We start from the raw sequence: 72,089 nt of genomic DNA, 5'->3' as shown, positions 1-72,089 counted from the left end.
GCCACACAGGTTTCCAGGCTTTGGGAAAGAGACAGTAGATGATTGACACCTCCCAGGCAAGGACTACTGATAGAAGAGTCCCCCAGCGATCCAGCTTGGCCTACAGGTGACTTCCAGGCTGCAGTGCAGGAGGAGACCCAAATTGCCCCGACATCTTGCTGAGCTGAGACAGAAATTGGAATTTGGGGAGAAAAGGTGCTTAGAATTTATGAGACAGAAAACCAGAGAAGGTGCTCTGCGGGGTTCCAAGACATGCACATAGGCCCTCCCTCCTCTCTGGCTGGGGACTGACCTGTGCACCCAGGAGAGGTGCTGTGGAGGCCAGGGGAACCTTCAGAGACCCCTGAGCTCTCGCTGGTCTGTGTTGATAGTCCCATCAGCCAGAGACGGGGAGACTTGAAAGACTTGGGCATGGAGAAGCATTCAAAGGAGGTGTTACCTTCCTAGCAGAGCTAAGCTAGCCTCAGATTAATTGTTTCTCCTGATGAAATTTGAAAGCGAGTTTCAAAAGAGTGAAACTGTTTCTAAGTAGCTTAACCACATGCTAGAACAAAGTCCAGTACTCCTTAAAGGAATATGACAAAATCCCATAATATCCAACATCCAATCCAAATGACTAGGTTGATTAGTTTCCTGGACTGTTACAACAACTTGCACAAACTGGCTGGCTTAAAACAATAGAAGTGCATTCTCTGACAGTTCTGGGGGCTAGCGGAAAGAAACCCAGGTGCCCCAGGGCCGAGCAGGACACTTCCTTGCCCCTTCCTGGCCTCTGGTGGAGGCTGTTTGTCGGTAGAGGTCTTGGGCTGGCAGCTGCCTCTCTGCAGGTGTGTCTCTGTCATCACATGGAGTTCTGTGTCTCTGTCCTCTCCTCTTCTTACAAGGACACAAGTCGTATGGCTTGGATTTGAGGTATGTCCCAAAGCTCCTGTTAATGCAGGAAAGTTCAGAGGTAAAATGATTAGGGTGTGAGAGCTGTAACCTAGTAAGTCCATCCTAGTCTGAATGGCTGACTGGGTGGTAGCCATAGGCAGGTGGGTGTGGCTGGAGGAGGGTCACTGGAAGGGTGCATCTTCCCCAAGGCCTCTTCCCTTTGCACTCTCTGCTTTCCAGCTTCTGTGAGTCGAGTGTTTCTGTGCCATGGCCTTCCTCCATGATGCTCCCCCTTACCTCAGGCCAGAGCCATGGAGTGGACTGACCATGGACGGAAACTCTGAACAACTTTCCCTCCTGGAAATTGTTCTAGTTGCTGTTTTGGTCACAGCAATGAAAAGCCAATGCACCACTCCTGGAGTAGGTACCACTTAGCTCCAGCTTGTCTCCATTTTGACGGATTTCACCTGCAACAAGCTCATTTCAAAAGTGAGTCACCTTCGGAAGCACGGAGGGTTGGGGTTTTCACATGTCTTTTGGGGGGACAAGATTCAACCTACAGCAGCAGCCATGCAGAGAAGCCGGAAAGCAAAGCCCATAACCAGTAGAGGAATCAGCAGAAAAGACGGGGATGATGGGAAGGGCAATGAAATGAGTTGTTTATAAGTTACTTGGTAGACTCTTGACTCCATAAATAGTAGCAACTTGTACTATTAATAAAACCTAAAGCCGTGACAAAAGCCATTACCAGCTAAATTAGTATGGACAAGTCTGAACAAAATCAGTGTAATTATAATGGTTTAGATTTATTGCCCTTCACATGAACCTTACTAGTTCAGACAAGTTGGGACAGAATAAGTCAGAGCTGAGTGAGCAATCTCAATTACAGAATGTTTTCAAGGAAATGATTTTTTATTATTTTAATCACATGCAGTAATTAGAACCAGGTTACAAAGTTTTGCCTACTACCACAATGTGCTTTAATGAGTATGCAGAATGATCTTTTATCAGCATAACAAGATTTTTAGTTGCTATTAATATTATGAATTACAATAAAGACATATTTTTGGTCTTTGTTCTGTTTGCTAGCACATAGCTCCTAAATTTCTGGAATCTCTGAATTAATGTGACTTTTTGTACGGTAAAAAGATGACTAAGAGCCAGGAGCCCCGGATAGCATCAGGGTAGGGGCTGGTGCCAGGGGGACCAACCGCAGGACTAGGGGGCAGAAAATTTCAGACCACCTCAGCCTCTGGGGGACGGAGAGGGGTTGGAGGCTGAGTTGTCACCAATGAACAGTGACAACTGCATAGTGCATCCCAGCAGGACAGGGTTCAGAGAGTTCCAGATTGCTGGGAGAGTTCCCAGGTGTATGGGGAGAGGGTCTGGAAGTAACACACCCCTTCCCTGTACTGTGCCCTCTGCATCTGGTTGCTTTTATAATAAATGGGCAGTAGTTGTAAAGTACTTTCCTGACCCCTGTGAGTTACTCCAGCCAATGATCAAACCCTCGAAGAGGTTGCGGGAACTTTGGCTCCTGGGCAAGTCGGACAGAATTCGTGGGTAACCTGGGGACCTACTGCTTGTGTTTTGCTTCTGAAGTGGGAACAGTTTGTGGGACTGAGCTCTTAGCCCGCAGGATCTGAGCTAATTCCAGAGAGGGTCTGAACTGAATCGAATTGTAGAACACCCACTGGATGTTGTTGGGAATTGTGTGTGTTGACAGAAATTCACCCATTTTAGTGGTCAGAAAGGTTCTGTGTTGGACGTTGAGAGTGTAGAAGAAGCGAGTAGTTTGTCATTTTCCCTGTGCATGCTCCTGGTCCTCAGAAGATGATATTGTGACCTGTGGCACTTGGACATGTTGAGCTGGAGAAAGGGTCTCAGACTTAAGGCCTCTTCACCTTCCCCACTCCATCTCTCAAGCTCCTTAGGTTTGCTTTCCCTTCTGAAGCCCTGGTGCTGCCTCTGAAGTTCCCTTATCTTTCTGGTGACAAGATCCACCAGAGAGGATCACACATCACCTTCACTCCAGAGACTGGAATTTCATTAACTGGGAAGGATTAACTGCTGCAGAAGAGACTGGAAATCACCTCCACACTCGGACCCCAGGGGAACTTTGCCCCAGGCTGCTGTTTGTTCTTTTGTTCCATTCAATTCCCCCAGGGATGATTTACAGCCCTTCAAGATCTCCTACAAAGCCCCATTTCCCCTAGGCAGAGTATTTCCCCTCTCCCCCAGGAAGAGCTATTTAAGCTTCAACCGTCTGGCCTGTCTCTGACTTTCCTATTTTGTATGCCTCTGTGCCCATGTGCACACAAACACATTTTTATGCATTTTCTTCTATTAATCTCTGTTGACAGTTTGTTTCAGACTCAGTCACTGAAACTTCAGAGGGAAAATTGAACTTTCTTACAATGCTACGGAACTGGCTTCTTTTCAGACACTATTTTTCTCAGGAGTAATAACTCCTGTTAGAACGATCTGACAGCAGCCACCACGTAGCAGTTCCTTCACAGATCAGGGCTACCTGTGTGGCACAGCTAGACTCCAGCCAGGTTGCTGGGGCATGTGCCTCCAGGGGCGCCCCTGAGCATCTGGTCTCTGGAGATGCCACTTCTTTCCTGTTGTCCCCCACCTCTGTGGCTGCTTCCTGTAGTTGTTGATCTGTTATTTTATTTATTTATTTATTTTTGCATGCTCTGTGTTCCAAGGACTATAACAAAAGTCCTTGAATTAAAAACCTCTCCATTTTAAAAACCTAGCATAGTTGAGTTGAATTCTTTTGTTAAGACCTTGATACTACACACAAGAAGAAGCAGCTTTAACCAACCAGAGGGACACCAAAGACAGAACAGAGGGTCAGTGACCTCAGAAAAGAGCTGAGGCTTTGTGGGAGGTAGTAATCGTGGGAGACAGGGGATTGCATTTCCGGGGCAGGCTAACTAATTTAGCCCATGACCTCTTTTTGGCCAAGTGAATTGCCACAGTGGTACTCCTTCTAGTGTTTCCTGCCCTCTGGCTGAGGAGTCTTGCAGAAGTCTCAGCCACTAGTTAGGAAACAGATTGTCAATTTTCAAAACATAAAGAGTATTCTAGATGAACTTCACGATTCTGTTCACCTGTGAGTTTCTCTTGAACTCCTCATGTGGGGTGCACAGCCTCTTGGATGGATAACAGAAAGGTCGAATGCTGTCCCTCAGGGTCAGATAGGAGGGGTTCACTGGGGAAGCAGCCTGTGTCAGACACCACGTCCTCTGACAGAGCAACAACCTGACACAAAGCTGTGCGCCGCCTGTCCATACGACTGGGTTTGAAAAGTGAGCATTCCAAAAGTGTAAAGTGAAATCAAGTCATAACCGGAAAGCTGATTGGCTGGGATCCCTCACAGTAAGTGCTGTGCTGAGACTGGAGGGTATGATCCTGGGGACCAGCTTCTGCCTCGGTGCGGCATGGAATGCCCTTCTAAGTCAGTTTGCCAAAGGGGCTATCTTAAGGTAGCTCCATCTCCTTCACCTGGTGTCACTGACAGGGGAAGAGGCCTTGCCCTGGTTGCTGAGGATTGCGGGGGGGGGGGGGGGGGCGGGGAGTATGGGGGAGTTGGGGGCATGGGGGGGTGGTGTGCCTCCTGACCTGCCTGTGGTGTCTGCAAGCCTGTTCTGTATTGAGTCAGGGGAGACCAAAAGCCCAGTCCCGCAAGCAAGGACAGTGGGTTAGAAACTGAAGGGATCTGGGCTTCTGAGGGGCATTATTTGCAATTTGCAATTAGGAGAGTGGCTCAGCTGTCTGACTCTCAGGCAGGAAAGGACAGCAGCTGCCAGATAATGCACATCTGTGACAACGACAACGATGCTGTCCTGGGCATTGGTCAATTAAATAAGAGTCACTTCGGCGTGGGTTAGATATTGCTGCTGCTTGACTCCATGGGCCGGGTAGAGTCCTGGTTCTGATGTCGTCCAGGATACTTGGGACCTTTCTTTCAAGGCCAGTTGTGACTGAGGCTGTCACAGAGCCACGGTTCAGCCTTGGCTTGTGCCACCTACTGAGCCAGCCCACTGTACCGCACTGTGGGTTGTCAGCTGCACCTATGCGATCACATGTGGCTGTGGACTGGAGCAGGGGGGGCTGGGGTAGGAGCCATCTGTTCCTGAGACTTGCTGGGGCCTCTGACCTTGCTCATGTTTGATGCCAGATGCGTGGTTCCCTCACGTGATGACTTGCTGCTGGACTCACTTTATGTCAGGATTCCGTGCGTCTGAGGGGACGCAGGCTTGTGCTGGGTGGTTGGGATGGGTGGGTGCTCAGGTGCCCCATGTTCAAGCTTTCCTCCTCTCCTGGATCCCAAGAGCACGCAGGAGCCACATTCTTCCCTGCACATGGCCTGGCCCAGCTCCAGCACCTTGGTCTGTGTGGTCATCGTCCCTCTGAGCTCTGCACACCCACAGCCTCTTCTCCCACCACCATAGGGTCTTCCCATGCGTGAGGCCCGAGTGGCAAGGCTCTTTGCTACCCCTGTCTGCACCTGCACAGAGCCCTCTCCCTCCCTGGGCCCCACTCCAGCTGGGTGGCCTTTCGTGTCATCTAGCACATGGGCTAGAGCAGGACTTCCCCATGTGGAGCACGCTGCCTCCAGAACCCAAAGCATCCACTCCGACTTCAGGATGACTACTGTGTGGAGCCGGAATGTCCCCACGGGACCTGTGGTAGAGGTGTGGTCCTCAGCTTGAGAGGGTGGCAGAGCCTTTAAGGGGTGGGGCCTAGCGGGGGTCCTAGGTCAATGGGGGCATGCCCCTTGCTCTTCCACATGCCGCCTGCCAAGATGGCCTTCCTCACCACAGGTCCCAGAGCAACAGGCCAGCCAATCATGGACTGAAACTTCCCAAACTGTGAGCCCAAATAGCCCCTTTCTCTCTGCAAGCTGATTATCTCAGGTTTGGGTTACAGTGGGGGAAAGCTGACCCCGCAGGGCAGACTGTGTCTTTCACTTTGGAGAGGACCTATGGACATGCCCCTCACCACTGGAGACTTTGATAAATCACCAAGTGTCAGGAGCTGCTACATAGGGGCTGAGTGTCCCTTAGCCTTGAGCGATGAGAATGTGGAGAGGTGGCAAGCCAGCCACGGGCTGGGTGTGTGAACTATGAGCACTGAGCACACAGGGTGCGCTGAACCGATGCTGCCCTCTGTTTGGGCCAGGGACATAAGGGTCTTTTTGCTTGCTCTGCCTATAATCCCCACACAGCATGAGATGGCCGTGGCCTTCCTAGATGTCAATCTGTTACCAGCAAGACATCGTGAAGCCAGACTCCATTCCCTAAAACCTGACCTTGCCTATCTGAATGGCTTCTCCCCAATTAAAGGGTTCAGCACGTGCTCCTCATTTCTTGCCTGCCCTGCCCCCCTTGTGGGAGCAGCAGCTGAGGAGCGGTCACTGAACCCAAAGAAAAGGTACTTTCTGTGTTTGGGTCTTTATTAATTCCCCAAATTCACTTGGAGTGACCCTGACTGGTTTAGTCGTGTGACATGACAACCAAGTATTTACCAAGACAGCCCCTTGGCTCTTTGCCAGGCTTACCTTTTCCTTAGTGCATGAACCTCACTAAGGTCTCCAGCAGGCTGGACCCCTCACTGGCCAGTCCTGTTAGCACAATGTCATGTATATACTGGATCAGGTGGCTCTGTGGGATGTCTGGTGGTTCAGATGTCTTTGGAAGTCATTGTGACTGGCAGCAGTGAAGTCCACATTGCTCTGGAGCAAACCATCAGCATGTATTGCTGCCCGCTGCACGGAAAGCAGATGGTTTCCTCTTCTGATTGGAATAGAGCATTAGACAAATCAATGGCTACATACTGTATGCCTGAGGCTATGTCAGTCTGCCTAGAAAACACCACATCTGGCACAGCAGCTCCAGAGGGGGCTATGATGTGGACAGGCCTTCAGCAGTCTAGTTGAGAATCTGGTGTCTGCAGGGGCAGACTGGAGACTTGAATGAAGATATGATGGAGACCACCACTCCTGTATCCCGTGGAGCCTCAAGGGTGCAACTGGCCTCTGCCGTCCCCTGCCCCGAGTTACTTTTTCAATCGAGGGAGGCACTTCCAGAGGCTTCAGTTTGACCTTCCCACCATGGTAGACCTGATTCCACAGTGGAACACCCAATGTTGGTGGAACACCCAGGGACTATGGAATCCATCAGTGCGCCAAGCTCAGGTCCAAACTAAGGAGCCAGCTGAATGCTTGTTTGGTGGGCTCAAAGCCCAGCAGTGGATTTCTCTGTTGTCCTGTGTCCTTTTCCCCTAAGGAGGGGAGTCGGGTGACACTTCAGACCTCTGATATCAATGTCAGCTCCAGTCCTGTGGTCTAACAGTCCCTCTGTCCAACCTGGGGAGAGGACACAGCCTGTGGACCAGTGTCTACCAGGAATGCTTTACACAGAAAGAAGTTAAGAAGGGTGCTAGCAGAGATGGCCACAGAAACCCGAAGGAGGGTACTGGGGCTGAAGAGCATGGTTCTGCAATTTATATAAGTGCAACATATCCCTGGAGTGGATTCTGTGGGGGTTTACATGCAAATAGATATCTGCTTACAGCCAGTAGGTGAAAATTATTATTTTTATTTCTGAAATAAATTAAGCTACTCCCCCAAAAGAGTTTCAGAAAATTTCATAAGATCGAAGTACGTGATCCATGGGAAAGGAATGATTTGAATTGATGAGCAGAGACCTAGGGCCATACGGACACGAGCAACGACAAGAAGGTGTTGGCTGTACTTTGCTTGTGTCCTGGAGTGAGGCTTGCCCTTGACAGTGTTGTCAACTGTTTCCATCCACCTAACAGAGCACGTGCTGCTGGCTCCTAGTCACCCTGGCTCCTTGGATATGCGACACATGACAATGCTCAGTGTTCTAGTTGCTCCAGCCAAAGCAGATCAGCAACATGAAGCATGATGTGGTTCTCTGTGTGATGATTATGAATGTCAATGTGCTTCTTCAAAAGTCTTCTTACCACATGTTGCTTTCTGAAAGACTGAAATTGTGAATATCTTTTGGAAACAGCATCGTCTAATCCTCACACTTATTACCCTGGATTGTGTATATTACTAATGCTTGTCTACATATGTGTACACAATATGCATTCTAATTACCCATGTCTGTTTCCAAGTAGATCACTTTCAAAACTCTCAGGACTCTCAGTTCTGACAGCTGAGAAGACAAGTGGCCCAGCAGAAACTGATTCTATTGCTCTGGGCTGTCCTTCAAAGCAATGAGGAGCTTGGGACTGAAAGGGACATAAAATGTCATCAGAAGATCCTAGATTTGAAACCTGGATGATCAGGTTCACCTGGGAAGTGCTTATCCTGGTCGGGTAAATCAGGATATCTGGAAGAGGGACTTGAAAAGCATTAGTCAGATCTGGGGATTGCTGATAGGGTCCCCCCACCTGCACATGTTCACTGCCTTCAGATTTAGAGGCAGAAGTAAGTAGGTCTTAATAGAATAGAGGAATGAAATGGGTGGGGGGAGGGAGGATGGTGCTAAACTGGTGACCGAAGCAGAGGAAAGTATGCTGCATGCATTTATTAATAGGTCAGAATGAAGCCTGCTATTATGTATAACTGTAATGCGCTAAGAAAAAAGTAAGCAGGTCTTTTTGGAACGTCACGTCTTAACACCTGGTTGTTGAGCTCTCTGGTGCATGAACCTCATGGATGTCTGGACGCACGGTTTCCGTCTCATGGGGCATCATGTCTTGGTATCTGTATCCCCCTCTTCAGAGCAGAGCAGAACACATTTTTTGGGTCAAATGAATTAAAATTGGCTTTCAGGTTTTTTATGTAAAAAAAAAAAAAGAGGACAAAAATCAATGGCATTCAGAAGAGAAGAACCAGAGCCTTATTAATTTTCTTGTATCTAAACATTGGTATTTTTAATAAATTACCCTGGAACAAAAACTGCTGGAGTTATTTTAGAGCATGATCTGTACCCTTGGTTCCTCACCCATGTACAGGAAGCAGAAAGTTCTTCATCGCCATCTGCTGGAATCAGTATTGCAATATTTACAACCCTGATTGGCAACTATCAGGTTTGCAAAATTTACTGAAGCTCCCCACCTTCAGACAGCCTATAAAGCTACTTATGCAGGGACTCGCGTTTTTCTAGACCCCAACCTAAATGCCAGACATCACCATGATGGAGTGTGGTGCTTGGAGTGGTGGAAATAGGGAGGCCTCTGCCCCCGTCCAGCACGTGATTCGTGCTCAGCTGCATCTGCTCTCTGTTCTCCACTTCTGGGCATAGAATATTGGCACTATGATAGTGGATGACTCTGATCCTCATATTGGATGAGAACCGTCCTTTCCCAGTTGCCTGGTGGGAGAGCAAAGCCAGAGGCAGGCAGGCAGGCAGAACATCTAGGGACTGAGGCTATGCTCAGCCTGCACACTTGTGCCAAGGACATGATGGTACAGATTCAGGGACCTGAGGTGCTCAAACACTAATACAGCCTTTAAAAAAACATTTTATGCTTTTACCTTTATTTTACAGTGCTGAGGATCAAACCCAGAGCCTTGAGCATGCTAGGCAAGTTCTCTGTCACTAAGCCACATCTCTGTCCAAAACATTTTATTTTTAAAAGCAGTTTTAAGTTCACAGCAAAATTGAGCAGGAAGCACAGAGATTTCTCATATACGCCTTGTTCCTGTTCAGTGCAGAGCTCTGCCCATTTTAAGGATTCTCTGCCAGAACATCACATTGATTATAACTGAGGAACCTAAATAACCTTTTCTCAGCCTTTGGGCTAAGATCAAGGATAGCATACTATTTTATGAGGAATTATTCAGACCCATTTCTCTCTCCAACTAACTGCTCTGTTTCCTTTACATAGCAAGTTGCTTTAGTTTCCAAATTCTTCTCCATCCTTGGGGTACTCCGAAGAGATTGTCCACCATTTTCTATATTCTCTTCCCCAACCCATTGGATAAGTGTGTGAATTAGCATCATTATAGCATCAACTTGAGCTGAAGACTTTGTCTCCAAATAAAGTACAAATATCTCTGCAAGGGATAGCACCTTGGAGTAAATAAGTCATTAGTAATATCACATTTGCTTGGATTTTTTTACAGCTTATAAATCACTTTCACACGTGCTTATTCTTAATTTACACAATAATAGAAATCATAGCAACGCCAGCGAGAAGGCAGAGAAGGGGCTGAAGAGCATTTGTGTCCTGGACTTTTCCAAGTGCATACAGGGCACCTCACTTAAAATCATGGACATATAGCCTCTCACTGAATTTATAAACGCCATCTCAGATCACCTTCCCAACATTTCTGTAAGGCAATTCTAGTCCTATACGTATGATGGCATTTCGGTGGCCCCGTGAGGTTACAAGGAAGCTGAAAACTTCCAACCATCCAGCAATGCCACCCAGCCATGGTAAAAACACACCACCACCCTGTACTCATGGGTTTGTGGTGATGCTGAGATAAACGGACCTAGGAACTGTTGGTCGGGTAAGACACAGCATAGAAAACTTGTCCCACACATGGTCCTTGATAATGAATGATACTACACCACAGAGCTACTGGTTATGTATTTACTACACTATATGTTTTTGTTAGAGTGTTTTCCTACTTACAAAGAAAAATGTACTGTAAAAGAGCATCCATGTTACAGCAGCAGCCTCGGACCTCTGTGTTTACTGCGTCTTTTGATCTCATCGTCTCTAGACTGAATCACACTGTCTAGGGTAGTGTAAGAACTCTCTAGGATGTTCACCTGATGGGTGGACGACCTAGCCAGGTGGTGGGAATTTGAGGTTGGGTGTGGTTTTGTGGATCAGGCCCACTGTGCTGACCCCACCTGCTCTCTGTTGAAGGGTGGTTTTCCTGAGACTGATATAACCTCCCAGGCTTAAGTCAACAGGATATGCTTCATTCCTCAGTGGCAGCCTACTATCTGCAGAAGTACAGGTCCAAAGCTCCTCCCTGTCATGAGAAGAACACAAGTTACCCTGTGGGAGGGGCTTCTGTGGCCTTATGCAGTCCAGATTCCAGGACTCAGGAAGACAGGGTAATTATGAACAAAGCTCCCCAAATACAGGATCTGTAAGAACAAATTCCATTTGGAATCTGACAGTGAGGGCCTGGGTGTCCCAGAGTTGCCTTGGATGGTTTGCATTACACATAAATAGTGAAAGCCCTCACTCAGAGGGCAAGGCCGTGCTCACTGAAGACTTGAAAGTCTGATGCAATCCTGATGTCTGTCAAAAGTCAAGAGGTGGACCTGGCTGGGACTCTGGGACTTTCCTGGGACTTCCAATAAAACAGGAGGGCGGGGGTGGGTGAGTGGTGGTGCGCCGTCCCTCTCCTGTCTCTCTTTCTCCCTTGAGAGTGTTCCCTTTTTTCTTTTCCTATCCCTTCTGATAAACGCAGGCCTGCTATTCTGAGTGACTTGTATGAAATCCTTCCGGTGTGATCACAAAAACTGGTGACTGAGGACTCTGGCAGTGGCTTTGGTGTCTGTGGACGGCCTTACTCTGCAACAACACAGTAGTAAAATTGCTAAGCAAAGTACTGCTCAGAACACAAGCCATGCATGGCTGCATCATTATTTCCATTCTACAGGTCAAGAAACCAAGAACTGTGATTCAATGGTACCTGGAGAGTAATCAGAAGGCTTAAGTCTAAGGCTTTCTTCAGGGCAGAATTTGAGAGTATGGAGGGTGGAGGGGTCAAGACCAGGGTGTCTTCCAAGGTAGGGACCAGGGAGAAAAAGTGGTGTCAACAAAGACCGAAGGGTGCTGGCTCATTCCCCACGAGTTTTGACCCTTTTGGGTTTCTGTAGTTTTATAAGGGTGTAAGGTGGTGCTGTGTCCTTGAAGGGCTATTTGTTTAGTTCTATTCCATTGTTTTATCTGATACGAAAGGAAGTTAATAGGGATATTCAAGAAAAATTCCAACCTATTCCTACTTGAAGAGAGTGGCTTTTCTCCTATTCTCCCAGTCTATGTGGAACATCATGATACAAATCAAGTGAGCGTGGGTGCACAGCTTGGAATTTGGTGGCCCCCTCCTTGAGCCAGGCGATCAGGGGGTACTGCGGGGTGAAGGAAGCTCTTCTTTCCTGCCCTAAAGCTCAGCAGAAAGAAGGCCATACTTAACCTGAGTCCTAAGCACATAAATATCTTGGCATAGGTTGTTTGATGTTCCTGACACCCTCGCCCCAGGCCTGCACCAAACTACACCTTAAGAGAAGGACATCACACAGGTTTCCATTGTCCCTGTTGGAGTCCGTCTGCACACGACAAATTTTGTCTTTCTATTCTCCTGGCCATGGTTCTTTTGTCCTTTTTCCATCTTCCCAGGTCCACCTCACCCTTGGTATCTGTCCAGTCCTTGGCTTTGGCCTCACAGTGGTGGGTGACAGGAAAGGAGGCATTTGGAAAGGGAAAGAAAGCTGGCCTCAGAGGAGACTGGGAGAGGGTATGGGCAGAGAAAGGATTTGAGCTGGGTCATTGTTTAAGACCAAGATCAAGTGTCTCCTGTCCCTCAGGTCATCTGGGAATGACGGCACTCCCTCCACAGAGCTCCATAGCTGCATTTGCTCCCCAGAGGGAGCACTTAACACTTCTGCCTTGGTTTAGAGTTACTTGCAAACAGATACATGTTCCTTTTTGAGATTATCCACTTTCCTCAGGGAATTTCCCATTTTAACACATTTTAACTCCTCTATATCAGAAGCAGAACGAAGCACAGTGAATTACATCTAATAAGATCAAAGTAAATGCTATGGAACCATTAGAAGTGGGAAAGGTGAGAGTTTGGGGACTGAGGCTTGTATTTCAGAGAACCCTAGTGTCAGGGAATCTAGGGATGTGAGGACTGCGGTTCAGGATCCTCCTGGGCAAGGGTGACGCTGTGAATGTGTCCACAAAGTTTTGGCCAGATGCAATTAAAACCCAGAGGACAGTGGGTAAGAAGTTTAGGAACCGAGTGAAGTATGAATTATAAATGAATAAATACCATTTGATATTCATTTATTTATTTGTTTCATCAAATTGAAATTTGCACAGTGCATCTGAACTTACGGTGCAAGTTCAGCAGAAGAGTCACATTTAATTAAAGTGCCAAGGACCCATAGTGGGGTATGGAGGGGGAGCATGGGAGGAATTGATAAATTCTAGATAGGGCAGAGGGGTAGGAGGGACAGGGAGGGGGCAGGGGATTAGCAAGGTGGTGGAATGTGATAGACATCATCATCCAAAGTACATGTATGAAGACATGAATTGGTGTCAACATACTTTATATACAACCAGAGATATGAAAAATTGTGCTGTATACATGTAATAAGAATTGTAATGCATTCCACTGTCACTTATTATTTTTTTAAAATCAATAAACAAAAAACAAAGTGCCAAGGACCAACTGGTGGTCTCAGCCACACTGAAATTCTGCAGTGATGGACATTTATCCATTTCTGAATAAACACCAACATTGACAGCTATTTGCACAGGCCCCCCCACTCCATAGTGTAGCGTTGAAGTCACCCCTAACCCTCCCGAACTAGACTGTAAGAGCTGGCTCTTCCTGCCTATCACATGGCATCGTCCCTGTGACAGGGTCAGTAGGTAACTGAGCCTGGTTGCACTGAAGTTACAAAGGTGGCAGAAGACCCAATTAACTCCGAGGTCCTTAAACATCGCGGTTCTATCTTCTGAGTCTTTATGATTAAATTGAATTAAAGGCAAGGGCTTGATCTATTAATAACTGAAACACCAGATTCGTTTGTTCCAGGAGAAAATTAAAACTGAGCTCCTTTAGGAAATTATCCTTGCCATTTTCTGAAATTAAAAACTTAGAAACAATGCCGGTATTAACGGCAGGGTCCTCTGTTTTCAAATCAAAGAATAATCACAGGAATGAGCTGCGGGTTTGCAATCTGCTCACTAGAGGGGGTTAGACACCCACGAGCACCTTTTTTCAGGAGGCTGAGCCGGAGCGAAGGTAGAAAATCGGAGCAAGTCTTTGGGAGGCTGAATGCCAGACTTCTGTGACTGAGCCATGTTTTCACAGGTTTTAAAACAAAATTCCTTATTAGCAATACTCAAGAAATCAGACGAATTTAATTGTTTCTAATTGAAAAATATTCACTAAAGGAAAATAGAAAAGCACCCTGAAATATCAAGGCTATTTTAATCCACCTGTAATGTCTGCATCTAGAACAAGCAGGATTAATATTAGGTGTTAGCCATATGAACTTTCTGGGAGTGGAACATCCTCTAGCAACCCAATTTCATATGGTTGAACTTGATATTTTAGTATCTAGTTTTCCCCTGTGCATATGTGGAGATTATAATTTGTGTTTCCTACTTGATGTTATGTACTGACTATGAATTGAATATTGACGTATGAATATATTTAAACTGAAGGAAAACCTGGATAACACCTGCCTGTAGCTTCTGAGCCGACCCTCTAGAATTCACCTGGTCTCTGCTCCCTGCTCTTAGTTGACTATAGGTTGCGCCTCTGAGGTGGTGCCAGCATTGTTCCTAAGCTTTGAATTGTAGAAAATGGCAACTGAGGGTAGCAGTTGATGAAGTGTGACCCAGTCATCTGTCTCCAGGCCTCAGCCATAAATATCCCCAAACCCAGTCCTCAGGAAGATGGATTTGAGACTTGCTGCCTATCTCCGCCTGAAATGCCAGGCCATTCCGACTCTGCTGTGGCTCTCAACATCCACCTGCTTGACCAACTTGTGAGTAAGATCTTTCTCTTTTGCAAAGCTCATGATTTCGCTGATGGGGATAACGTGCAGCAGGCAAAACAGGCCTGGTTTGGTAACAACATTACTTACTATTTTATGTGCTGGTCAAAATCCTCAGTTAAAGTTTTATTTGAAACTGCTCAGTCTTCCCTACGTGGTGTGTCTCAGCTGCTTCGGAGCCATGATACTCGTGGCATTAGAGTGACAGCCCTGTCAAGTATGTGCGACAGAGAATAAGGAAAATGTCTCGATTTCAAAGCATTTGCAATCCAGTTGGGGAAAAGGAGGCCAGGAGTGTTGCAGGAGTGATGGAAACAGAAGCAAGCTATACCTGGGCCGGTGGACTGACACTCAGCTACACATTCTAAGTGCAGCAGAAGCTCAGAGAAGAAAGAAATCAGGATGAGTGGAAATTTCAACAGGCTTCCCAGAAGAAATGGAATTTAGAATGAGCTCTGAGATGGCAGGCAGGAGAGACTAAATCTTTCATCCCATTACTGCATCCTGGGGTGGGGGCTGAGGGCTGGGGGCTGGAACATAGTTGGTTTTTAAGCAGTGTGCGTGCTTCTGCTTTTTTGTGTAAAGAAGATGCGCCTGACCTCTGGATGAAAGATGACTTTTGCAGAAGCAGGACAGGGCTGTTCACTTTTGTATTTTTTTTTTTTTTATTAGGTGACTAGTTAGATTCTGGAATATCATCCAGGAATACCATACAGATCAGAGTGAAAGGTGAATTGACTCTTGTTGCAAATGAACTTTTAACCTTGGTTTCATAATCACAGAATGAGCTAATCAGCCATAGATAATACATAAAATATGTGAAATATGAGCACGCGCGCACACACACACACACACACACACACACACATATGCATTTCCTGGCAAGATTCAGAATACAAGCAAACAGCAACAAGTAGAGAGAGCTTTGGGGTTTAGGACGATAAATGGTTATGAACAGCCCCCTCCTTCTTTAAAAACCCTAACACAAAATTCTGTTTTGAATAAAGTGGAAAAAGCCACAATGAAAATTGCAGCCAGACATTGAAAACACTTTACAGATTTTTAAACTTCGTTCTGGTTTTAATTTTTCTGAGCTATATGTTCAGTGCTGGCTTTGGGCCATGCAACCTCTTAAGCTGGAAAGCGCTTTGCAGGCAGAACGTTGCTGGAGGCTCTCAGAGCTGCCAGTTCCCTCAGTGTGGGTCTCCTGGAGCCAGCTCTTTCCATGGCCTGGAGCCTAGATAAAGAACTTAGATTTCATGCATTTAAATTTTGTGACCAGGTACCCCCATTTGCCAGCCTTATAGATTATACAGAATATATACCACGTTTGTCCAATATGTGAAACCTGGCTATAGTTTCCTGTATTGTATACAACACATTACAGCAGCTTAAGTGTTGACCATGACTTTAGGATCCACAGTCTCCGACCAGATTAAATATTAATTAATTACAGTGAAGGTAGAAACAAGAACAGACTGAAACTTCCCGAAATGTTGGTGGAGCTTCTGGTTATACAAGGAGCACTGTTGGGGAATGGGGGTCTTGTGGGGCAGAGGCTGCTAGTAAGTTCTATGTCCTTGGCCCGTGGTGTCCCATTTGTGCCTCACTCTCCCTGTAAATGGGTAGGCAAATGAGGTGACCTAATGTTTTTTCTTGTTCTGAAACCATATGGTTCATGATTAATAGCCTTTTCAATATGTTTTAGGTCTATGAATGATTTGGAAACTCTCAGCCTTGAAAAAAGAGTAGTTTTCTAAAGAGAAATGCATGATTTATATTCCACCTACAATTCTACCCCAAATTGTGCCAAACTCAATCAAAAGACAACTGACATAATGGGAGCGAATACCTGCAAAGAACGTATCTTATAAAAGGTTAATATCCAAAATATTTAAGGAACTCAAACTCGATAGCAAAAAAAAAAAAAAAAAAAAAAAAAAACAAAAAAAAAAAAAACCCACCAAATAACCTGATTAAAAAACGGGCTGACACTGAAAAGACATTTCTCAAAAGAAGATACACAGATGGTCAACTGGTATATGAAAAGGTGCTCAACATTACTAACTATCAGGAGAATGCAAATCAAAATCACAGTGGACTATCACCTCACACAACTCAGGAAGGCTGTTACCAACAAGATAAGACAAGGATTATGAAGAAGTGGGGAGAAGGGAGCCTCTTGCCCTGCTGGCAGAAATGTGCATTGGCACAGCCTCTATGGAAAACAATATGGCGGCTCTTCAAACACTTAAAAATGGAAACACCACATGATCCAGCAATCCCACTTCAGAGTATAGTCAGAGGAAATGAAATACTATTGGGGAGTTATCTGCCTTCCAATATTCATTGAAGTATTATTCACGGCAGCCAAGACACAGAATCAATCTAACTGGACAGCAATAGATAAATGGAGGAAAAAAGATTGGATTGCTATCATTTTGTACTTGTGATCTAAAAATCGTTAATGTTTTCTGCTTTCAGGCTTATTTGAAGGGATTTACTGAGAACATCACGTGTCTATCTTATCTGTCTTGATAATTTGGAAAAAACTCTCAGTAAATTTGGTGCGGAGGCAGGCAGGAGCCATTTTTGGTATGAGATGGTGGCAGAACATTCCAGTTGAGAGGCAGTAAAGACAGAAATAAGAAAAAAAAGGTGTGGGCATTTTATATTTCATTTGGATTGGTGCTTGGAGACAGGAACTTCTCAGTAGCAAGCACACTCTAACAAGAAGGGAATGAAAGTATTGTATTCATATTATCTCAAGAGTGTGGTTTAGTTCCAACCTGAGCAAAAGGAAGAATGGAAAGAGCTTCCCTGCTATCTATTCGGCAGAGTGATGTACTTTCTCTCACCAGGAGCTATTGCTAGACTAGATTTTCTTGACAGAGAGGCCATGGCGTGTAAGGTGTGTGTGTGGTGCCATGTGGCTTGCGTGAGTTTCTAGGGGGGATCTAAGTACATACCGAAGCGGAGACTTCCACAGATGTCAGTTGTCTCAGGATTGCATTCCACCTATTTCGGTTTTTCTTGAGCTTATACTCCAGCTTTCCATCATGATGGCATTTCTTTGGACATCCCTGAGTGGGCAGCATGGAATGGGTTTCTCACTGCCTGTTGCTAATGTTAGGAATACTTGGGCTCACCCTCATGGTTGGTAGCAGATCCCACTCTAGGGACTGGCCGTGGGCATGCTATGCACCCTGTGGCCCCTTCTTCCTCAGTCCTGTCTCATGCTGACAGTTCACAGCGGGGTCCCTCCCCAGACGTTGCCTTGGCCAGAGGGATCGTGCTGGCCCAGGCTCCACCCTACCCACCACAGGATGGTACACATTCTGGTGACAGGCCATGTTCAGGTTGGTGGCCTGCCTGGTCCCCCGGCCTCAAGTTAGAAGGACTCTGTAGGGCCCTCTTACCTGGATGGCCCCGTAGGGTCCTCTGAAGCCCAGCTGAGGACTTGGTCAAGGTGAACCTCTTCCTCTTCCTGGTCTGCCTTCCAATTTGGTCTCACATTTGCTGTTCCTCACAGCCTTCCCAGGGAGCCTCCTCACACTGTCTAAGCCTCTGAGCTTTCCGCTGGACAGGTGAAGACAGGATGGTTTCCTGTTGACTGGCGTGAGATCCTCCAGTGTCTGCGTGGGGTCCCCAGTAGAGTGAACTACTCTGGAAAAGTGAATGCTGGCTGCCTGAAAACTTATTAAGTTCAGTGTATATTTTGAACTAGTGTCTAGTTGCTTTTATCTTTTTAAAATAAATAGAACTTCTTCTATGATTCTGGGGTAAAAGTGGCTATGTCTACTTATTGCAAATATCCTTCCAAAGTTCAAACCCTCTTTTAACATATTGGGTATCTCTTAAAAAATATGATACTGCTGTGATAATTATTATGTCTTTGAATAGTATATGATTTAGCATGCTAGCCTTTTTTAACTCCATTAAAATGAAAAATTAAAATGCTTGATTTGGGTTTAAGAAATAGTGTAGCTGAACATGTATCTAAGTGGATTTTTTTATGACTGTTTATTTATCATGTTGTGATTAAAATAACAATACAAACAATGCAACTTTCAAAGAGATACCCTAAACTATGCTAATGAGTCCATACTGTACTTTGGAAAGTCCACTTTTCTAAATATTAGAGGTTTTTTTTTTTGGGGGGGGGGTCATAATTGAATTTAGTAACTTTTGTCAGTTTTTAACCAAGCCAGAGGAGAAATTCAACTGAGATTGTTATGTCCTTTTAAAGATATTGAATTTTTAATATTAAGCCCTCTTACAAGATTTGGAAATTAGCTGGTTAATTTTATAAGTTTTGCTGGCTGTATATCAAATAAGTAAACTATATATATATATATATATATATATATATATATATATATATATATATATATATGACATACAATAATTCTATTTTTCTAATAAGTAAGGACTCATAATTTTTTAATATCTTTTATTAAAATATCATGGCTTGGTATAACTGAAGTTAAGTTGCATTTAAAAAATGTTTTTATATTGTTTCTCCCAGAATTTTTGTGCATAGAAGGTAGTATTTGATAACTTTCAATTTGCTTTATTCCAAGATGTTCATAGCGCAGTACGTTTTGCATAATGGATGCTTTCCTTTGCCAAAGGCCAGCCATCTGGTGGACTGTGCTGCTGTTCACTTTGGGGTCAGGAAGCAATGCTCATCGGCATCTCTGAGAAGGCCTCAGAAAGTACGTGCAGTTCAAGCACTTCCTGCCAGCAGGTAGGCACCAAAGCTATGGCGTGGGGTAAAGAACCAACTGTACAAGAGTCTTGTGAGACCCACTGGCTATTTACAGAGGGTAGAGATGAGCCTGATAACCCTTCTTGGAAACCCAATCTACTCCGTGTAGGTCTGTACCTGGATGTCGAAGATAGGGGGAACTCTGCTTAGACATTTCAGAAAACAATTTTCTTTTTTTTTTTTTACCCTACAATGATGACCTGTTTACTCTGGGGCAAGTTCCAACTCTTTGAATTTTTGTGACTCTTGGAGCCAATGGAAAAAAACAAACAAATCAATTGGAAATATAAATGGCACTAATGAAATAATAGACACTTGGACACAGCTGAACAGTAATTCAAGACATAAGTGTACACGCGGAGAATCATATAAGAATCTGTTGGATTTATCGAGAGGTGTTACAGATTCATCATTCATATTTGGGGCAGAAGATGTGGTCTAAATCTATTGTCTTCATGAAAGCTGATATGTTTCCAAATTAAGATGGTCATTGCTGTTTCACTATTTCTTATTTTCAGTTTACAGACATTATGGAGCAATTGCTTATATTCAGAAAAGCTTGGGAAATTCTTGGTTAAATTGCTCTCCTTACTGCAGGACTTGTCAGAACCTTTTACGTGAAAATGTATTAGGAATCTTCAAGAAAGGAAATCTTCTGTAGCATTGATTTAAAACACTTAATCATAAAATCTTTGTGTAAACCATCCATTAAATATATTAGAAACAGGGGTTTGTGAATGACAGTTTTGGAAATGTTGACTTTTAGTTTTGATTTTTCATGATAATATTTATAAAAACTTTTCTAGTTTTGTGAACTGAACTGAAACCTAGATTTTTTTTCACTTCTTTGAAAGTTGTTACATGCGAATATTTTGTACTTCTTTCCATTTCTTCTGTCGAAGGGACAACAGATAATTTCTTGTGTTTGAGGACTGATAAAAATTACACCATGAACATGGCGGTGGGCGCAGAGAGATCAAATCTCTGACCTCTTCAGCTGCACGGGCATAGGGAGTCGTAAACTGTCTAAATGCTGTTTGCTCAGGATCACTAGGCAATGCTGAGCTGATGTGGATCTGGGGCGAACAGTCTGTGCCTCTCAGAACACACACTGAGCCCAGATCGGCTGAATTCAAGCTCCCGTTCGCCTGTGTCTCGCAGACAAACCGCTGTGACTCAGCGCTAAATGATCCCGCTGAAATAACTGGTCGGCCCTTCTGAACCTGTGGAGGTTAATACCAACTGAGCCTTCATAGGCAGTGGCCACAGGATTGAGACAGGGCTTGGGAGAGCCAGTCAGGACCCACCCGTTGCATTGGTCACCTGGCAAAGGGAACGAACTGTCGCCATTTGCATGGGATACCACCATGGCAGAGAACTGACGTCACCAGAATGCGGCGGAGGAGATAACTTCATTGAAACCGGCGGCGACAGGTGTGTATCCCCCTAGCCTTCCCTCTCCACACAGCGGGGAAACCTTAAGGGCCCCTCCCAGCTGTACCGTGAGCGCGATAGCCAGACTGAGGGAATCAGGAGTGGCGCGGGACCTGCGGTGTGGGACCCCCGGCTACCGCTCCCACCAGTGCTGACAACTGAGGTCTCTTGCACCAGCTACCGGGGGCGTGGCTACTGGAGGGCAAGCAAAATACGGTGAGGGTTCTCAGCCCCAAGCTCCACAAACTTAGGGTCTGAGGGAGGCAAACAGGGAGAGTGTGCCAGTCGTTCAAGAAAACAGGGCTCCCGGGAGCAGCAGACCTGGCGTGTAGCCAGTATTGTGGTGAGCATCACCGGTGAGTGGGGCCTAGCTTGAGGAAAAGTGGGGAAGTGACTAGACACAAGAAAAGGCCCTAGGCACTCAGGATTGGAGACCCGCCCAGTCTGGGAGGAGGAGCTGCTGCACAGTGATTGGTTCCCGCGTATTGAGAGGAGAAGCTTGGCCCGGTGGGCACAGCTCCACCTACTGGAAGAGAAGTTAATCAAACTCTAAGACTGCATTTATTAAATTTTTTTTTTAATTTGGGTTTTTTTTCAATTTCATTTTTAAAATTTTTTTAAAATTTTTTATTTTTTAAAATATTTTTTTATTATTTTTTATTTTTTATTATTTTTTAATTTTTTTTTCTTTTCTATTTTTTTTTGTCTTTTCATTTCTTTTCAATTTCCTTATTCCCCCTTCCTTGAATTCTACCTGTTTACTCTCATTCTCTTTAGTGACTTCTTCCCTTCACTTCTAATACTTTTCCTCCCAAGCATCAAATAAATTTATAGGAGTAAACAGTAACTCAGCAGTCAAACAGAACAAGAAGTAACATGAGCAGCATGAAAAAGCAAGGAAGAAAAGGAGTACAAACAATGCAGGACAGCTTAAATATTCAGGAGGACCTAGAGGCATCAGAAAAATGGTCAAATAAAGAACTCAAGGAATACCTTAGACAGATGGAATGGAATCTTAAAGAGGATATGAGACAGCAAATTCAAACAATGAAAGAACACATTGAAAATGAATTACATAAACAGATAAAAGAAACAAATAAGAATCTTTATCAGGAGATAGAGATTATAAAAAAAAATCAAACAATAATTCTAGAAATGAAGGAAACTATAAACCAAATTAAAAACTCAAATGAGAGTATCACTAACAGAGTGGAGCAAGTAGAAGCCAGAATGTCAGATAATGAAGACAAAATATATCATCTTGAAAAGAGTCTAGCCAACTCAGAAAGGCTGATAAAAAATCACGAGAAAAACATCCAAGAGATATGGGATAACATAAAAAAAAACAAACTTAAGAGTAATCGGGATAGAGGAAGGTATAGAGGTTCAAATCAAGGGAATGAGCAACCTGCTGAATGAAATAATTATAGAAAACTTTCCAGAAATAAAAAAGGAAACAGATGTACAAATTGTAGATGCATACAGGACACCGAGCATACAAAATCACAGTAGACCAACGCCAAGACACATTGTTATGAAGATATACAATATATAGAACAAAGAGAAAATATTAAAAGCTACAAGAGAAAGGAGGCAGATTACATTCAGGGGTAAACCAATAAGGTTAACAACGGATTTTTCATCACAGACGCTGAAAGTGAGAAGATCCTGGAACAACGTATGTCAAACACTGAAAGACAATGGATGCCAACCAAGAATTCTGTATCCAGCAAAATTAAGCTTCAGGTACGACAACGAAATAAAAATCTTTCATGATAAACAAAAGTTAAAAGAATTTGCAGCCAGAAAACCAGCATTGCAAAGCGTCTTGAGCAAAATACTACACTAGGAAGAAATGAAAAACAATAACCAAAACCATCAGTGGGAAGTGCCTCAGTAAAGACAGAGGGCGGGGGGAAAGCTGATCATGGAGAAACAAACAAAATTTTAAAAAAAGATAAATAATCAAACATGGCTGGAAGTACAAACCATATATCAATAGTAACTCTAAACGTTAATGGCTTAAACTCTCCAATAAAGCGACATAGGCTGGTAACATGGATTAAAAAAACAAATCCAACAATATGCCGCCTCCAGGAGACACATCTGATTGGAAAAGACATACACAGGCTGAAGGTGAAAGGTTGGGAAAAAATATACCACGCACACGGTCCTCGTAAGCAAGCAGGGGTGGCCATCTTCATATCGAATAAAATCGACTTCAAGACTAAGTTAATCAGAAGGGATAAGGAAGGACATTATATACTGTTAAAAGGCACCATTAACCAACAAGACATAACAATTATCAATATTTATGCACCAAATAAGGGTGCTGCGACGTTCATAAAACAAACTCTCCTCAAGTTCAAGAATCAAATAGACCACAACACAATAATTATGGGTGACTTCAACACACCTCTCTCACCATTGGACAGATCCTCCAAATAAAAGTTGAATAAAGAAACTATAGAACTCAATATCACAATCAATAACCTAGACTTAACTGACATATATAGAATATATCAACCATCATCAAGTGGATATACTTTTTTTCTCAGTAGCACATGGATCCTTCTCAAAAATAGACCATATATTATGCCATAGGGCAACCCTCAGTAAATATAAAGGGGTGGAGATAATACCATGCATTTTATCTGATCATAATGGAATGAAACTGGAAATCAATGATAAAAGAAGGAAGGAACAATCCTATATCACATGGAAAATGAACAATATGTTACTGAATGATCAATGGGTTACAGAAGACATAAAGGAGGAAATCAAACAATTCTTAGAGATAAATGAAAATACAGACACAACATATCGGAATCTATGGGAAACAATGAAAGCAGTTTTAAGAGGGAAATTCATCGCCTGGAGGTCATTCCTCAAAAAAAGAAAAAAACCAACAAATAAATGAGCTCACACTTCATCTCAAAGCCCTAGAAAAGGAAGAGCAAAACAACAGCAAATGTAGCAGAAGGCAAGAAATAATTAAAACCAGAGCGGAAATCAACGAAATTGAAACAACAACAACAACAAAAAAAAATTGAAAAAATTGACAAAACTAAAAGTTGGTTCTTGGAAAAAATAAATAAGATCGACAGACCCTTAGCCATGCTAACGAAGAGAAGAAGAGAGAGAACTCAAATTACTAACATACAGGATGAAAAAGGCAATATCACAACAGATGCTACAGAAATACAGAAGACAATTAGAAATTATTTTGAAACCCTATATTCCAATAAAATAGAAGATAGTGAAGACATCGATAAATTTCTTAAGTCATATGATTTGCCCAGACTGAGTCAGGAGGATACACACAATTTGAACGGACCAATATCAATGGATGAAATAGAAGAAGCAATCAAAAGACTACCAACCAAGAAAAGCCCAGGACCGGATGGGTATACAGTGGAGTTTTATAAAACCTTTAAAGAAGAATTAATACCAATACTTTTCAAGTTATTTCAGGAAATAGAAAAAGAGGGAGCTCTTCCAAATTCATTCTATGAGGCCAACATCACCCTGATTCTGAAACCAGACAAAGACACCTCAAAGAAAGAAAACTACAGACTAATATCTCTAATGAACCTAGATGCAAAAATCCTCAATAAAATTCTGGCGAATCAGATACAAAAACATATCAAAAAAATTGTGCACCATGATCAAGTAGGATTCATCCCTGGGATGCAAGGATGGTTCAATATACGGAAATCAATAAATGTTATTCACCACATCAATAGACTTAAAGATAAGAACCATATGATCATCTCAATAGACGCAGAAAAAGCATTCGACAAAGTACAGCATCCCTTTATGTTCAAAACATTAGAAAAACTAGGGATAACAGGAACTTACCTCAACATTGTAAAAGCTATCTATGCTAAGCCTCAGGCTCACATCTTTCTGAATGGAGAAAAATTGAAGGCATTCCCTCTAAAATCTGGAACAAGACAGGGATGCCCTCTATCACCACTTCTATTCAATATAGTTCTCGAAACACTGGCCAGAGCAATTAGACAGACGAAAGAAATTAAAGGCATAAAAATAGGAAAAGAATAACTTAAATTATCACTATTTGCGGTGACATGATTCTATACCTAGAACACCCAAAAGGGTCTACAAAGAAACTACTAGAACTAATAAATGAATTCAGCAAAGTGGCAGGATATAAAATCAACACGCATAAATCAAAGGCATTCCTGTATATCAGCGACAAAACGTCTGAAACAGAAATGAGGAAAAACACCCCATTCACAATATCCTCAAAAAAAAAAATAAAATATTTGGGAATCAACCTAACAAAAGAGGTGAAAGATTTATAAAATGAAAACTACAGAACCCTAAAGAGAGAAATGGAAGAAGATCTTAAAAGATGGAAAAATATACCCTGTTCATGGATAGGCAGAACTAACATCATCAAAATGGCGATATTACCAAAAGTTCTCTAAATGTTTAATGCAATGCCAATCAAAATCCCAATGGCATTTCTTGTAGAAATAGATAAAGTAATCATGAAATTCATATGGAAAAATAAAAGACCCAGAATAGCAAAAGCAACTCTAAGCAGGAAGTGTGAATCAGGCGGCATAGCGATACCAGATTTCAAACTGTATTACAGAGCAATAGTAACAAAAACAGCGTGGTACTGGTACCAAAACAGGCAGGTGGACCAATGGTACAGAATGGAGGACACAGAGACTAATCCACAATGTTACAACTATCTTATATTTGATAAAGGGGCTAAAAGCATGCAATGGAGGAAGGATAGCATCTTCAACAAGTGGTGCTGGGAAAACTGGAAATCCATATGCAACAAAATGAAACTGAATCCCCTTCTCTCGCCATGCACAAAAGTTAACTCAAAATGGATCAAGGAGCTTGATATCAAATCAGAGACTCTGCGTCTGATAGAAGAAAAAGTTGGCTCCGATCTACATATTGTGGGGTTGGGCTCCTAATTCCTTAATAGGACACCCATAGCACAAGAGTTAATAACAAGAATCAACAAATGGGACTTACTCAAACTAAAAAGTTTTTTCTCAGCAAGAGAAACAATAAGAGAGGTAAATAGGGAGCCTACATCCTGGGAACAAATTTTTACTCCTCACACTTCAGATAGAGCCCTAATATCCAGAGTATACAAAGAACTCAAAAAATTAAACAATAAGATAACAAATAACCCAATCAACAAATGGGCCAAGGACTTGAACAGACACTTCTCAGAGGAGGACATACAATCAATCAACAAGTACATGAAAAAATGCTCACCATCTCTAGCAGTCAGAGAAATGCAAATCAAAACCACCCTAAGATACCATCTCACTCCATAAGATTGGCAGCAATTATGAAGTCAAACAACCACAAGTGCTGGCCATGATGTGGGGAAAAGGGTACACCTGTACATTTCTGGTGGGACTGCAAATTGGTGCAGCCAATTTGGAAAGCAGTATGGAGATTCCTGGGAAAACTGGGAATGGAACCACCATTTGACCTAGCTATTGCCCTTCTCGGACTATTCCCTGAAGACCTTAAAAGAGCATACTATAGGGATACTGCTACATCAATGTTCATAGGAGCACAATTCACAATAGCTAGACTGTGGAACCAACCTAGATGCCCTTCAATAGATGAATGGATAGAAAAAATGTGGCATTTATACACAATGGAGTATTACTCTGCACTAAAAAAATGACAAAATCATGGAATTTGCAGGGAAATGGATGGCACTAGAGCAGATTATGCTAAGTGAAGCTAGCCAATCCCTAAAAAACAAATGCCAAATGTCTTCTTTGATACAAGGAGAGCAACTAAGAACAGAGCAGGGAGGAAGAGCATGAGAAGAAGATGACCATTAAACAGGGTCGAGAGGGGGGAGGAAAAGAGAGAGAGAAGGGAAATTACATGGTAAAAGAAGGAGACCCTCATTGTTATACAAAATTACATATAAGAGGAAGTGAGGGGAAAGGGGAAAAAAACAAGAGAGAGAAATGAATTACAGTAGATGGGGTAGAGAGAGAAGATGGGAGGAGAGGGGAGGGGAGGGGAGGGGGGATAGTAGAGGATAGGAAGGGCAACAGAATACAACAGACACTAGTATGACAGTATGTAAAAAAGTGGATGTGGAACTGATATGAATCTGCAATATCTATATGGGGTAAAAATGGGAGTTCATAATCTGCTTGAATCAAATGTATGAAATATGATATGTCAAGAGCTTTGTAATGTTTTGAACAACTAATAATAAAAAAAATTACACCACAAGCCACACAACTTTCTTAAGAAGTTGCTAAAGTTCAGTGTTTGGCTTCCTAACCAGCTAGCAAACCATTCAGAGGGTCCAAGGACTTGTGGACTCATGGGGGAACTTAGACACTCATGGTTGATGGTAGTGTGAGAAAACAGGGCTTTCTGGAATCACCGTAGTTTCCTCATGAAGGTCACTGTCAGAAGTCCATTTGGAGGAAGAGGTATGCTAGCTTGCAGAAGCCACCAGTGCTGTGCCACTCTCTAACCCACCCTTGCTGGGGATTATAATGTGCAGAACATTATTTGTAATACTTACTTAATCTTCACAAAGGAGGTATTTTTGTTATCCTTATTCTACAGAGCAGGAGAGGATGCCCAGGATGGCTATGTGACTTGCCCAGGGCCACAGAGCTGTTGAGGGACAGAGCCATTACTGAGATCCAAGCCACTTGGTTCCAAAGCTGAACTGCCATGTCTTGTATCAAGGAGTTTCCAGCCTAATTTGGATGCAAAACAGATGTGCTTGATAGAGTTCCACGTTTCAGAGTGTCCATACAATTTTTAAAGAATATGTTGCAAACTTTCTACCAAAGAGGTTCTGATAGAAAAACATCTCTACGGGTCTCCCCTGGTATTTCCATGAGATGCAATGTGATTCTCCTGCTAATCAAGATAGATTCAGTTCTTTTATCAAACCGAAAATTTTGCTTAGAGAATTTTTAAAATTTCATCCTTTCATTGAAATTCTTTAAATAAAGGAAGCTCCTCCCATTACCATTACTGTCATTATTAATCTCAAAAAGACAAGGACCAAGGTCACATATGGACCTCTGAATAGAACTCAGTATCTTTGGTGAGAGGCTGTTAGCTCATTGAGAAACAGTTCTGCCCCAAACAACCCGGACAGGCTGGATGGCATTTATGGCATTACTAATGTTCTAAACCTACCCATAAAACTACTTTAACAAAAGACTACTTGATAGACCAGAATAAATTGTAATGCTTTTTTTTTTAACTGTCATACATTTCCAAACTATAAATACCTCCATCCCTCTAAGCAAATGAGTCAGAAATATTTATGAGGCACCCTGAATTTTGATCACCTCTGCAATGGAATGCAGCCATTTCATCATGACCACTTTCTATCTACATCTTGTTCTCTACTGTTGATGGACTCCTTAGCATATTATACGTAATCCACTAGTGAGAGGAACTTTGGCAGTCAGAAAAGAGCGAAGGGGAAGTAGACAATTGATGGTGTTGAACAGGCTATGTTTGATCAATATGCCATCCATTGCTAACCTAAAGCCAGGTGTAAATTTCAGAATGATGTCAGCACAGGTGGATGGCAAGATGGTGGCCTGGTCATCTGACTTACCTTCTGTTGGTATTATAGGCTTAGACCTCTCCCTTTTGGAAATAGACATTCATTTGGGCCTGGAAGATTCTGGAGTGCTGACATTTGGAATTTGGTGTAATAAGTTACCCTCCCTGCCTTTTTTCTAAAAGAAGCTTCAAAGATATCAAAAGGTCAAAGTACTGACATCATGCTGTTGATCATGGGTGCTGTTTTACATTGCTTGCAGATAATTGTTTATAGAAAACTACTACTGGATCTCACATCAATTTTGTAAAATGATTTTGTTCTTTGTGTAAAAATGCCACAAGATTTTTACTTAAAAATTCAAGCAACTCAAAAATTCATGAAGACGGAAACACTGAATTAGAAAAGAAAGATAGATTATGTTAACTAAAATATAAAGTATGAAATAAACATCAAGGAATACATACCCCTGTGCTTTATTAATTAATCTCTGAGCCACATCTCCAGCCCTTTTTATTATTTATTTAGGGTCTCACTAAGTTGCTGAGGCTGGCTTTGAAGTTGCATCCTCCTGCCTCAGCCTCCTGAGCTGCTGGGATTACAGGTATGTGTCACCCAGTGGAAGATCGTGAAGCCCTAGGGCAGAGCATGGTCATCGGACGTAGCAGTCATCAAGTAAAGATGCCTCTAGACCTCCTACTGTCTTCCTGGGGGCAAAATTTTCCCTGGTTGAGGACCACTGGCCTAATACAGTGATATTTCAGGTTTTGTAAATTTTACACTGAGCCCCTACTTTTGTTTTATGTACTAAATCTCTGGAAAAGCTTTGAAATTCAAATATCTGAAAGTCGAAGACATTTACATGCTCTAAGGAAATCTGTTATACAAGAGAACTAAGCAGGTTAAAATTTTAATTACTGTTATTTTTACTAACATATTCTGAAGACGTTGTTGCAGCAATTTTTATGTTTTTAAACTTTGTTTTTACTTTTCAAAACTGGACCCTAGCTTGAGTAGCTTAAGTTCAGCAAAATGTAGGCTGAGCTAAAGTCACCACTTCCGGCCTGTGGAGCGGCTCTGTGCAACAATTTAAAAAGACTGGTGTTTTTTTTGTTCCTGTAATAAGTACACTGCAGTTTTCCATTTTCTGCCCATTTTTTTTTTGAAATACGAAAAAAAATCCTAAAACAATTAATGAATACTTGTACATAGACGAGATGGTAACCACTAGAGCGAGACTGGTAGCATTTGAAGGTTCTATTGAGGGAGTTGTAAGATAAGTGTTTGCCTGTGGAGTATAAATGTCTAGTTCTGCTTTGCCCTTCCTGGGCCTTACCCCACTTCCACTACGCTGAGGTTCTCCCTGCTCCATTCCTTCCCACGTTTCCACCTCAACCTCCCAACCAGGCACTACAGATCAGACTATTTATCTGGCTTTAACATTGGCATCCTCTGGTCTCTGCCCCTGGTATCTGGTCTTCCTCACCAGACCTATGTCCTGTCCCGGGTGAGCACTTGCCTGGGTGGACCCTCCATGGCCCTCGGCAGGGAACATTGTTACAGAGAGTGGGCTGGATGTCACACAAAGACAATGGAGGCCAAGTCGTTGCTTTTTCAGGACTTTGCAATACAGTGGTGCAGGCAGATGCCAACCTAGATAATAAAACAAATTCTATGAAAGGAAGGAGACACTGAGTGACTCTAAGTTCAAACTGGAAACACCGTGGTTGGAAGGTATTAAACCCAAGTGCGTTCCAGCAGAAATGGCTTAGAGAACATTCCGATCTGAGCAAGCCATGTATATCTGATAGAAGATCCTTTTTAAAATCTACCCACAGGCATCGTCTCTCCTAGTCATACCTATGACTGGAGCACAAAAGAATGTTGTAAATTAAAACTTTTCTCTCTGTACCTGGAGGAATGGTTAGTTGTGTTGAATTGGTGGATTCAGACCTTGGTTAAATCATCTTTTGATATTAGAAGAACAGTGATTAAAAAATCAAAGACCCTTGGGTTAGACTATCTGGTTTAGGATTCCAATCTACCATTAAATTTTGGAATTTAATTTAACCTCCTTTGCCTCAGTTTTCTTATTGACAGAATTGAGATAAGAACCCCTGTTTGATAGAATACTATGAAATTTAAATGAGTTAATGCACATCATGTACCTAAAAGAATGCCTGGCTCTAGTAAAGCTCTTGATGATTGTTATTTCTCAATAATATTTGTTCATGATACCTTGTAGAATTAATGTATTCTTTTGAGCATTTTACTGTGGGCCTTGATGATTCTATTCTTTTTTTTTTAAGAGAGAGAGAGAGAGGGAATTTTAATATTTATTTTTTTTAGTTTTTTCGGCGGACACAACATCTTTGTTTGTATGTGGTGCTGAGGATCGAACCCGGGCCGCACGCATGCTAGGTGAGTGTGCTACCGCTTTAGCCACATCCCCAGCCCTGATTCTATTCTTTATGACACTCACTTTTATAATTATGACCCTGGGCTTATGAAGAAACTCAGTCCCAATAAATCCCCGCACCTTTTTGTTCTAACATTACCATGTTATTAGATTTCTGCTGTGACCTCTGATTTCTAGAGAAGTCCACACCTTGGAAATCATTTTGTGGCTCTGAAGGAGGAAGAGCTTTTGATGCACTCTTACTTTTCCTTATAAAAATATATCCTCTGTTATTACAGACCCTAAGTGCTCCTTTTGTTTCCTTTCTATGCTATCAAAGGAGTTTTTCCTAAAACTTTTAGTAACAATCAATGCACATCACACAAAACACCAAACATCTCCCAAATTCCTCTGGTGCTTAACACTTTTCTCCTATTTTTTCCCTGAACATAGACAGTTTTGATTTGGTTTGAAGAAAACAAAATGCCCAGAACCTTATCACTTAAGTTACGAGCCTTAAAACAACCACAGACTTGTGGCTACCACAATCACACCACAGCCGTTGTCATCTGGAGGGCAACAGCCTCGAGACCTGGCAGTGGGCATATTTCAGAAGGAAGTGGGCAGCATGTGCCTTGTGGAAAGAGCCACACTTTAGGAAACTGTTTTGGGAAAAGGGGCGGGTAGTATTTAGGAATTTGGATTATTTATCTCAGCAACAAGATTATTATGTAAGGCTCAAGCTTTTGAAGGGTTAACACAGAAAATAGGGACTACCTGTTCTCCATCTCTAGCGACTCCCAAAGAGAGGCCAAAACAGCCTGAGGTAATTCAGTTAGGTATGAAGGGGAACATCCAGATGGTGAAAGTGGAATAGGGAAAGGAACTCTCAGAGGAATATCTTAGCATCTGGAAGAATCTTGAAGCAGGATGATCCTTCTCCTGGCACGGTTTCTACATCTGCCATCTGTAAAACACGCTGTATTTTTGTGAATGTGAAATAACACCTACATTCCTCATTATGAACCTTGAATGTCCTATGTTACTCATGCTCCTGGGAGTGTGTTTTGTGTGTATTTCATATACATTTCCTACACTGCCAACCAACTGTGGGTTGAAAATACTTTACAGAATGGTACTGAGCATGTGCAGATGTTTTCCTTGGGATTATCATTTAAAAAACATAGCAGAACAACTGTTCACACATCACTGATGTGGACTTATGTCGGGGTTTTTAGCCCCCTGTTCCCTCCTGACCTGCAGGAGAGATTGGGGGAGCATGCCCCGACCAGGACAAACCAAGAAAGGTAAAGGTCGACTGGCCACCTGCACCCAGCCCTCCATCAACGGAGGACAATCAGATGCGCCAGGGAGAACAGTCAAAGCAGGATCTTGTTTATTGAGAAAACACACACAGCTAATATAGTGTATTATATTAGCCAATCAGGGTAAAGGTCAGCAGGGTGGGGAGAATTTACATCTACACCCATCCTACAGGCAGTAATGGAAGACTGAGCTGTCTGTGAGGGCAGAAGGGTTCTGAGCCAATCCTAGAGGTGGTCCGATTTCCGTCACAACCCACAGCAATGCCTTCTGGCTAATCTCTAGGTGCTATCTTAGCCACATGTGGCCCCAGGGCTGGGAAGTGGGTAGCAGCCAGAAAGTTAACTTTCCTCTTTTCTGGTGCAACATGACTTAAACAGTATAGGCAAAATGGAGATGACTTAGAGTACCCAGAAGGGTGTGTGAGGCCATTTTGCATGTGAAGAGCCTGGGATTTGTGGGTCTGGAGGTCCTGGATGCTTATTGTAGGACGGCTGTATACTCTCTGTACTTTGTTCTCTCTAGTGGTTCTGGTGATACAGTCTTGGGAGGTGGAAGGAGAGTAGGCTTCAGAATTGGCATAGCTGGCGGGCATCTCTGTTGCACTGTTTTGAATCTGAGACCCACCACTTGCTTATTGTGTCTGAGATTTGGTCTTCTGCTATAAAACAGGATGATTAGGGAATAGGTCAACCAACGTATTTGTGTCACAAATACAATGCTTGCACATAGGAGTTACTATGTACATATTAGTACATTTGTACACAGGCATTTAAATATATACACATACATACATGTGCACACATTAAATAAAAATACTTTATACACTATGCCCTAACGTGGGACACAAAACTCCCTGAACAGATACATGTGCATATAATAGGGATAACCCTTCGATCTATAAGAAGTTTCTCTGTGTGGTTTGTTCAAAGGAAAATATCAAATGGAAATTCAAATAATTATTTGGTCAAAGAGAAAATAAAAATTAAAATGTCAAAATATCCAGAAAATATTACTAATTAAAACATTACATGTCCAAACCTATGGGCTACAAGTAACACTGTGTTCAGAGGAAACATAACCTTAAATATTTGCATGGATAAGCAAGAAAAATGAACATAAATGAATCAAGGAGCAATTTAAAAATGTAGACAAAGAACAAGCTTAAGAAAAATCAAATGAAATAACTGATAAAAATAAAAGCAAAAACGGATAAAATACAAATAACAAAACTATAAAACTAAAGAGTAAATTCAAGAGCTGGTTCCTTGGAAAACTAGTTAAAAGGAGAAAAGCACAATTACATAAAATAATAAAAATGAGAATGAGGAAATGACCAAAGATATTGAAGGAATGGAAATAATTGACTTTAGTTCAAATTAATACTGAGATGAAATGGAATAATTTATTAGGAAAAGATAAATTGCTAAAACCATTCCCAGAAGAGAAAGGCCATTTATGGTATCGAGAGATCATTGACTATGGAAGAGAGTGATTAATGGTTTCTTAATAAAAGTGTTCTTCTGGGAACACTAGCTGAGGTGACTGTAAACAGGAGGGGGGATCAGACAAAAGGAGGTAAAATTACCATCTATAGATAATGATTGCATATACCACAACCCAAGAGAATCAATGGAAAAATTTCCACTGACCATTAGCAAATTTCACAAGTTGTCTGTATGCAAAATTCATAGAAAAAGTATGTGGGTGAAAACATACCTACAAAAACATACAAAATATTTTAACTGGGGGGGGGTGTAATTAAAAAATGTGCAAAGTTCCATGAAGAAGGTTCTAGCATGTGACCCGGAATGCAGACGAAGTCTTGTCTAAATGGAAAGGATGCGCTGTTCCTGGGAGACAGACTGAAGATCACCACCTCCCCTCACCTCTAGACCAGTCCCTATATCCACAGCCAGTCAAGAAAAAAAAAAATGACAGAAATCTTTATTTAGTTATTTTTGGTATTAAGTAAAGTTATTTGAAATTTCAAAAGGAAAATTGAGTATTTCAGAGTAGCTAAAATAAATTCTAAAAATAAAAGCAATGAAAGGCAGCAAGACATGCAGACTTTAAAACATATTATAAAGCTGGGTTATCTAAAATGCACTGTGACTAGGTCAGGAACAGGCAGATCATTCATTGGTTGAAAGCTAGCAAGCCAAAAAGAAGTGAATTTGGTTTTACGTCTTGATAGGAGCGCAGCTCACAGAGGTGTTATGTGTGTTGCTGAAACTCAGGGAAAGCTCAGGCCTGATTTATATATTTCATTGCATGTAAAGTTTATCTTGGAAGAAAAATGCATAAAAAGTTGAAACTTTAGTCTAGTGGTTGGTATACTAAAGTATTTGAAGAGAAATGTGTTGTTACCTGCAATTTATCCTGAAATAAATCAGAAGATCGGAAAAATCAGAACATAAGATGGACCTGATAGTGGCCAGAGAGTTGCACACATGAACACTATGTAATTATGTGAAATTATATCATCGTTGCTATATGCTTAAATATTCCCTTTTAAAGTGTTAGGAAAATGGGTTCAGATGTATAAAGAAATTTAGTATGCAGTGAAGATGACACTATAAATTTTTAAGTTATAATCTTAGTAATGGAATGAAATGTTTTGTTTTTCCGGTTACAAGTTCCAGGGTCCAGAATGCAGATGAGATGGTTTAGGCATGGGGACAGAACTGCCCTGGAGGACTCTCCCAGCTCCCGTGGTGTGTCCTGATGGTATGACTTCAGAGGCCCGAGGGAACCCTGGCGCCCCTCCCAAGAGCGCTCTTTGCTGGGCCAAACAAAGTCTGCCTTCCGGCAGGAGCCCTGTGGTCCAGCAAGGGGAGGGCAGGTCCTGGGAACTGCTGCCCGTCCAAAGGGCTGGGGGAATGCGTTCCTGTACAGGAGCACATGTGTGGGCCAGGTGTACCTCTGCTCCTCAGGCCTGGTGATTGTTTACTCCCTTGAGTTTTTTGTTCAATTTGTCTTTCATAGCGACAATTTAGAAGTGAGAATAATTTATTCAAGAGTTCTGAGTTATTCACAAAGTATCATTATTTAACTATTGGTTGAATATTTTTCTGCTGTTCAACATTATATTCATATATTTCTCAAAGACTGCATGGAATGGGTGTGGGAAGGGGTGTTACTCTCCTGTTCTGAATGTAGCTTCAAAAATTGGGGGGCTCTTGGGGGCTCACAGGAGTCCCAGCAACAGTAACCCACCCCCATGTAGAGAGAATTAGCCAGGCTTCTCAACCTGAGGGGTACTAGCTTTGCCGTGTTGGTGTAGGGCTCTTTTTATTTGGGTGCCGGAGTGGGGAGGAGTGTACTGATTTGGTATCAAAGGGGAACACTAGAAATTTAAACAGGCGGGGATTCTCTCATTTGGAGAGCTCTCCGTGAGAGCACTAAGGAAGCAGTTTGCAGGTGTGGCCAGAGCTGAATGCATTTTTTCATCTCACCTGGCATTGACCCTGTCACTCTTGATGTCAGCCTTTACATCTTGAAAAACTTACCTTTTAAATATGGAGGTGCTAATGCCTCGTTTCTAAGAAAAACCTTCTTTAGCTTTCGGTTTAAATGGACTTAGTGTCAGTATTCCAGGCTTTGGAACTCTGTGCCCGCCTGAGCCCTCCTGCAGCAGGCCCTGGAGCTGCCAGTGCGAAGGTCATCCAGCTCTGCCACTCATGTGTCGTTCCTGCTGCACATTATTTCCATGAGGTGTGAGGTATATAATTAGAAGAAGGTCAACAAATGAGTTTCTAAATGTGATCATAGAAGCAGAAAAGACTTCAGGCGAGTTTGTAAAATTTAGTGTTTAGGCAAGTGGTGTTTGGGAAGGAGCTGAGGCTGATGGTGAGGACTGGACCCTGTCCCTGATCCCAGCAGCCCCCATCCCCCCTTAGGAGCCCACACTCAGGGCTGTGATGTGGCTGAGAGGTGGCACACTGGCTTAGCCTGCACGAGTCCCCGCACAACCAAAATAAAACAAGACTCCCAAACCAACCGCACACAGAGCCCACAAATATTAGAAAGCTCCAGACCTCCAAAGCTCAGGAGCGGCAGGCTCTGCAGAGCGTCGCCCACTCCCCAAGGTGGGCATTGCATCTCCATCCTGCAGACACAGAAATGGAGGCAGAGACAGTTATCATGTTAATTTACACATTTCAAATGGACAACATGACACTCAGCAAATCTGAGGACATGTGTTAACCATTGTACTGAATTCCTTAACAACTGAGGGAAGAAATAAGATGTCATCAGCAGGTCAAAGTGCACTCAAGAGCCAAGCGCAGGGGCGCACACCTGTAGTCCAGGAGGATTGAAAGTTCAAGTCCAGCCTGAGCAACTTGGCAATATCCAGCTCAAAATTAAAAATTAAAAAAGGTCTGGGTATGTAGTCCAGCGATAAAGTGCCTTTGGGTCCAATCCCCAGTAACACACACTCACACACTCACACACTTACACACACACACTCTCATACACACTCACATACACACACTCTCACACACACACTCACACCCACACTTACACTCACACACACCCACACCCACACTCAAACATACACACTCACACATACACACACTCACACACTCATACACACTCTCACACATATACACACACAGCATTTAAGAAGCAAGGATAGTTATTAGGATGAGATTGCTTAGCTGAATATAAAATAGGTTAGCACCCAGCAGGCCATGAATATTAGGGGTTGTTTCATTTAAAAAAATTTTAATTAACACCTATTAATTGTACATATTAATGAGGTTCAGTGTGATATTTCTAACATAGGGAGAATGCATTGGTCAAATCCAGCACCCTCCCTTGCCCACACACACCTTCCCAACCTCTGGTAATCACTATTCTACTTTTAGAAAAGTTGATGTTTTTAGCTTCCACATATAAGAGAACACGCAGTACCTATCTTTCTGTGTATGGCTTACTTCCCTTAACATGATGACCATCCATTTGCTGCAAAGGGTGGGATTTCATTCTTCTTTATGGCTGAATACTACTCCATTGTGAATATGTACCACATTTTTTTTGTCCTTTTGTCTGTTGATGGACAAGGACTCCTAGGCCGATTATGCATCTTAGCAGTTGTGAATGGTGCTGCAATAACATGGCTATGCAGGTGTCCCTTTGCATGCTGACTACATTTCCTCTGAATATACACCAAGAAGTGAGATAGCTGGATCATAGGGTGGGTCTGTTGTTTTTGAGGAATCTCCATGTTCTTCTCCATGAGGCTGTACTAATTGACATCCCCACTACCAATGTTTAAGAGCTTTTCTTCACACCCTTGCTAGCATTTGCTATTTTTTTATAATAGCCATTGAACTGGGGTGTGGTGGTGTCTCAGTGTGGTTTTGATTTGCATTTCTCTGATGACTAACAATATTGAGCATATTTTCATATATTTGTTGACCATTTGTATTTCTCCTTTTGATCTGTCTTTTTTAATATTTATTTTTTAAAAAATTTTAGGTGGACACAATATATTTTATGTTTATGTGGTGCTGAGGATTGAATTCAATGCATCTTGCATGCTAGGCAAGCACTCTACCCCAAAGCCACAATCCCAGCCCCATAAACTATTCTTTTTTTTTGTTTGTTTTTGGTTCCAGGGATTATACTGAGCCACATCCACACCCCTATTTTGTAGTTTATTTGGAGATAGGGTCTCAACTGAGTTGCTTGGTGCCTCACATTTGCTGAGGCTGGCTTGGAACTCACAATTCTCCTGTCTCAGCCTCCCCAAGCCGCTGGGATTACAGGCATGTGCCACTGCACCTGGCTTCTCCTTTTGAAAAGTGGCTATTCAGGTCATCTGCACATTTCAAAATTGGATTGCTTAGTTTTTTAAAGTTTTTAAAGTTCTTTTTATATTCTGGATGTTAAGTATCTGTCAGAGAGTTGGAAATATTTTCTCCCATTCTGTAGGTTGCATCTTTGGCTGTTGATTGTTTCCTTTCCTGTGCAGGAATTTTTTTTTTTTAGTTTGATACCATCTTATTTGTCAATTTTTGCTTTTTTTCCTGTGTTTTTTGGGTCCTATCCAGAATAATCGTTGCCTGTGACAAGGCCTTGAATTAGAAACTTCATTTTCAATCTACTGTTTTTGAAAGTATCAATGGCTCTTGGCAGTTATAAGATTGAAAATGATTTTTGATAACATATTTTTTATCTTTTTTGTTGATGCAATTGTTACTGGAGCTGTTAAGAATATTTTATATGCCATGACAATCTTGGGATACATTTCTGATAAATTTTATAATTTTAGTACTTCCAGAATAGATCATTCTTGTTTGTTTGTTTTTTTTGAAAAAGATTTAACTCTTCATAAAAATCAGTTCTGAATTTAATTTTAAATGTAAATTTATACAATGACATTTCAATATTTTTCTCCAGCATTTGTATCTTATGGAGATTGCACAAGAAATTTCATGATTTGTATGTATTTCAAAACATCTGTTTATTCATTCTGTTGTTTTGTCATAAGGAAAAATCAATTGTAAAATGATCTTAATCATTAATACTTGGCTTATCCAAAGCTTCATGTGATAATAGTATTATTTTCCACCAACATGATAATATTGAAATACAAGCCTTATTTTTAAGACTGTGGATATTTGTCCTGCAAAGCTGGGCAGGTTTTGAACCTGGAGAGTCCACACTTTCCTGCTAAGATTTACTCCCAAGCATCAGCGGCTCCTGGGCTGGGATCCCTGCTGCCACCGCTTCAGGTCCCAGCTGGCTCCACTCCTCTGCTTTTCCTGCGCTCTGGACTGTCCAGGGCACTGGCCTGCCTGTGGGGCTGCTGTCTTGTTCCTGCTGTTTGCAGTGCCCATAGCCCAAGCCTGCCCAGGCAGGCTGCAGCCAGCGTCCCAGTGTCACACGCTGCCCCCTGGGAGGTTGCCTCTGTCAGGAGCCTCTCCAATTTCCCACTGAATTGAACTTACGAAACAGGTTCAAGGGTAACATTAGTAAGAATTTCCACACACTGAGAACAGAGCATTCAAGCAGGCAGGGGGCTGTTCTCAGCCAGGGACCTGCCTGACTACGGGTCACAGGTCCATGAAGCTGGCCCTGTAAGGACCCTTGGGGCTCTGGGAATGCACCAGACTTCATGATTTTCTTCATCAGTTCTCTCTCCTCTTCATTTTCCATGCTGTACAAGCTCCATTCTGGTGCATTTGTGCAGGAGCTAATATTTAACATTTGGGCAGATGAGGGTAAGTGTACTAGACCAAGAAAGAACAGTTTGTACAAGTCAGAAGATGCTGATAACACAGAGGCCAAGAAAAGAGAGAGTTTCAAAAAGAAAGTAACCAAAGGAGTCAAGAAAAGCCAAGAGGTCTAGTGGCAACAGGACCGAGAAACTTCCATTGACTTTAGCAACACAGAGGTCAGGGGATCTTGGATCTTAGGAACCTTAGAAATGAGCTGTTTTGATGGAGAAATGCAGGCTGAATCAAAACCGAGCTGAGGAGTGAGTGGGAGTCCTGGCAGGAGGATTTGTAGACTCAGTCCCTCTCAGGTGAGCCTCAGAATGGCCAGGGAGCCTTTGTGTATGTCATTTCCGCTTCCTCTCTGTTCCTGCCATCGAGGCTCACCATCAGCAAGCTCTAGGCTTGGAACCCCCTGTGTGCCCTGCTGGTGCTGAGCACTGGTAGGGGCTCATCTCTAATTCTCCTACAACAGCGTGCTAGTCCCTGTCTTCCAAATGGAGAGGGACTCCGAGTGCCTATGTGACTTCCTTAAGTGCCACGGCTATCACCACAGCCGACGTGATGACTTCTGCAGTGAGTGGCACTTTCTTTGGCATGCCAGGAGGAGACCCTGGGGAAGAAGGCCACTTAGCCTGTATGGAGTCGCCTCTTATCTTCATCAGTCTCAGTACATCTCACATTTTGAACACAGATTGGATAGACCTTGCACAACGTATTCTAGTGTCATTTGTTAAATCTCTTGAGACTTTGAACACAGATTTCTCCATACAACACCTCAGTCAGCAGAAGTTTGTAGAACAGGGAAGCCCCACCCAACCACCCATACTACATTAGTCAGACCATTCATAAATGTGCTACCACCCCAGCTGGCCTCAGGAGTCCCCTCCTGATGAGCAGGCAGTGAGTGCCCCCTGCTCTGAGTCCCCATCATCTCTCATCTGGATTATTACAGTAGTCTCCTAGCAGATCTGTCTGTCTCTGCTGCCAGTAACAGCAGCCAGAGGGTGCCTTACTTAAAACCTTCCATGGCTCCTCTGTCACTCAGCAAAAGCCAGCATTCCAACAACATCCCATGATTGACCTCACTCCACTTTTTTTTTTTTTTTTTACCTCAGGGGCCCATGGGTTCTTCTCTAAAACTTTGTTATTTTAAGAATTAATTTACTTAAAAAATTTTGAGATATATAATCCACACATCACAAAATTCTCTGTTTTGTAGTACACACACAGTTCAGTGGATTTTGTACATTCACAAGTTTGTGTGACCATCCCCACCATCTAATCCCAGTATATTTTCTTCACTTTCCAAAGTAACCTCATCCCTTTCCCAGTCAGTCCCTGTTCTCATCTCCCCCAGCCCGGAGTGACCACGGATCTACTTTTGCCTCTATAGATTGACCTGTTCTGGATAGTTCATACAAATGGAATAGTACTATACAATAAAGGTCCTTTTGTTCAGCACATATTTTCAAAGTTCCACCATGTTGTGAATTAGTACTTCATTCCTTTTTATGGCTGAGTATTAGTACTAATCACAATGGTGGGGAGATGCCACATTTTTTTACTCATTCCTCAGTTCACAGATGTTTGGATTGTTCTGTGTGTCTGCTGTCTATGAGGGAGCAAGTTACTATGATCATTCATGTCATTTTTCTTTGAACTTCTGTCTTCTGTTCCCTCATGCAGACAGACACCTAGGAATGGAACTGCTGAGTCATAAGGTGAACGTATGCTAACTTTTCTGAGCAATTTCTAGCCTGTTTTCGTAGTGGCTGCCCCATCTTACATCCTTGCCAGCTCTCTGTGAGAGTTCCAGTTTCTCTCCTGCTCTGTAGAGCAAAGAAGTTTAATCCACATTTGTTACTGTCTGTCTTTTTTATTATAGCAACCTGGATGTGCTTTTATTTCCCTAATGACTAATGATGTTGAATATGATTTCATGCCTGTATTGGACTCCTGTATATCTTCTTTGGATGAATGTTTATTCAAATCCCTTGCCCTTTTTCAAGTAAGCTTGTCTTTTTACTGTTGAGTTGTGGGAATTTTTGTATATGCTGAATACTAGACTTTTAATTTGGTCTGAAATTATTTTCTCCTGTTCCATGATGACTTTTCCATTTCTATGCACAAGAGAGATCAGTCTGTGTTCTTTTTTCTTTTCCTTTTTTTTTTTTTTAACATCTTTGGTTTTGATATTGGGGTAAGAGTGCCCTCATAGAATGAGTTGGGAAGTGTTATGTTCATTTTCTTATTTTGAAAAGAATTTACAAAGTACTGATTATAACTTCTTCAAAGAAGGCTTCTATTTGAGGGATTTTCTTTGTGCACAACCAAGTTTTTAAAAATTGAGATTTTAATCTCTTTACTATTATCCTATTCAGAAATTCTATTCTTGAGTCAGTTTTGGAAGCTTGTCTATAAGAATTTGTTCATCTCATCTAAATTATTTAATTTGTTAGTGTACTATTTTCATAGTATTTTATTTCTGTAAGTTAGTTTCCTTTTTCATTTCTGATTTTAGTAATTTGACTCTTCTCCTTTTTATCTTGGTCAGTCTGGCTGAAGGTTTGTAAATTTTGTTTATTTTGTTCAAAAGACCAATTTTGACTTTGTTGATCTTATCAATTTTCTTTTCTTTATTTCATGAATTTGCTTTCTGACATTTATTGACTTCTCTCTTTTGCTTACTTTATGCCTACTTTGCTTTCCCTTTTCCAGGGTCTTATGGTGGACATTAAGGTTATGATTTAAGATTTTCCTTCTTTTTAAATGTAGGAATTTACAGCCGTAAGTTTCCTTCTCATCATTATTTTTGCTACATCATATGAATTTTGTATGTTGTCCTTTCATTTTCATTCATTTCAATTATTTTCTAGTTTCTCTAACCAGTTCCTTGACCCATGGGTTATTTGGACATGTTGTTATTTTATTTCCATGTATTTGAGAATTTCCTGATTTTTCTGTTAAAGAATGTATAATCTGCTGCCGTTGGGGTAGTGTTCAAGAGATGTCTGCTAGATAGATGTAGCTGGTTTCTGTGTTATTCGAGACTCCTATTGCCTGCATGCTATCCTGTTGTTCTAGCCATCATTAAAAGTAGGATATTAAGGTCTGTAAGAACTATTGTTGAATTGTGTATTTTGTCCTACAACTTAGTTCATTTTGCTTGACTGTATTTTGTGCTATGCTGGTAATGTACAAATGTACTTCATTTTCTCTAGTATCAATTTTTGTCTTAAATCTATTTTATCTGATATTAACAGTTACTCCAGCTTTAGTTGAAGTGTGGTTTGCATGACATACCTTTTTATATCCTTTTACTCTCAAACTATTTGTGTCTTTAAATCTAAACCATTTGTTACAGATAGTACATAGTTGGGTTGCTTTTTAAAAATCCATCCGTCTACTTCCATCTTGTGTTTGGAGTGGCCAATCTATTCAAATTTAATGTGATAACTTACAGAGTGGGATTCACATTTCCAATTTTATTGATGTTCTTCTATTTGATTTTGGTTCCTCTATACCTCTGTTACTGTGTTCTGTTGTATTAGTAGATATTTTCTATGTATCATTTTAATTCTCTTATAGTTTATTTTACTACAGTTTTTGAGTTTCTTTCTTAGCAGTTACCCTGGGGATGACATTGAACGTCCTAATTTATAACCATCTAGTTTGGATGAATACCAACTTAATTCCAGTAGTGTGCAATAACTCTGTTTCTATAGAGCTCCACTTACTCCCCTACCTTTTTGTTGTTATTGTCATATGAATTGCATCATGACACATTGGGTGCCACCATTGTTGGTCTATAATTATTGCAGTATTCTTTTCAATCAGATAAACAAACAAACAAAAAAAAAGAGTTCCAATCAAAAATACATTTATTCTGTCTTTTAAATTTATCTGTGTAGACACCCACAGAGGAGCTATCTGTATTTTCCTGTGGATTGAAATTTCTCTCTGGTGTTCTTTCATTTACCCTGAAGAGACTTGCTTTTCTATTACTTATGAGCAACACATTGTCTCAATTTTTGTGTATCTGTGAATGTCTTAATTTTCCATTTATGTTTTAAAAATAGTTTTGCTTGTTAAGACATTCTTAGTTGATAACATTATTCTTTGAATGTCATTCCACTACCTCTTGGGCTCCATTCTTCTGTTAAGAAATTGGCTGTTAATCTTATTAAGGCTTCTTTGCATGTAATGAATCACTTCTCTCTTGCTGCTTTCAAGGTTCTTTTTGTCTTTGGCTTTTTGACAGTTTGAATATGATGTATCTGGGTATAAGTCTCTTTGAATTTTTCCTACTTGGAATTAATTGAGCTTTTTGGCTATGTTCATTAATATTATTCATAAATTTGGGGGAGTCTGGGGCTATTATTTCTTCAAATATTCTTACTTTGCCTGTTTTTCTCCTCCTTCTCCATTTCCTTTTATTCTTATTCTTGGATTCCCATTATGCATATGTTTATATGCTTGAGGATCTGTCACAGATCTCCAGGTTCAATGAATTGTTCTTCACCTTTTCCTTTCTGTTCCTTGGATAAGATAAACTCAATCAAACTGTCCTCAAATTCTCTGGTTCTTTCTTCTGCTTGCTCAAATCTAAGCAGAATTTGTCATTTAAGTCATTGTACCCTTCAACTTCAGGATTTCTGTTTTCTCTTTTCAAAATAATTTCTGTCTCACTACTGATATTCTTTATTTGATAAGACAATATTCTCATACTTTTCTTTAGTTATTTGGTAAGATTTAAAGTAACTGATTTAAAATCTTTGTCAGTTAGTTTAATTCCCCAACTTATGATTTTTTTGACCTCATGATGGTGTGGAAGTGAGATGCATTTTGAGTTTTGAATGGGATCCTTTCCTGGGATAACAGTGTGCAGTATAATACCTTCTCATGATGCTGGGCAACCACTGCTCCCAGTCCGCCATGCAATCATGAGAGTGAAGTATCAGTGTTCTGAATGTACTGTGTCGCTGGTGTGTTGGGATATTGCACCTGTGTTTTCACATCCCCTCATGTCTACAAAATGCTCACTGTGTGTCTTGTTTTGAGTGAGAAGAGGTAGGCAATTACTCTTGAGATGAAATTCAAAATAATTGCCCAGTATGAAAGTACCAAGGCAGAAATGGCCATTGCATGCTAGTTAGGACTTTCACCATCGACAATCTTGATCATCTTAAAGGATGAGAAGCTTGTCAGCAATGCTGTGAAACTTTCACTTAAATATTGCCTTTAAGAAGAAAAGAGATGGCCTAATTGATGATATGATAAAAATGAGTTCTTCCTTGAATGGAAGACCAGATACAGAAGTACATAACACTTGGCCTAAGGATGATTCAAATGAAGGCAAGGAATATTTTCAACACACCAACAGAGCATACCAGTATTCTAATACACACGCAAATGTTTACACAATTCATGAATAGTTCAAATGCTTCAAAAGTCACCATAATTTTTATAATATGAAGGTCAGTGGTAAGATAGCAAGTGTTATCATTGAAGATGCTGAAGCTTTTAAGCAAGAGCTGCATAGGATAATGAGGATGAGAAAAATCTACCAGAATAAACATTCTATGCTGATGAAACAAGCTTTTACTGGGATCATACGCCAGAACATCCATCCATCCATCGAGAATCCAAGATAATGTTGGGTTTCAGGGCATTCAAAGACCATGTGATAATGCTTTTAGATGGAGTCGTTGCTGGGGTCAAAGTAAAGCCTTTCACAGTTAGTTTCTTGGAGAACTCTAGAGTACATAAGGTTGTGAGAAATCACATGTTTTTGGTTTATTATCACCATAACAAGAAAGCCTAGATGAGGTCAGCAAATTTTGAAGGCTGGCTTTTGAACTGTTTTACTCTACAGGCAACGGAATATCGTAGACAAAACAATATGTCACTCAAGCTTCCTCTGATTTTAGACAATGCTCCAGGGTATTCACATCCTACCAGTCACATGTATTCCAATATAAGGGCTGTGTATTTGCCACAGAATACAGTCACACTCATTAGTCCAAGACACAATAGTTTTTGTTCATTGTACGGTACATGCTATCATACATATGCCAGATGTTTGTGCAAGTTATTGAAGCCACTGAATCCAGCCAGAGGTTATGAGAGCTTTGGAAAAGGTTTAATATTCTGAATCTTATCCAGAACATAACTGCAGCATAGGAAGAAATCACACAGTCATTCATGAATGGCATTTGGAAGAAAGTTTTGAAGGCATCTGTGAACACATTCAAAGGCTTTACCAAAGATTTTGCTGTTGACAAAATGGTAAGTAACAAGGCATCAGTGATTGGGGAACAGATTGAACTGAACACTGATGAAGAGGATATTCATGAGCTTTTTTGGTACTGTGGCTGAAGAGCTTTCTAACAAGGGGCTGATCAAACTGGAGGAATAAAGAAGTAAAGAAATTGAGGCAGAGAAAGAAAAATATATATCCAAGAACGTTCACAGCAAAGAAACTGGTGGAGGTGTTTGCTACTACCAGCAATGATATATGAATGTTAAAGAATGGCACCAATTAATAGAAGTTCCTTGGATTAGACAAAAGGGAATTAAGGGAAGGGAGAAGGTATGGGAATAGGAAAGATAGCGTAGTGAATCAGACATAACTTTCCTATGTTCATATATGAATACACCACCACATCATGTTCAAGCACCAGAATGGGCTCCTAATTAGAATAAGTTATACTCCTTGTATGCCCAAATACACTCTCCTGTCATATATATATATATATATATATATGTATATATATATATATATAGAGAGAGAGAGAGAGAGAGAACAAATAAAAAAGAAAGAAAGTGGCAAATGGCACCAATTATGAGAGATCCTTCTGAGCTGACAGGCAGACAGGTTGATACAGGAGGCTCTTTTGTTTGCTACAGAGAAATTCATAATGCAAATCAGAAACAAACTGTAAAGTCAAGATGACATTTTCCTGAGGAACACTAAAGTTGCCAACCTATCAAGTGTGAATGTCCCAGTGCCTTCTTTCAGTTACTCCCAAGCCTCCTCAGAAGTCAGCAAAGTAGATAGCCTTGTTGCAGTAGCATCTCTATCATTCAGCGTCAAAGATTTTTTCAGGACCTGTGCTTTTTGTTGTGATAATGGTGAGCACCCATATGACCATTCTCTTTTTCATTTTCAGTCTGGTATCCAATAAATCACATGATATTGAACGCTTCATTATAAAATAGCCTTTGTGGTAGATGAACCAACCATGGGCCAATAGAAACACTCTGAGAATGTTTCAAGTAGGCTAGGCTGAGCTATGATGTTTGGCAGGTTAGATGTATCAAATGCGTTTTTGACTAATGATATTTTTAATTTACAATGAGTTTGTTGGGACATAATCCCACTGCAAGTTGAGGAGTATCTGTGATTTTGATTACTTCTTACTCCTGGTATATGGACCATATTTTTTTTTGTTCATTTGCATGTCTCATAACTTGTAGTTGAAAACTGGTGTTATGGTTTAGATGTGAGGTGTCCCCCAAAAATCCCACACGTGAGACAATGTGAGAAGGTTCAGAGGGGAAAGGATTGGGTTGAGAGAGCTTTAACCCAATCAGTGAATTAATTACCTGATTAGAATAATTGAGTAGTAATTGAAGGCAAGTAGGGTGTGGCTGGAGGAGGTAGAGCATTGGGGGTGTGGCTTTGGGGTATATCCTTGTATCTGGTGAGTGGAGTCTCTCTTCCTCCTGATCACCATGTGACTGCTTCCCCCTGCTACACTCTTCGGCCATGATGAGCCCCAAGGAATGTAGCCAGGCTTCTATGGACTAAGACCTCTGAAACCATAAGCCCCAAATAAACTTTTCCTCCTAAAATTGTTCTGGTCAGATATTTCAGTCACGCCAGCAAAAAAGCTGACTAAAACAACTGGGTTTGAATTATATAACTTGGCAACTCTTGAAATCAGATTCTGCCCCTCCCAAGAGTTTGTTGTTGCTGCTGTTATTGTTGTTTGTTTGCTGAGTGATTTTTTTGCACTGATTTTGTGCAGTCTGTATTCTTTGTCTTTTGTGGCCTTTGGTCTTTCTTTCTGCTCAGTTGGCTTAGTGGTCAACTAATGATTGAACAGACATTTCCTTAAATGCCTGGGACTATGTAGTCACCCAGACTTTGAAAAAGGGCTTTGTGAAAGTGTTAGAGAATGCCTTTAATGATCAACCGACAGTTAATAAATTGCCTTACCCTGCACTTCCTCTCTCCAGCCCCAAGGTTAGCCTGAGGTGGAAGCTTAGGACCTTTTCAGATCTTTTCTATGCATGCCCACAGGCATGGGCCCACAAACATCTGATCATACACTTGTGGCCTAAATCCTCAAGGATGTGGAGAGCCTTTCAAAGCCTCTATGAATGTCTCACTCTCTAGTTTCCCCTTTAAAGCCTTTTCTTAGCCCATTGTTCACTCTGTTAACCAGCAGCTGACCTTCAACACTTGCCTCTAATTGTTTTCAACAAATGCTCTGAGTGGGGATAATTTTCACACTGCGTGAGCTCTGAGCCAACAATAGCCTTGCAAGGGTGGAGTCACTTGGGGGGAATAACCAGACAAGTCAAATAATGAAGATTTCCCTAGAATGAGACTTCTAAGGAGCTTTACTCCATCCTGTGCCTTTGGTGGGGGCTAGATCCTGGTGTTCACTGGTATTGTGGCATGCAGGTTTTCAAGTCTACTGCAAAGAGCAGATGGAGAGATGGAATAAGTCAAATTAAGGCAACAAAAACTCCGCCATTCATGCTGAGATTAAGACTTTTTATTAAATAAATGTTATAAATGCTTTCCCAATTGCTGTAAACCTATGGTTAGTTTCCAGAATTCTGAGAAATTTGATTCCTAAATTGTAGTGAGTTTTCTTATTGCTTTTATTGAGAAGAGAGAGTTTTGGAGATTCTTACTTCTCTATTTCTGCTGATTTCACTCTTTTATTTGACCATATCATGAACTATAGATTATTCTAATATAACTAATAATTAAGACTGGAAAATATTGTCACTATAAGCATACCAGATGAGGCTAGCATATAGTTAAGACTGTTTTATTACTTGTGACTTGTTTAGGTATTACGATAAGTAAATCTTTGTTTAGTTGTGAAAACTGAGCTGCATTTTCCGCGTTCCTTGATTTAGCCACCCACTCAGCTGGCCAGCCCCAAGCAGAGCATCTACCACAATCAGGGCCATATACTGTAATTCCAGATACTAGTGGTAAAAATATTTGAAAAGTGATGAATTCTGACTTCTGACTTATTTTGAGTAAGGAATAAAATAGTTTAATTTTTTTAAGCTCAAGTACTCTAGAAGAATCTAATGTCACCTTGAGAATAAGGGATTTAATAGCTAAACCTTTAAGAGAGTATGTAAAGTAGAAATAGAAAATGTTCTTAAATAGTTTGTCCTAAGAGAAAGATTAGAAATTGGTCAAATAAAGGCCCTTGGGTTTATGAGTTCAAAGTGAAACCAGTCTATTGATGAATAAAACATTTTCCTGAATAAATATTATAAAATTTTTAAAAATTTACTTATGAAATACCAAGGAAATGAAATTCTTGACTGAACCTTTTTCTGATATCTGGGAAATTCATGTCCATTGAATTAATTCCCCCACCTCTTTCTTTCTATAGAAAAGTCAGAAAAATAAATGATGAGGTATAAAGTAATCCGTTCCCAATCCCCAAATTGATAGCAATAATGTTAATAACAGTCTATTTTATATCAAAGAAGAAAGCTTAAGATAATTGAAATGGAAATGAGTGTTTAAAATGTATAAACCTTTTAGTACATTCTATTTCTACTTAGTTTAAGCAAATTATTTTACTCTAGTATGTATGTGTATTGTGTTCTTTGGGGGGGGTACTTCACTATTTAAAAAATGTTTTCCCTATAAGATAATATGAATATTTGTTTGAAACTATGAATGTTCAAGATGATGAGCAGTTTGAATATCTTGGGTAGATTATTTCACAAGGTAGGAATGCACCCAACCTCACACTGTGGCTCAGAGATGCATAATTATTATTATTAATCAATTAAACTGAATACATAAGAACATAATTTAAAATTATATTAACTGAGATCAGTGATAATTTTTCCTTCTGTATATCAATTTATGGCACTCGGTTAACCTTTTTAATATATATTATTAGCTAAGATAGAGAAAAATGCCCAAATTTACTAGATAAGAAAGGGATTTTGTAATATGGACAATACATTATTTCTCTGCTTGCCTGGTACAGTCAGGAACTGTTTTTCAATGTTAAATAGGAAAGGGAGAGGGTCAGAGAGAGAGAGAGAGAGAGAGAGAGAGAGAGAGAGAGAGGTGTGTGTGACAATTTGGCTTAAATGACACAAACATGCCAGATCTTGGCTTCACATTAATTAAGGTAGAAAAGCACACAATGTCCTTGCCTTGTGGTGGACGCTCAGTACAACTGAAATGTCATTGCAAATCCAGGATAAGAGGGGCTTTTCAGGTGCCTAAACAGGAGTTCAGAGAACCCTGGACTGAACCTGAGCATTGGTGCCATGTAGCCCTTTGTAGGGAAACATGACTCTTGGAGTTTTGTGGAGATCTTTGATCAGGTCTCTTGCTGGAGAACCTGCTCAATCCCAGGCTGGGTTTTGGAGATGTTAATCACTGGGTCACTTTGAGAGATTTTTTTCCAGTCAGACTCCCAAATTAAAGCCATTCCAATGAGAACCTAGAGAATAGTGCAGGTCATGTTGTATAAACCAGGTCGGACTTTGAAAAATGAAATGTCTTTTTCTTAACGTCGCTATTATAAACAACTAGCTTATCACTGCTCCCTGAAAATCTAGGCAACACCATAGGGTCTTTGTTGTTTAGTTTCTAATACATTTATATCAACAATTTCTGATTTTAGGATGGTTCAAAGGATGGGGCATCATTTAATTTATTTTATCTTTTGCATCTGCAATATAATAAAGAACTGTCTAGATTTCATATGGCTTTTCATTTTGCCATTATGTAATTCCCCTGTATAAGTATTTTTATTCTCATTTTAAAATTAAAGAACTCAAAGCCCGGGTTAAAGGACTTAGTTTTCATAACAGAAAGAGCAGGGCTGGAATTTGAACCCAGATCTCTCCACCTCCCAAATCCTTTCTTTCTTATGTATCACCCTCCCTCCTGATGGAGTCTGTAATTTCCAAGTCATTTTTTTCTGAGTGCCCCCTTTCTGAACATTTTCTTCTCATCATCTAAAGAGGATTAAAAATGTGCATGCCTCTGCGTTAGGAAGACTCAGCTTACCTAAGTGTTCCAGTCCCCGGAGCCCCCTGTTTCCTCCATAATAAAAGAATAAAGCAGAAGCAGGAGTTCTGCTTTCCAATGACTTACATCACCCTGCAGACAATTGGCAGGCAGGAGAGGGGCAGCTGCCACACTCTTCAGATATCTCTCTATTTAAAGTTCAAAGAGACGCTGGATAACAATAAGGAAGAGGTAAGTGTGCCCCGCGGCGCCACTCCACAGCAGGAAGAATGGCCGGGAAAGGTAAGAGCCAAGGCACAGATTCTTTAGCAAAGAAGGATTCGGGGGACTTGGGTTTATTTGTGTTTCTTAGCATTTGCATTCTAAAGAACATGGTATCTCTGCTAAAGGATCATTAGCCATTTTAATGTAGCTGCCAAAAAGGAATTCGATAGATATGTCGTTCAGAAATCATGCTTATGTGTTGTACCAAATTTTGAAAGAATCAGACAATAAAAGGAGCTTAATCTTATTCATGCTCATTTTGAAAGATGAGTTGTCAACCCCGATACTTCTCTGGATTTGAGGTCGTTGGGGTGCTGGGCCAGGGTTAAGGACAGCCAAGTTCTGTGCTGGATCACTAATGGGCCAGGTGAATTTGGAGAAGTCGCTGGGCTTCTCCCAGCCTGCTTTCTGACTGTAAAATGAGAAAATTTGGCTTAGTCATCTCTAATAAGCTCCATATCTAAATTTATTTTTTCTGCTCTTTAAAGATTTTTCATATTTACATAATTGACTCCAATATAATAAAATAGGCTGAATATATCTGTGTTAAGACGTGTTCTTTAAAAACCTGCAGGAATTTTTGCTTTTAATTCCAACAACGACCTGGTACAATATGTTTCTTCTCGTTGTCCCCCTTTTACAGATAAGGAAACTGACATATGGCTAAGTTTAGTGTCTGTCCACGGGCACTGGAGTGGTGGCAGCAGGTCTGGGCTTGGGCAGTCTGGACCCACAGTGCAGTGCCCTTAAGAGCACCTCCACGTGGTGTGCTCAGAGCTGGACAAAGAGAGAAGCATTTCGAAATTACTCTCTGGATTTAAAAAGAAGTTTTGCTCTTGTGCTGATAACATGAGTGTGCAGAGTATGTTGGGGCTTATGTACCCCCATTTCCAAACAGTGCTACACATAGAGGAAAAATCCAGAAATATCAATGCTCAAAGAACACTAAGGTTACATTTGAGTGCTGAAATGCATGGCAAGTTATACTGTCTTACAAGGAATAGAAAGTAATAGAATATTTACTTTTAGAGCTTTTATTAAATGTAAATTTCATTAAAATATGCCTTATTAAATTTTATTAAATATGCTTGCATAAAATATTTATAAGTGTTCAATTGAAAGATCAATATTAATTTTCAAGTTCTTTGAAACTGACAAAAATCCATTCTCATTTACATGAACAGTTAAACATTTACTGTTCTATATTTTCACTGTACTGGCCCCTTAACTCACGAACAGGCTTTTGTCCAAATGAGAGTCAAGGGCATCTACTGCTTTACACGTACAGCCAGAGCACACAATGGGCAAAGAGCATTCTTATTAACCGATTCACGCCTCGTTCAAGGTCACAGTGAGAAGAGCAGCAAGGGAAGACCACTCTAGTCATCAGTTAAGAGAGACACCGACCCTTGTAAAAATAGCTTGCAAGTATTAAAGTTCCTTTAAACTTCAGAGAGTTTGCTTTTATGAAAGCATGTTCTAATTTTAGAAATGTCTTGTCTCTTGATGACTTTATTTTAATAGCGTTTAAAAAGCCCTTCACAGTTGGAAGTGCTGGGAGGTGTGGTGGGGAGAGCACTTGGAGAGAACATGCCTCCCTGTAGCTAATGGCAGACCTGGGCTGTGCTTTCCAGTTAAGAATTGGAGTCCTGAACCCTGATTCTGAGCTGTCTTCCTGTGCTGTCTGTACCTTTCCACAAGGTGTATGTGCACAAGTGTTTGCTTGAATGAGCAGGATTGATGCAGTGACTATTTACAAATTGCTTTTCACTGGTAAAAATACAAATAGGAGGGGCCAGAGAAATATGATAGTCAAACGTCTTCCCTTCCTGAGTTGGGTTATTGCTGCCTAGAGATTCCAGTTCAGTGCTGGTTGTTATAATGAACAAGTTTAAAGAAATAGTCTCTTTTCTCCATTTGAAAACGATTATGTAAGGTATGCCCTTTTCCTTTCCCTATGGAATATAAAGCCAGTCATTGAGACCAAGAACAATCCTCCAACACTTCTCCACATTATGATTTCCAGTTTTGTGGGAACCACCTCCGAGTTACAGCGGGTGGTGGTTGGGTAAGCAGCCCTCTAGGTGTCATTGCACAAATGACAGATGTGTTCTGTGTACACTAACCCCACGGGGCCTGGAGTTGACAAAGCCTAGCATGCATTGTACCATTTGACCCTTACCACTCCAGGAGGTAGGTATCACACATCTTGTCACCTAGACCTTCAAGTAGGGAAGTTCCAGCTGAGAGCTGCCCAAGGTCACACACTGTAAAAGGACAGCCTTTGGTATTCCAAGGGGCTGGGGCTGACCCACAGGCATCCTTAATACAGAAGAAAGAATACCTATGCACAGGATGCTAGGGAGTGAATTTTCCCTTCACATTACCATACACTTATTCTCTTGATCAGAAGATTTAACACAAAAACGACTTAACTAATCATTTTCCTTTGTTTATTTTTAAGCGGAGTCCACGTTACAGCACTTTCTGGTTCCCATTCTTCTCCTGATCGGCTGGATTGTGGGCTGCATCATAGTGATTTATGTTGTCTTCTCTTAGACAGGTGAGGGTTTTAACAATTGAATAGGTTTGTTTATTCATAGCATATATTGCTTCAGAAATATTCTCTATTTTCCTAATGGAACTTTTTGTCATTTAGGCAAGAAGACCTCAGATTGACATCTTTTAGAAGACTTCAGAAAGATGTGAATGTGACTGATTAATAAATGTGTCTCATGTTAAAAAAAAACTGCGGTGTTCAGCATCACTTTATTGGTTTGGAATATTAGCTGGTGCTTTGGTTCATAAACATCTCTTCAGGAACTTATTTAAAATCATTGGTTAAAAAAAAAGATTATAAGAAAACATGGGTGAATTTCTCTATATCCAGAGAGTAGGCAAACTCCTAACCATATATAAGCAATGGGGAAAAATTTGATAAATTTAATTAAATATGTTGCCCCCCCAAAAAAATATATGGGAGAATGAACTGAAAGGAAGAACAGACCATTCATAGAAAACAAAGTGTAAAGTTAAACTTGGCTCTTAATCTCTTGCTAATAACAAGAAAAATGAAATTAAAACTACTATTGATGAGCCATTATTCACTTACCAGGTATAAAAAAATAAAGATGCTTACATATTGAAAATGTGGGAAATAGCATGTTTGCACACTGTCTTTGCAAATCCAAAATGGAACAACTTTTTGAGAGAGGGTCTTTCTCTGTTGGCCAGACTAGTCTTGAACTTTAGGACTGAGTGATCATCTTGCCTCAGGCTTCCCAGTAGCTGGGACTACAGGTGTAGACTATTGCACCAGGCTAGGTACCGCATTTTGGGGGGATTTGGCAGCTGGATCTCTCTGAATGCCCTTTGTTTTACAGTTTTTTTAATTCTATAATTATTTTAGAATCTGAAAAGGAAAAAGTAATCCCCCCAATTTAAAACAAGCTAGAACAAACCTAATAGAGTATCAAGTTGGTGGTATAGACACAAAGAGTACAGAAATCTCCCCAGTGACTTTAAAACAGTGTTTCTTTACTGTATATGTTGTGAGGCAGACAGCTTAAAACCATGTTCAGTGATGTTTTTGTTAGTGGTAATATGGATATCATTGGTTTGAAAGTCAGACCATCAGTATAAATGTCAAATAAATGCCTGGTGATCTTGAATTGAATAGCAACTATTAATATGAACTCACTACTTATTTACCTTCTTATAAAAAATAAATATGTTTCATAGTTCTGATCACTGAAAATGCCCGGTTGGGGAGGAGAACCCTGCTTTCATTGTGTCTTGAAGGACCAACCTCCACTCAAGGTGGCCAGGGGTCCTGTGTGGGAGGCTGACATAACCTGTGACCAGTGTTGGCTTCCCCTCCTGGTCGGCTGAGGCACTGTTGGTCACCCTGTGCTCTGGTTGCTTAGGTAACTGAAGACAGTAACCCTGATCTTGAGGGTAGAGAAAATGCAAATATATCTTCGTGCAGGGGCATGCCTTCCCACATCCCCAGGGATCGAGCTATGCTCATCTGTCCTTGTAACCCTGCCCCCTTTGACCTTCATTGGATGGAAATTTCTAAAGAATCTAGAGTTCCCCCAGTAAAAGTCCACTCTGAACCGTGCTCTCACCAGCATCTAGTGAGACTCCTCACTCTCCCATTTGGGGAACTTGAGGCCGAGGGCAGAGGAGCCATCTGGGGCTTGATTTAAAGGTAAATTGTGTGTCTGTGTTTTATTTGATGCCTTAGGGAGTTCACTCCAGCGACCCTTAGCTGTCTGTGGGGGTCGTACATGGCAGTCCTGGCCTAGTCTGAGGCAGGAAATACACAATGTGATTTGCACTTTTTTAATTGGATAGTTCAGTCTGATGATACCTGTACCCCTTGATCAATCTCACTGCCCAGAAAGGGTTAAAACTAGACCTTGTGTGCCTCCTGATAGGGCAGCAAGTACACTGGGCCACCCAGGAAGCATGCTTCCCAGACACAGTACCTCAAGGGAAACTAGTCTCTGGATCAATCTAGCAGGCCATTCAAGACAAAAATCCTGATTGCACATTCAGCCAAGCCCAGAGTGTGGAAAACTGAAGCTCACAGCCCAGGTTTTCTAACAAATACCTGGCACTGAGAAGTGGGGTGGGTGAGGAGCTATTCCAGAATATGAGAGAGCGAACAAAAGTGGTGTATGGACCTACAAAAGACACTTTTTTGTATTTCTGTGATAAAGATTTAAGAAAATTGTTATTAATTTTATTCATTGTAACAATGGCAACTAATAATAGAAAACAAAAACCTTTATCTGGGAGAGACACATCCTGAGTTATCTGCTGGGGAGATGATAGGCATTTCATTAAATTATCCTCACGGAAAATAAACTAAAAAATAAATAATATTTATATTTTTTAAGGTGAGTAATAATTTCATGAGGGTTTATTAGAGTCTTTGATATATTTTTGTGCATAAACATTTTTTTTTTTTTGGTTTCTTTCTTCCTCCCAGTGGCTCTGTGTTACAAACCACGACAAATGCAAATAGTTTCGAATGGAATAAAACCTGGTTTTATTCCTGAACCTCGCCCCTGAGGTTTCTGGTTTAACAATTGTGTGGTGGGGCCAGGAGCCCGCACTTTAATGAATTCTCCCAGGGATGCTTGGTCACCTGAAATCTGAGACCATTGCTTTAGGGAAGTGGTCCCTAGACTGTAGTGCAGGCCACCGTCCCTGGAGATCTTAAAACACACACCACTAGGCCACATTCTCAGAGTGTCTGACCCAGAAGCTCTGGGGAGTGGGCTTAGGAACCTAATTTCTATCAGGGTTTCAGGTGATGCTGCTGCTGCTGGCGCAGGATCCCTATTTTGAGAGTCACTGCTCTAGAAGGGACCTGATTTCTTCCTTGTAACTCTGGCACCCTCTGCCATTTCATCCTCTTCCATTAATTTTTCTACAGACGTTAATTTCCTCATCAAAAAGTAAGAGAAGATTTTTTTTTTCTTAATTCATGATTCTTGTTTTTTAAACTCAGTTCAGCATTTTCAGAAGTCTTCCTAATATTCTTCTATTTAAAGTAATACTTCCAAAATTTAAAGAGAAAATGCATGGAAGGGCAGGCTCACCTATATTCATTAGTGACCTAACTTGAGTTTTCTCCAGACCTGAGAACTTACCTGTCTTGTCTCTGGAGCCGACTCCTCCAGGCTGGAAGAAGCTGGTTCACGTTTTCAAGGACGTAGGCGTTGGTCAGTATCTCCCTGGCAGTTGGAAATCAGCATGGCGGAAGTGCATGCCACAGAGCACAGGCTGGACACCAGGGCTGGTCCCACTGGATGGGCAGCTCTGAGTTGGCTCATGTGGACTTTCAGGGATCCAAGACCACCACTTTCTTCTTTTTCATAATTACTGACTTAATTTAAACAGTGGTCTGTTCATTCACTTGAACTTCATCTGGGCTGTAGATTTTTAACGAGAGAAACTGCGAGAGCTGTAAACTCTCAAACATTTGTGCAAACTGAAGATACTATTTCAAGGTTCATGGACCTCCTGAAAGCTACTGAAAAGACCCTCTAGGCTAAGCAGCTTCTACTCTCTGAAGCCCAGACTTCTTCACTACGTGGCTCCAGTTCTACTTGGAGCTAAAGACATGACCTCATGGCTTAACTTGCTTTCTAGCTGGAGATCGGTTTCTCTTTCTTTCTCTTTTTAAGAATATTTTCAAAATTTATTTTCATTGACAAAAATTGTATATATTTGTGGTATGCAATGTGATGTTTTGACATCTGTACACCCTGTGGAATGACTAAATCCAGCTAATAATAGATCCATTGCCTCACATACCTATCATTTGCTGCGGTGGGAGTATTTAAAATTGACTCTCAGTAATTTTGAAAGATATAATACATTATTATTAAATATAATTACCATGTTGCAAATATATCTTCCAATCTCTGCAATCTTGGGTCCTTTGACCCACATCCCTCCCTTTGCCCACTGCCCAGCCCCTATGAACCGACATTCTACTCAGCTTCTGTGATCAGCATGATCTGGGACTACACACACTTGGGAGATAGTTTGGGTGGCTTTCTGCTCCTGGCGTATTTCCCGTAGCACAGGGTTTGTCTTCCAGATCCTTCCGTGTTGTGGCCAGGCATGAGCTCCTCCTTCCTGAGGCTGGACCGCATTCCGCTGTGTGTATGTACCACATTTTCTTCCTCCACTGGTAGATGGATTTCACATCTTGGCAACTGTGAACAGGGCTGCGATGGACTTGGGAGTGTAGATTTCTGTGATCTTCAGGTTTCAGTTTCTTTGGACACATACCCAGAAGTGGAATTTCTGAATCTCCTGGCCGACTGGAGTTTCTGAGGAGCCTCCTTGCCGTTTCCCATAATGGCAGACTGTCTCTTTACTTCTTCCTATCGACATCGATCCGATCCTCCCCATCAGCTTCCTTGCTTTCTTAGCCTGCAGGTCCTGGCATTTTGTTCTGTACAGGCAGGATTGTGGCAACCCACGGCCAGCATCTGTAAGAGCTTTCTCCGTGTGCACTTGGTCCTCTAGTGCGCTGAAGTTGTAGACTATCTTGCTTCTTAGGTACCAGTTGCCCAGCCTCCTCCAGAACACCCATGCGTCTCTACAGTCCACCTCTGACAAACATTTTATTATTTCAAGAGCTCAATGTCCTTTAGACATATTGAAACATTGTTTTTACGCAGGAATAGAAATAAATTTTTCTACAATAAGTAATTTAGTTTCATGTCTCCACATCCACAGTTGAAAAAAATCACTGTGATGTGTAATATTTCATTATATTTAATAATTACACGAAAGCATAATGATGATACACAATGTTATTTGGGGATTAATAGTTTCATAAATGTGCATCATGTTTTCCCCATTAAATTCTAAGCTATTTATGGGTGAATACATTTCTTACCTTCCCGACTGAGGATATAGTTAACAGACGGCAAGTAGTAAATGTGGATCAGATGCGTGATCAGTTTATTTTCTCCTTAAAACAGTATTGAATACACAATGATAATATTCTAACTTTAAATGTTAAAGGTGTCACTTGGGCAATTTAAGCTGGATTGGAGTTCTCAAAGAAGTGATCTGTGATCTTCCAACAGTAGATTCAGGTAACTGATTACATACAGACCTCACAAGGCATAAAATCTCACATGTAAAATTTCCAAATCTTTGGCTTACAGTCTATCAGAATGCCCATATAATTATTCGAGAGGATGATTACATTGAATTGGCTAGTCCATGAAATGTTTCAAATACATTGATGCCCAGTTTACATGGCGAAAACACCTCCACTCTCTGCTTCTCCCCCTTGTCCCCTCAAAATACATACTGGATTTTAGAGCTGAGAAAGATTACTTTCTACATATCTTGCATTAGGACATAAAATTAATTAAAAAAAAAAAACTCTTGAAGAAGGCTTCTTATTCCCTAGTGTGTCTGGGGAGAGAGATAAATTCCAATGAATTTTGAAATATTTAATGAAACTTTTCACGACTTACCAAGCTTGGTAGAACTGAGAAAATTCCCTAGAGCACAGAATCCTACAGGAGAGATCCTTATGCACAAACAGAAATAACATCTTTCAGTAAAATCCACCTACTCGGAGTAAAATGGACCTTAATTTCACTTTCTTTTTGCAATAAAATTATTTTCTATTTATATGTACTCGAAACACTTATTCTTGCTTATTGCAGTTACTCAAACTTTCCCTGAATTTCTTATTTTCTTTTCTATTTTGGACAGGCAGTATCACATAAAGCATAAATATACATTAGCCTAAGTTTCCCTTCGAGGGGAGAAAGGAACACTGAAAGCAGAAGAATTCTATTTTGAGTCAGTCATTTCCCGTAGAATGAAAAAGATGAATGTTTTATTTTTACTCCACTCTCTTTTGAAAGTGATTCTTGGTTTGAAAAAGTGAGGTGGGTATGTAATTTCTTACAAATCATCTGCATGAATCATGGGCACAAGATCTGTGGCTTTCATGGAAGAGCAGACATATCCCAGGGCTTAGGGCTTTGGTCATTGTCCTTGATTTAGGTCCACTGTCAGTCATTTGCTTGGACAGGACAGACAGGCCCTTCTAAACTCAATATTCCCCATGCAGATGTGCACCCGACAGAGTTCTTTTTTGGAGATTATGCCTACAAATAGTAGAGGAAATAGGATATTGATTGGAAGCCTGATGGCGAATGAAACAGGGTCATAGAGAAACCATTTGGAGTTTTTATAGGTTACTTGCTCTGTAAAATTGGTCCTGAAATAGCGGGTGAGTGGAAATAGGATATTTAGGGGTTTGCATATTGATGTGTTCCAAGTCCTGAAACTGCTCCCTTTTGCATTTTCTCTCATCTCGTCATCTCAAAGACGTCCTCCGGGTAGGATTCATTTTGACTTAGAAAACACACTAACCTACTCTAATAGACAGTAATCACATCAGCATGTTATAGACATGAAATATATTTTTCATTTATCTTGCTAGGGGTAAAAAATTGCTTTCAAGCCTGCTGACAACAGTGGCAACTTGGTAAATGGATTGCTTTGTGTCCGAATGGATGGCCTCTTCAAGAGTGTGGCCATATCCACTCAGTTTTATTTTCCTCTTTGCTTTCTGCTCTTGTCTATTTATTGGTCTCTTCTATTTCTCTTCTTATTCTCATAAATGTAATCATCCCTTTGCTGGTCTCAGTAACCTGGGGAGAATAATGGTATCCCTTTGATGATAGTCATTTCAAGTTTCCTGGCTCCTGCCTCCTCTCCTGAAGAACCCAGCAAGGTCCTGTCTTAGTCTGTGTTCTGTTGCTATAACAAGATATTACAGACTGAGTCAATTTTAAACAATAGATGTTTATTTGTCTCCTGGTTCTTATTCCACTCAAGTTATGTACCTTGATTCTGAAAGCCTCTGATGCAAATAAGTGGATTCAGGGTTCATTTTAAATAAAATGCTGCTCTCAGTCCACCCAACTGAAGAGTTTGAAAAACGTATTCAAGATTCAGTAGCACCATCTTGGTGAGCACTGCTCTGGCCACCTATGTGCCCACTGACTCACCACTAGGACTCTCTGATACTCCTCAGTGTGGGTCTTTCCCCTCTGGGTCCCCTGCCAGACTCGAGCTCCTCCAACATTGATTGAGTGGCACTGCGCATGCCAGGGAGATGCCTGATGGCATGTGTGAAGTGGTAAATCCCAGGACACTACCTTTACAGGCAGCCTTATGAGACACAGCACACGGGAGGTGTTCCTAGGGGCGCTGAGCACTTGCTAACTCCCGGCTAATGTGAAACGTGCTCTTCTTCCTTGTCCCCCTGGCCATGCTTCTCACTGTGTCACATGTTGCCACTTATTGCTCTACAACTCTGTGCAGTGGATTTTGTCACCATGTCCATGCTGGGCAGAAGGGAGCTGGCAAACAGAGATGCCAGTGTCTCCTGTTGGTAGTTGGTAATAGGTACGATCAGGATTTGAACTTATGTCTTCTGGTTCCAAACTGTTCTTCCACTGTCCCCCATAGGATCACCAAAGGACCGTGTTCTGCATTGTTTCCAACTATGCTGTAAGAGTTCCCACGTCTCAGGATAGCCACCCTCCAGTCTCTTCATCAAGGATTGCCGATTGCGTTTGTTTCTTTTGGGCAACACTTGTTGTGTGTCCTGGGTTCCAGGGTCAGGTCCTGTTGCCACATCTCTTGGACTGATGCTACTTAACTGCTGGGAGAAGTCACCTCTGAAGGGAGGGGAGCTGAAGATTGGAGAAGGGGATCTGAACTTCTCACTTCTTTCTGAGTGGCCTGTTAGAAGTTGAGGGAGCGCTGTGCTCCACAGGAAATAACACGTGGAGAGCCGTCCAAGGGCTGTGTGTGGACTACATCGGCATCGCAGCCCAGTGAATAGGAGAATCTGGTGTTTGGGAACTTCCAGTGGACATTTCCTCTGACTCAAACGCATTGTGAGCCCTATTCAGCTCTGCCTGGTCCCACACAGCACCGGAGATGGGTGACCTGCTATAGCTGCATAGCCCCTGAGACGGGTGTGACCTGCCAAGATGCCAATCAACCTGCTGACTTTAACACATCACGAGGCAAGACTCTCCCCTGAAACCTTATCCCTGCCTTTGATGTACCCCCTTACCCATTTTCTAACTGTCTAGCTCCAGCTCCTATGTGGGCTGGATTTATCAGGTGCTCCAAGTTTTGACTCTTTATTTTTTGTGCCTCACTAATTATTCTAGACTTTAATTTCTTAGGTGTCTTACATCCTCCTGAGCATGAAGAAGAACCCCCCTAATGAGGCTCCGGACACCTCCCCATAATAACGGACATCTTATTTCTGGATTTATGGTGTTGCGTGTTGTGTGTGTTGCTTATGCTTTAGCATCAGGGTAGACCTGAACCTCTGCATGCTTGGAGCACTCTGGATGGTTCTGCTTGGAGGAGGCAGTCAAGAGCTTGCCCTCCTTCTCCTCCTTCTCCTCTTCTGCAAGATCTCCATGCTTCCCTTTCTCTAACCACCTTCTGGCCTTCTACTCTTTCAGCCCCTTCCTAAGGCTTATTGTCAAGTTCTTAGATTTCATCATTCTCTTGGCTTGAAGGGATCTCCGTGCCACAGAATTTAAGGTTCTCAGCTACTTATATCTGAGCTGCCAACTCCTGTTGCTAGCTTCAAGCCAGATCTGCACAATCAGTTCCAGAAAAGAGCTCCCTGACCCCCCAGGCCCCCTTGAGATACTCCATCCTTTTTCCCAACACCCAAATCCATGCCACTGCTCCCTTCTAGCATTTAAATATCAGTTCGTAGCGAGCTTTCTCCAAGCAGCAAAGGGACAAGGAGCTTTAAGCCTTCCCTTTCATCTGCAGGCCTGGACAGTAAGTTGAGGGTTTTCATGGTATAAGTTCTATACAGGGACATTCACCCTGGTGCTTGGAAACAAAGCTGAAATCTCTAGATGACACAGACTTTAGAGTCTTGCACACTGTTCATGAATAACCATGACATCGAAAGAACTCTATCATCAAAAGGTACATAAGTAATGAATGAACCTGTTCACCCTGACAAGGGCCCACCATACAGAGGGAATAAAAGGCTCAAATGCCCCCTGCCTATCTTCAACTCTGCTCCCTTCTCAGAGGTGACACTCCCAGCAGTTTAGAGGGTGTCGATCTAGAATGACTGCAGTGTGTGCCCAAGACTGCTCACAGGTTTTAGTAGTGTGAGTGTTTTCTAGTGCAGCCAGCCCCGGCTTAGGATGTTGTACTTTCTTAGGCTATCATTTGTGTGACAATGATATGCCTGCAATAGAAATCGTGCTTTGAATTTTGACTCCCTGGACTGGAGTGGCATGACACTCTCACGACACAGGGCAGTGGTAGTAAAGCTCGGCTATATGTCTATAGAATACAATTTTTAAAAAAATCCATGTCTAAATAAATTCATTGAGGAGACAAAAGGAAGAAAATAAATCAAGGGATATTTCCGTGGTGATTCTCAGCTAAGAATCCAAATAAGTTTAAAAACAACAACAGCCGTCCTAGCTGACTGATCTCGGTAACTTGGTCACCCCAATGTCAAGCAGAACTTTGGGAAGGGAAAGTGCTGTGGTGTTTCCCAGAGACACCGGGGTATGTCCCCAGGGGGTGGAGGCCACTGGAGTCCAGGCAGAGAGCAGGGCTCTGGGCTGCACTCCCTGGAGGAAAGCAGCAGGGTCAGGCGCAGAGCTCAGTGGCACACTTTGAAACCATGTCCGTGTTTTCTTTGATGTCACATTAAGAAATTCAGCTACTAGAAGCATTTGAAACTCACTGCCTTAGCCACTGCGCTCACCAATCATCCATTGGAGTCTCTTTTTATCCTGGCTGGTGAAAGTCCTGGAGCCCTTCCCATCATCATTAGTCCAAGATGACAGTCAAGTCCTTCTCTGTGCCCAGCCCTGGACAAGCTGGCGGGACCCCCTCCCTTTGGCATGGGCGACCAAGCTAGTGACATCCTGGGAAGGGCTTGAAGTGGTACCAAGGTGAGGTTTGGCTCTCACCAGTGCTGATGAAGAATGCTGGTGACCAGAAGCCCTGAGCTGGTTTCTTTCTCCATGTCTGACCTCACTTGATAAAAGATCATTGCAGAGGTGACAGAGGTGATTTTGTTTTTGTATTTATTTTTTACAAGCAAGTAGATGAAAATGGGTGTGTGTGTTTTCCCCCCAATAGACCAGAGATCTGTGTAGTTCGAATCACCTTTGTATGTAAGTGACCAAAACCACAGGGCTGCAGCATGGTCCCCTAGAGACCAGCTCCTCTGAAGTCAGTGCTCTTGTTACAGAGCCGACCACTCATGCAACCTTTGTTTGGCCCTTTTGTGAAGCTCTCCAGATTGCACTGTGGCTTGCCAGCCATCCACTACCAACATTTTGTTTCCATTAAGTTCTATCTAAATGACTCTCAATCATTTAGTAAAGAAAATAAAGTCCCTATGGTATGGATGTGGGTCCTGAAAAAATCAGTGTGACAAAGAAATTATCTTTCTTAAAAATAACTTTTTCAGGCCCCTGAGTATTTCTTTTCCGGTTCTCAAAGTTTGGTCCGTGGACAAATAGCAGTATTGCCTGGGGACTTGTGAGGAAGCAAACACTTGGACTCCAGCCCTTAAACTGAAGCCTCTGGGGTGGCCCAGCAGTGCTTCTGATGCCCAAGTTTGAGAACCTCTGTCTCTGAGTTATCCCTAACTTTTCCTAAAGTGCGGTCTCAGTGTGACATGCACCTACACAACACTTGACATGGTCTTCTCTTGAAACCCATGAATTTCTTTTTTTTTGATAAAAGATTACAGCACAGGTTGCACTCTCTTTCTTAATCTGACCCTAATTTAGTTGTGGTGAACACAAAGTTAGTACATTCATTGATCATTCAGGACTCACACGCTCATGTGCTTTTGGGGTCAGCAATGTGACATAGGTGAGAGAAAAACAACGTAAGAAAATAGGGAATATGCACAACCACGTGCCCAAATGGAGGTTTGTTCCTTCTTGCTTAATGCCACTGATGTTCATGTTGAAGAGAATATTGTCCGATCAAACAGAACACGTTTATCTTTAATGTTCAATTTATACTACTGCCAGTCAGGCTAAAGACATCTATTTAAAGTCTATTCCTGAGAATAAGATTTGTAAATAGTGATGTTATTTAATTTTGATGGCTGTTGGGATTAGATCTTTCTAGACATATGAGAATGTCTTATTAAAAAAATAAAAGAAAATAAAAATGTATAGGATGCTAAAGCTTTGCTTTGAGTCAAAATTTGTACAAAATTCAAAGTAGAGTCTATAACAAGGTTTAAAGACTTGTGTAGGCTTTGAGGTCTTACCATGACTTGACTTCATTTCTCATCTGATTTCACTTAGCATTAAGTTAAAAAAAATATATGCAAGAGCAAATCCAAGACAGCTGCCACTTGAAAAGAATCAAAGCCAGGCGAGGCAGAGAAACTAACACAAGGTACATGTTTCTGATCTCAGATCACCATGATGCAGAACTCGTGGGTTTGGGGATCAAAAGTTAATATAAGTAAAGCAAGTGTTCCTGATTTCCTTTCATCTGAGAAAGGTTAAGAAAAGGAAATGACATTCCTAGGTATTTTTTTCCCCTTCCAAGAGAAGATAATGTCTTTTTGATGAGCATGTATTTCCCTTTCTCTAAAAAATAAATGTACTGAAAAATAAACATCTAGGCTCTTTAGTTTAATGAACATATTTGTTTTAGGCTTCTAGAAACTCTAAGTATAAAATTAAAGGACATTTAGATACAGACTCTCTCATTATTTTCCTTGAAACAAGATCATCTGTATGTTTAAGAACTCCTACCTTTATACTATCAGAGACTTTCTCTAGAACCCTGTATTTCCAGACATCACGGAGTTACCTATTGACCTAGGAAACACTCATTTCTGAATCGGTTCTTCCTTCCTTGACCCCACCTTCCAGCTGAGACCTGGATGAGGGACTGACTTGCTTGTAGGACACAGGTAGGGAAAGAAGCAGCCAGGGGGAGACTTCGTCGATGTTTGGCATGAAGGCCCCACTGAACCAGGAAGCTGCCCTACGGCTGCAACAGGTTTTTGGCATGTGTGGATTTGGGATCAAGTTTACAGATCATCCAACCTACTCTTTCTAGCCTACTCTTTGTGAAATCTCTGTTCAGAATACTGCTGACTTAAAGTGGGTTGGGCAGACAGAGTGCTTGGTGCTTCTGTCCTCTGAGCCGGCATTCATCCCCCTTTCCTCTGGCGGCTGCCAAATGTGTTGAATGATGTGTGTCCCATGGGGCGCTTTCCTAAAGTGTTGGGCATGAGACATCCTTCTCCAGGGCTGCAGTGTAGGTGCCAACTGGCAGACGATCTCATGTAGAAAACCAGGCTGGTGGGGCACCCCTTGCAGAGACTTCTAGTACCGAGGATGGAGCCCAGGGCCTCTGACACGCTGGGCATGTGCTCTGTCACTGAGCTGCACTCCTAGCCGAAGCATCTCATAATGGTAAGCTGAAGTACCAAGGTCTGGAAATGCGCTTAATACCTCCAGGCCACCAAGCATCACAGCGTGGTAGCACAGGGTGCTGTGGACTACACCCACTTACTCTCGTGATCATGAGGCTGACTGAGCACCAAAGCTCACCCAGTGCTGCCCAGCATCTCCAGAGGGTCACATGGCATATCCTTAGCCTAGGCAAAGATGAGAAGTCAAAGTACGGTTTCCCTGAATGTGCGTGACTTTCACCCCATTGTAGTGTTGAAAAATCATAAATCATTGTAAGTCAGAGATTGTCTGAGATTCCTGGAAATGCCTCATTTCTTTTTTAAACCAGGCTAAAGCTGAGGCCCCGGACATGTTTAAACACTTAGAGACTTGTACAGAAAGAATTTATTTCAAAGCTTCTCAGGATTCCAACACTATTTGGAGGTTGTTCCATACCAAGAGACTGTATTGTGTCAGGGTAAATTCAATATAACAGCGATTTATTGTGCATCTACTGTAGGCATCAATTCTAGGTACTTGTATATCATGGAAAAAGAAAAGACTCTCAGGGTAGGTGGGGGTTGGGACTGCAGTGGTTGGGGTGGAATTGCAGCCTGGAATCCTGTGGGAGCTGGTGGCCTAGCAGGCACCTGGCAAGGTGCTCTAGGCAAGAATCAACTGGATCCAAGGTTCCAGGGCAAATGCACCTGTACATCCAGGAGGGAAGGAGGCCAGAATACTCAGGCTGGAGGAGTGTGGGCCATGGAGAGGAAGGGGGGGGCCAGAGCAGTGAGGTCACTGGGACTGGCAGGTCACCCAAAGGACTGTGGCTTTTGCTCCGTAAGGAGTGGGAGTCATTTCAGGGTCTGAGCCCAGGAGTGACCACTTTGACTAGCACTTTCAGAGAATCATTCTGCTGAGTTGATCATAGATTTCAGGCATGTGGGTGTGAGGGGTGGGAGACAGAGAGACTGCAAAGAAGCTGTGGAAAAAATAACCCAGGAATGAAGATCTGGCCGTTTGTACCATGGTGGCAACCGTGTTGATGAAAGTGATCACTCTGGATTTTGAAAAGGCTTCATTTCAAAATGATTTTATAGAATTTACAAGCATAGCACAGAGAGTTCCCAAATACCCTTCATCCAGCTTCCCCTGAGGCAAATAGCTTATGTAATCGTGGCACATTATTTCAAAACTTAAGAAATTTAAATGGGTACAATGCCATTAACCAGATTGCAGACTCTCTTTATAATCTAGCAGTTTTCCTGTAAATGTCTTTTTATTTTTTTCTGTCTCAGGATCCAATCCAGCATCCCATACTGAACTTAGTTGTCAGATCTCCTTAGTCTTCTCCAAAGTGACCACTTCTCAGTCTTGCCCTGTTCCTGACCTTGGACATTTTGAGGATGACTGGTCAGGTTCTTTGTAGACTGTGGAATTGACGTTGTCTGTTATTTCCTTAGCATTGCGCTAAGATTATAGGTTTTGGGAATGAGTACCATAGATGGTGGGCCTTCTCATCATATTGTGTCAGGATTGTGAGATGTGAACCTGGCTTTCCCCAGTGATGTTAGCTGATCCATGAGAAGTGACTCTTTTCTTATATCCATACTCTCTTCCTTGGAAGTGAGTCACTAAGTCCAGCCCACTCTCAAGGAATTGGGGATTAAGCCTAGACTTCTAGAGGGAGGGATGTCAAAGTCTTTGTGGACATATGATAAAATCACTATAGTAATGATTACATTTTTGGGGGAAGAGATACTTTGAAGGTGTGAGAATATCTTTTCTCCTTAAGGAGATGCATGCTATTAACCCAAGGTTATCTGTTTCTTATGACCTGGAACAAATTGCCACAAACCAAGTGTCTTAAATCCATATTGATTTACCATCTTACAATTGTAGGGGTCAAAAGCCTATAGTACGATCACAATGCTGGTAGGTTGGTACTTCCAGAGACCCTAAGAAAGAATCTGTTTTCTTGATTTTCATTTTCTACAGGCTGCATTCTATGATTACCAGATGCTTTTGTCTGTTTTGAAAGCCAGCAGCACAGGGCCCTTGGATCCACCAGGTAATTCAGATTAATCTCTGCTGTCAAGGTTCTTAACTTGAGATGCCAAGTCCCTTTCCCATGTAAGGTAACATATTCACAGAAGCCAAAAATGAGAATGTCCATATATTGAGGAAAGGGACTTTGTTTACTTACTCCCCTCACTTATTTACACATAGACATATGTGTATATACAACTACATTTATTTATGTGCCTCTTTGGACACGTATATGTGTGTTTATATATATGCGTGTGTGTGTGTGTATTTATATAATACACATGAATTTGACTATCTGGATCTGTGTCAAGGATAGAAACAATTGAATTTCCAGGTAGGTGTGAGAAACAGAGGAATTCAGGAGGACAAGAAGTTTGGACCAGAGTTACTGATAGCATAAAGCTGATAGTTGGTATCAGCTGAAAACAGGAAAGTTCCATGCAGAGTAGCTTTTGCAGAAATTTAGTTTTAGTGTTGGACATGATGAGCTTTTAATTTATTTTTTAAATATAAATATAAGTGGAGCTATTAACTAGGAATTTGAATATAATTGTTTGGAATTTCTAAGTGTGGTTTCATCTAGAAATGCGAAGTTGGGAGTGATCAGCACGTAGATGGCAGTTAATACCCAAATGAGACACAAAGGAGTGAGTCGACAGAAAAGGCCCCCAAACTAAGTGTTGGCCTTTTTCAACCTAAAGAAATTTAGAGAAGAGAAATATGAAGCAGAGAATTAATTGAAAAGGGTAGATTCTAGCTCCCTTGGTAAGAGGGTGAACAACCACTCTGACTTGGACAGATTATGCTTTAAATATGGATATATAATTTTAAAATAGAATACCAAATACCAGGTAAAAAATGCTGGATATTTTAAAATGTATGGACATTACTGCAGAAATATTAAATCAAACAAAAGTCTCCCTCAGTCCTAACAGAGATTAATACTTCTAAAGTTGCTTCTTCTAAAAGGACAATGAGTAAAAATATCACCCAATTAGTATTCATTACTTATCCAGATACTTAAAACTTAATGGTTCTACTGAACTTTATCCTAACCCATTAGTTCCAAAAGACTAAATTGTTGCAGGAGAACTTTACTCTGGCCTGGTCTTAGCAGCGTTTACTCTCTCGCTGTTTTGTTCAGACTTTTTGGGTGGTAAGCAGACTTTGAAGAACTAAGAAGTAGGGGAGCTAGCCCCCCAATTTACCAGGCCTAAAAGGCAATCAGGGTTGATTTTAGCTATTCTATGAGGCAGATAGTTAGAGACAAACCACTATTCAAAGGCAATTGCTTCGAGTTATAGAAATTCTTTCAATCTCAGAATGTTTCCTATGGAGCTATAAAGAAATGAGTCCTTATTAACAAACTTATTATCCTCTAATTCTCACAGTAGCAATTATGGGTATGGAAACATACGCAAAAGCAGTATTAAGGGCAAAATTACAGCAAATAATCCTTTCTACCTCAGTCTAAAAATATCCATTCAGGGGTGGAGATAAGCAAAGGCAAAAGAATTGCTGATTACAAAATGAGCCATAACATCGGTCCATTGATCAGAGATGTAAATGTAATTTCCTCTTAAATTATCCCACGGATTGCAGTTTAGCAGTATTAGACAATGATAACCACATGAGGTTATCTAGACACTTTTCTATTTAATTTAGCAGCTATCTCAGGAGGAGTGGCCTACAGAGAGCTGACAGGAATACAGATGGGTATAGAGGAAGCTGGGGCAGAGTCTTGCCTAGGCTAGAATTTAAGGATCCTAAAATCACTACATCAGCTCGTGATTGCCAAGCAAATTTTAATCCCAAGGGGCTGTTTCTTTATTAGGGACCTCAGAGAAACTGAACCCATAAGTGATATAGATATAATAGGAGATTCATTATGAGTTTTGGCTCATGGTATAAATGCCAGAGTCTGAAGATTCAAGAAACAGAAGCTCTGATGTCTGAGACCAGGAGAAGATGGGTGTCCCAGCTCAAGGAAAGAGAGGGGATTCACTGTTTTACCCTACTTTTTAAATCCTATCCAGGCCCTATTGTTAGGATGATGCCTATACACATTGGTGAGGTCAGATCTTTTTTACTTAGTCCACTGACTCGAATGCTAATCTCTTCCGGAGACACCCTCACAGATATATCCAAAAATGAACAGAGAGCCTACATTTTGGGAGTAAATTTTTTGCCACATGCACATCAGATAGAGTGCTAATCTCCTGGATATATAAAGAACTCAAAAAACTTAACACCAAAAAACTCCCTAAATAACCCAATCAGAAATAATATTTTACTTGGTATGTGGGCATCCTGTAGCCCAGTCAAGTTGACACCTAAAATTAACCATCACAAGTCTACTTCTTGTTCAACTTGGCATCCATAGGCAGCTCCCTAAACCATAATCTCCAAATAAAAATAATACTGAAGTCATAATCCCACAGCGTAGTGATGTTACTGACCACTTTTGGGTATTACTTACAGATTATGTAGAAATATCAACAAATGAGGCTCAAGTCTTTTCCTCTGTCATCTGACCAAAGGGAAATCTTCATGAGGCCATGGGTACAGGCTGGAAGAGAGAAAGCAGTATATCAGGAGTGGGAGCCTTGGATATTTGGACCACTTCTTCCTGTAATTTACTTGTGTCTTTGGGGCCCGCTTGAGGTTCATCAGGTATACACCACTTCCATCTGATGATGCAGTCTGGTTAGGCACTTCCAACTTCATGAAGCTGTGGTTCAGGTGACAACCAGCTTATGACAGCAAGTTCTGATTGCATGGTAAGTTGGTGGTCCTTGGTTAGTTTTTACTGAGGCTCAGTAGCAGACCCAGAAGTAGCAATCAAAAAGAAAATAGTTTTCTGTATATAATGACGGGCCCTTGAGCAAAGTCCTGAACACCTGCAGTGAGATTTACCTATACGACCTGCCAAAACCCCAAACAGGATCCCTGTTTGCCACCGATACTTCAAGCCCCACTGGATATGCTGGATCCTCTGGCTCTCAGGGCAGAGCAGCCCATGCAGCAGCCTAGGCTCATCGCATGCTTTCTTTTTGATCAAGGTCCTGCTCAAAACTAGCAGCTTTTTAGGTCACTCAGTAAATATTCAAGAGCAATGCTCCAAAATAAGTAATATTTCATCTTCAAAATCCTAACTGAACTCTAAGCACTGTACCCCGTTCTTGGTTATAGGAGAGGTCAGATGCAGCAGCATCTCCTTCACCCTGGAAGAGAGGTCTTGATGTGTCCCATGCAAATGGACCCCTATACATTTCACCAAAGTGGAAGCTTCCTGAATGTTAGTTGGAGTTATTTTCCACCCTCTTACATGCAGGTAGGTATCTTACCAATATGGCTAGAGTAGTCACCACTCATCACTCTGTCCAATCAATACAATGTCATCAGTGTAATGGACAAGGAGTCCTATCTTGCAGAAGGGAAGGAGATCAAGATATCTGCAAACTCAATCATGACATAGGGCTGGAGAGTTGATTGCTATTGATGTGGAATGGTGAAGGAACATGGTTGACCCTGCCAGCTGAAACCAAACTACTTCTGGTAGGCCTTATGTTTGGCTTGGAGAAAAAGGCACTCATGATATAAGTAGCTACATACGAGATATAAAGGGGACATCTTAATTTGCTCAAGCAATGAAACCACATGTGCAAATGTAGATGCAGTCAGATTTACTGTTGGTCAAGCTTACAAAAGTCCACTGTAACCCTCCAAAATCAACCATCCGTCCCCTGTGAGGCCAAGTAGGAGAGTGGATGGATCGTGTCAGGAATCACCTCGCCTGCACCTTTCAACCTCCATGGGAGCACTCACCTCTGTGGTCCCTCCAAGAAGGCAGTATTGCTGTCACTGGCTATTTTCCTGGGCATATGCACTTCTAATGGCTTACATTTGGCTTTTACCGCCATAATGGCCTTCACTCCGCGGGCCAGGAAACTGACACGGAGATTCTCCCAGCTGCTAGGTATGACTATTACATGGGCGTTATGGAATTAGGGAAATAACCACAGGACAGGTTTCGGGAGCCACCAGGCCCACTTTGGTGTATCTTTTGATCTATGTTTCAACCATCCTCCAAACAATCATCAGAGCCCTTTTTATT

General features: G+C 41.5%; 1 protein-coding gene across 3 annotated transcripts; it reads left to right on the top strand.

Annotated features, from left to right (window-relative positions):
- Positions 1-50,832: 50,832 nt before the first annotated feature.
- On the top strand, positions 50,833-53,645 carry Strit1 (small transmembrane regulator of ion transport 1). Of its 3 annotated transcripts, XM_027933863.2 has the most exons (3): positions 50,833-50,918; positions 53,365-53,463; positions 53,560-53,645. In XM_027933863.2, exons 1-2 carry the CDS (start codon positions 50,906-50,908, stop codon positions 53,457-53,459), a joined length of 108 nt encoding a protein of 35 aa, XP_027789664.1. In that variant the 5' UTR covers positions 50,833-50,905; the 3' UTR covers positions 53,460-53,463; positions 53,560-53,645. The 3 variants fall into 3 exon arrangements, 1 of the variants encoding a protein (XP_027789664.1); XR_011708438.1 differs by lacking the exons at positions 50,833-50,918; positions 53,560-53,645 and adding an exon at positions 52,168-52,328 and having other exon boundaries at positions 53,365-53,455; XR_011708437.1 differs by lacking the exons at positions 50,833-50,918; positions 53,560-53,645 and adding an exon at positions 52,168-52,289 and having other exon boundaries at positions 53,365-53,454.
- Positions 53,646-72,089: the final 18,444 nt, after the last annotated feature.

Source organism: Marmota flaviventris, chromosome 8 (assembly GCF_047511675.1).
Source record: "Marmota flaviventris isolate mMarFla1 chromosome 8, mMarFla1.hap1, whole genome shotgun sequence".
Taxonomy (NCBI): Eukaryota; Metazoa; Chordata; class Mammalia; order Rodentia; family Sciuridae; genus Marmota; species Marmota flaviventris.
This window is presented reverse-complemented; position numbering and strand designations above follow the sequence as displayed.